This window comes from Chenopodium album, chromosome 24 (assembly GCF_948465745.1).
Source record: "Chenopodium album chromosome 24, dcCheAlbu1.1, whole genome shotgun sequence".
Taxonomy (NCBI): domain Eukaryota; kingdom Viridiplantae; phylum Streptophyta; class Magnoliopsida; order Caryophyllales; family Amaranthaceae; genus Chenopodium; species Chenopodium album.
This window is the reverse complement of record NC_137857.1, coordinates 15,787,604-15,859,692: the sequence shown is the minus strand read 5'-3', so window position 1 is coordinate 15,859,692 and position 72,089 is coordinate 15,787,604. Positions and strand designations below refer to the sequence as shown.

The window sequence follows — 72,089 nt, the reverse complement described above, 5'->3', positions numbered from 1 at the left end:
AATAAAATAATTGTTGTTTGATCACCTAAGTCAAGGCGAATATTGTTTATTTTATTGTTCTTTTCATAAATTTGATTAAATAAGAATAACGACCTTGCGATGTAATTCCTACGTGAATTAATGTGTGTAAATAATATCAATTAACATAGTTTTAGGTATCACGTTGCATATATTATTTGGCAATGAAATTGTGCAAAGGAAGTGCTAGTAGAGGCCGCACTAGGGCTAGGATCACGATTACCCTCTGAAGGGGAACGTTATCTTAGTACCCTCGCTCCCGAACTCATTTCTGGTTTCTAGACCATTTTGGGCATTGGTAAACTTATGATTCATGCTAAATATCCCTTGAACTCTACTTGGGAGAAAGGCATGAACGAGGTTTATGATTTTCCTAAAACTCATTGGCGACTCCAACTTGTTTCTTATAAAAAAGCGTATATGATAGAATCATCTTTAATTCAAGGTCTCTCAAACAGTCAGGAATTCAAATCCTAATACACCCTAACAAGTGTAAAGTCCTAGGCTTGAAAGGGCCATGGGCATCTAAGGAGAAGGATCCCCTACGATGGGAACACCCTCCTTACAGTGGCGGCTCCACTGGGGACTTAGAGGTTACATGATTAGTTCGTAGTTATGTCCAAGGTATCCAACACCAAGTTACCTATGGATTGTAACTAGAGCTAACTTGGATAATCTCTAGTTAGAGAGCGAGACTTGAATGCATAATATCTTCCTTTTGCATAAGAGTAAAAGCCAAACAAGCAACATTGCATCATGCATAAGTATAGCACACTTAAACCTTGGGGATTGGCTCATTGACTAGGGGTTGCCAACACCAAGCTTCAATCCCAAAATCAATAACAATCATCCCACCCATATCACCAACAAAATTTTGGGAGAGCGATGTCATGAGTCAACTCGTTGAGTGGTTGATTTGTGCGTCGCATCTTAAGATATGGTACCTTGGACACCCAAGACTTTTTCGACCTTAGAATGGCAATATGTGAATTACAACTTGTGGCATGCTTATGTGATTACGTGACTATATGCAACGTGTTAGGATAGATTTCTTTCTTTTTTTTAGCTTGGTCTAGCTAGGTTCCCAATTACGAAATCGTCTCTTCGTAATTTAGAGTCATATTCAACGGGTAACATAAAAAAAAAACAAAAAAGAATGATGTAAAAAAAAAGGAGGGGAATATAAAAAAAACGCTCGAATAATAAAAAAAAAAGTCATACGAGCAGGTGGCGCGCGCAACTCAGTACCCAGCACAAGAAAATTAGTTGCGCACGACATCCGCGCGCAACTCTATTACTTGCGTGTGCCCACTGTACAAATCAGTTTTGGTTTTGCAATAAACAAGTTGATTCATTAAAACGATATCTTTATTCAAGAATTGTGAAGGGCGATGTTATCCATTCGAATATATCTTGCGTCATTTCCTTTTTTCTTTCTTTTCCTTCTTCCCCCTCTAAGCAAGCATATTGGTTTACTTATCCTTTCGTACTTATTTAGGGCCGGTTTCCAATCCTGGAAAGAAGACTCCCGGGCGCTCGCCTTCTACGTTTGCCACCTAAAGATCAAACCCTTCAAACCATTCTTCTTCGACAACTAGTACTAGTCCAATAATGATGTCTACCATTCAAGAACTTCAAGAGGAGATTCTTCGTTTGAGAGAAGAAAAGGCTCAAGAAGCTGAGGAAAAAAGAATTTAGAAAATCGAAAAGGCTAGTAAGAAAAATGCTGAAGCTTTAGCCTTACAAGAAAAGATGGAACAATTATCCATCAAAGAAAAGTCGTTAGAGAAGCTAGTTCTTCGTTTTACAATGGGGAACAAATACTTTGACGCAGAAAAGTTTGCTCCTCCCGCAGGACTTGCTTTACCGGAAAAGTTCGTAGCTACAGACTTGCCAATATTCAAGGTGACCAATAATCCAAAAAATCATTTAATGTGTTTTACTGGCACCATGGCATTAAAGGGAGTTGTTCATAAGCTTTACGCTTTGACTTTCCCTTTATCTCTAGACCTAGCCGCAAGAGAGTGGTATTATGGGCTAGACCCAAAATTCAAAGCAACATGGGAAGATATAGTTTCGGCTTTCATTACCGAATATGAGAGTGACGTAGAGTTCAAGTCCACTCTACGTGAAATCGAAATGCTTAAGCAAGGCGACGATGAAGGTTTCCTTGATTTCTATGGTAGATGGCGAGAAAAGGCGGCCCACCTTGCCCAAAGGCCGCCTGAAATCGAGCTAGTACAAAAGTTTATTGACAACTGTCATGAAAAGTACAACAATTATCTACGTTACCTTGGTTTAGACACTTTCCAAAAGGTCTATTCTGTGGCTACTAGGATTGAAGATGATCTTGCTAAAGAAAAAGCAAATAAGCCTCATCATCATCAACCTAAAAATAACTACAAGAAGGGGAATGATGGCTCATCATCCTTTATTGACGTATTTGTGACCTCCACGCAATACCATAACACAAATCAATATAATAATCCTAGGAAAAGATGGACAAAAGAAAAAAAATTTACTCCATTTCATGTAAGCTATAAAGAATTGTTAGAAAAGTTAAATGAAAAAGGCTTATTTGCACCAACAGGACCAACACCACCCACTCCATCAGAAAGAAGATTTCCTAATTGGGATGGTAATGCTTATTGTGCTTATCATAGAGGCAATGGGCACGACACTGAACGTTGCTTTGTCTTGAAACATAAAATACTGGATTTGGTTGACGATGGGAGAATTCCCACGCCTAAACCAAACAATAATCCCCCTTGGGGGTGTTTCACATCGATGAGGACCATAAAAAAAGCGATACGTTCAATCCATTGAACTATATCACACCTATAGGGGAACCTCTACCCACAATACTCATAGAGGCAACTAATGAAGTATGTGGGCTATGGGACGACGACTTTCAAGAGTTATACGTCTCTAAGTATCCCGCCGTCCCACCTCCATCTTGTTTACAAAATGAAACAAGTGGAGCGCTTGATTGGGATCATTTCTTGGGGAAGTCACAAGACTTATCAAATCCCTCCTTGGATGAACAGTGGCATCAAGCTCAACTCATGGAACATCTTGAAATGGAGGCACGCTCAAAGCCTTTAGAAGAAAGTTGGTTCATAAGTCCTACAACCAACCCAAACGAGATAGATCATTTAACTCGTTCTGGTCGAGTTTACCAAGCACCACCACCAAATGGATCTTCGACCACGCAAAATCAAGGTCAAGTACAAAATACAATATCACCTCCTCTTGAGGTGGAAGATCCATTGGTCAAACAACTTTGGGGCTTCTGTAGACACCCATTTGTGTCTCCCCAAAACCAAATCCAGTGATGAATGCCTTTCACGTCGAACCATAATCGAATGAGGTGAAAGTGTGGAAAAGTCAAGTGTTGCGGTTTAGTTTTATTTAAAATTCTCTTCTCTCTGTTTTCGAAAATAACTCTATTTATTTAAAAATAGCCGAACCAGTTTAGTTTAGTCCATAATTAAGGTCCAATAATAGTGTAGTTGGATGGGGCTCGAAGAGACATTTCCAACGATATATTATAAGCCCAATTTCGATGAATATTGAGGGAGTTATGGCCAAAATACTAAACTGGGCCCGGTTAATTATTTACATACGGCCTAATGATCTTGAGGAGGGCCTAATGTTAATTATTATTCCTAAAATTATTAGGATTAATTATAACTTTCTAGAAGTTTCTAGAAGGTTCCTTTTAATTCTAAAATTATTAGATTTAATAATTATTTATTTTAAGATGGACTTTTATTTGGAATAAAATATTATTATTTTATCATTATTATTATTAGTATCTTTGAAAACACGTTTTTATCTTATGTACGGATTCCGTAGATCAAGTATATTAAAGATCGGATTCCGCGTGGAAAAGCGCGTCTAAGTCAGATTGTCGCCAAACGACAAGTCTGTCGCCTTGCGACAAACACTGTCGCACTGCGACAGAGTGAATTTCTGGCGACAGCGTGTAGTTTTATTCCTTATCAAATTCCATACTTTTCCGGATTATTTCCTTATAAATAGGGTCCCAAAACTCTGTTTTTATTCATCTACAATCAACTCTCATTCACAATTACCTAATTCTCTCTATTCTCTCTTGAGCAATATATGCTTTCTTTCTCTCTCTTTTTCTAAACTAGCTTTTTTATTAAACACAATACCGCATACACAAGATCTTGAAACACCAAGCCAAGTTCGAAGTTGCCTTCGCCCTAGACGTGAAAGGTTTATACTTTTCTGAGGGTTTGGTCCCAAATCCAGTCTAAACTTTTTAACTCTTTCTTTCAATTATTTAATTTAATTCTTTAATTTTATTATTTTCCTTGAAGTTTACTAACTTGTGTATTTTGTTATTAGAAAGAGGTACGAGGCATCAAAGTATGTAATCTTATTGCTCTATTCTTGTAGAGAGCATGCTTATATTATTTTAATTCCTAGTATCATGTTAGGATATTATTCATTGCTTTCTAGAATCTTGTTTAGGGTGGTGCCTCTTATTATTTCCAATATCATGTTAGTACCATGTTAGGTTTAAAGCTTTGATCGTTATTGAATTGCTTAGTGACATGCTAGGGTTTGTTATTAATCTTGTTAGTATCATGCCTAGGATCTTGCTATTATTTATAAGCTTTATTATACCTTAACATGATTATGATTATTATTATTGATTATTATTATTATGTTGCTTGATATTTATATTATTGTTATTGTTTGATCACGCCTTTTATGATTATTTAAAGGGAATTTGTACTTGAAATCACGCTTAATAAGATAATTAATAATTTTGTTTAGGCTAATGTGATTTTAATTCAAGTGATCGCCAATAATAGAATTATTTGTGCATTAATATTCAACCAACTTAGATAAACAGGTTAGGATTAACCTAATGTTTGTATGTTAGTCAGAAAGTGCACATGAATACGAACAGAACAAAGCAGAGGCCTATTTTATAGGGCGGGTCCTTTCTTTTGTAGATTGGATTCGTACCCTCATCCCCGAACCCTATTTGGTTCAAGACCTTATGGAGTTGGCGGTCCTTTGGATCGTTTTTGGGTTTACAAGTTCCTAAAACTTGTTGGCGACTCTTTTGCTCTCTTTTCTTTCCCTTTGGAACGCCACCATACTTAAGTGTATGATCACAGTGGGGTTCAAGCTTGGGATCATAATGCTTGAAATATTCCCTACACAATCCAAGGCGAATGTTAGCATTTGGGAACTCCTGAGTACTTCTAAAGAACATAGGAATTCCCTTATGAATGCTCTAACGGCTTTGTCTGTAAGCACAGACATAACCCCTAAAGATCTCGTTAGCTTGCTTACTAGCGAAAAATCTGACAAATCAATCATTTTCACTAATGATGATTTGCCTTCAAAAGACACTACCCACAACAATGCATTATACTTCCTCCGTTTCTATTTACTTGCAACACAGCCTTGTGGCACGTATTTTGAGGTCGGGTTTATGCAATGTAAACGGATAAATTATTCATTATAATTTTTACAAGTGATACTTAACCCTAATCTAATCTTCGTGTAAAAATTATATTGATAAAATTGCTCGTTTATCCTCACTAATCATCTCCTAAAACTGCGTGCCTAAAAGGTGTGTTGCAAGTAAAAGAAAACGGAGGAAGTACATAACTGTGGGGTGCAAGGGATACAACATCCCTCTAACTTTGGTAGACAATGGGTCAGCTGTAAACGTATGCCCATTGCGAACTGCAAAATACTTAGGCCTTAATCTAGAAAAAGATTTTCAATCAACAACACAAAGCATTAGGGCCTATGACAACTCAATAAGATCGGTTTGTGGAACTGTTAAGCTACTAATTACCACAGGCCCAATACAAAAGATGGTTGAATTCCATGTTATAGACATAAAACCTACATTCAACCTTCTACTTGGACGTCCTTGGATACATGAGCTTGGTGCAATACCATCCTCACTTCATCAAATGATTAGGTTAAACTATCAAAGGCTTCCTATGAATATACATGCTTCTCCACTAAAAATAGCAATAAACGATCAATCACTCCTAGAAATAAACCATGATAATGATGAAGAGGACATGTGGGGATTTGTCGCAGAGCCAATCTGCACGATAGAAATGGAAGAAGACTTGGAAGAACCTTTCAAGCTTGATCCATATTCCACCCGGATTGTAAATAACATCTTACTCAAGAGTAGTTACTTTCCTGGGATGCCTTTGGGAATAGGAATGAAGAAATATTTCTTATTTCCTATTCCAAAGAAAAGCTTCTCCTTTGGATTGGGATACAAACCAACCAAGGAAGAATTGAAGTCTCACGATGCGAAAAGAAAAGCACGTAGAGATGACAACAATAAGGGGATAGTCACTTTACTCCCATCCTACCAACAAACCCTTATTGGACAATTTATTAGGGAGGGAGAAGACTACCCATGCTATGACTTTCCGGAACCATTGGTTTTGGAAAGAATTAAGAAGCCTGGATTTGAAATATTTTTCATGATTGCTACTTCTTGGATGACGATTTTAGTATCGTTAAATCAAAGTACCCAACTCCAGGGTGCTATGATAGGCAAGCATTCAACTTGCTATTTGGACTAGAGCAAAATCATGTCGCTGCAATGACCAATCAAAATGCCATCCAAGATGAAGCTTTTGACCCAACTTCATTGATCACCCCTTCTAATGAAACCTTGGAGCATGGATCGAAGAAATCTTTCAAATGGACCAATCACAAAGGCGATAAGCTGGAAATCGTCACAGGCGAAGGGAAGATGTTTGAAGAATCGGACAACCCATGTGTTCCTTGATCACGTACTAATTTGACCGTCAGAGGCAGAACTCCGAACATCCAGAGCTTCCATTGTTTTGCAAGTACATGCAGCTTGGGATCAGACTACGAGTTGTAACTCTCCCAATGGACACAAAAAAAACCCCAAAACATTTGGCGCCACCTATGGGGAGTGTACTTCAAAGATGGTTTCACAAGAACCAATACCGCCTCCAGATTCCAACCGGCATCCGGTTGATGAAGAGGTGTATTCAGACCATGATACTTATAACGATGTTGAAGTCGAAACATATGTGGCCCCTATTGGGTCACTCATCTCTAAACGCATCCGTCCAAAGGACAAACTTAAGCGAAGCACTTACCAGGCATCCCGCTGAATGTTTAATCTGTCCTAGTGGGCAGAGGTTCAGCTTGCTAGTGTGTGTATTTGATAATTTCTTCGTTATATCATCTATTGCTTGTCTCGCAATTTGTGTACTTGTTTGGAGGTGTTACTGGGCCATGGTGTAGTAGTACCTAAACCTCAGCTCAGCAAACCCTTCGTCATGCTAGGCGAAGCCTCGTAGGTTGGGCCCCCCGTTGTTCTCGTTCGAGACGTTTTCTGACTTTGCTTCTTGACATTGATGTAGAGGGCCTTCTCATTTTTTGGCCTCTTAGTATGAACTTTGTTGAGTTTTATGCCTTCTATTTTATTCACGCAGGAGGCTTATGCATTGTGCATTCTACTTAGTTTTTGTAGAGATTTGCTTGCATATCATTTTGCTTGTTTAGTGTTAGCCTGTCTTGGTATCATTCAGCCCGTCATGCTGTGACTTATTTATGTCATTAAGCTTTTTTACTGCTCGCTTTTATGTCATTCAGCTTGTTTTGCTGTGAGTTGCTTATGTTTATGTCGTTTAGCTCGTTTAGCTCCAACTTATGTCGTTCAGCTTGTTTTGCTGCGACTTATTTGTGTCGTTCAACTTGTTTTGCTGCAACTTATTGTTTTATATGCCTTTTACTTATCTTTGTAAGGGCTTATCATTTGTCCATCTCCTTAGTGCTGCCCGCTCAGCTCATCTTTTTGCATTTCGTTCATTCTTCCCTGCCCAAGTTGAACGTGTCAAGCCTCCCCCTCAAGCGTCCCTGACGTGGCGCTCTGTTTTACTTTAAGCAGGTAAGTTGGTTTTTAGGGAAAGGTGTTCTCCTCTGCGTAATGTTGTTCTGCTGTACCATCTTATGGTACTTTCTGCTTTTAACACTTGTATGGCCTTTTCTACATGTTAGTGTGTGATACTAAAGCATAACATATTTAAACAAGTTTATGTAATATACTCATCACGTACATGCTTGTATTTCATTTAATTTAAATGGCTTGAATGCCTTAATTAACATGATATGGACCAAACAGAGTTCTTGCATAATTAAAGCAAAGTTTTCCAATTTCTACTTAGCTACTTGCTTTTTTAAAGAAAGTATTTCTTTAACACATCAGCATTGGAACTGTTCCTTAAGACCTGACCTTCTTGATTTGCGAGGAGGAAAGCGCCTGGCCCCACTTGCTCATGAATGATGAAAGGGCCTTCCTAGTTGGCTGACAGCTTTTCGTGCTAGTTTCCTCTCCCCACTTTTGCTGTCCTTCTGAGGACCAGGTCTTCGGGTAGCAACTCTCGGTGCTTGACTCTCTTATTGAAAGAATTAGAGATTCTACTTTTCTAGGCTGCTAGTAGAGCTGGCAATCTTTGACACGACACGACAACACGACCGAAACCGGCACGACACGAACACGAAGTTACTGAGAGAAAACACGAAGTCGACACGACACGACACGAAATCAACCCGAACACGACCCGTTTAGATAAAGTGGTCAAATTATGCATTTATCTTGCATTCTACATAGTTTTTGATAGATTTTATGAACAACACGAAATTGACACGAGACCAAACACGAACACGACACGACACGACTTTTTGCTAGCTCTAGCTGCTAGCATGAGAGCTTCTTTTAGCCTTATCTCTGGCAGAAAGTCCAGTTCCTCCAGCATGCGCTTCTCATTCCCTTGTTGCTCGTAGTGCTGGATCCTCAGGCTGGGTTTTGCACTTCCACTAAAACTACTGCATCTGCCCCGTAAGCCAGGGTGAAAGGGTTTTTTCTTGTAGACTTTTTCTCGGTTGTTCTATTTGCCCATAATACCTCTAAGATTAGGTTAGCCTAGAGGCCTTTATGCTCTTACAGCTTCCTTTGCAAGGTTGTTAGGATCAGCTTGTTCGCCGCCTCTGCTTGGCCATTGCGTGCTCTGCGGGTGGTTGACTGAGGCACTTGCATATTTGTTGCCCATTTCCTCCAAGTAATCATTGATGGTGTCACACTCAAATTGGCACCCATGATCTAAGACTATGCACTGCGGCACCTTGTTATGATGTTCTTCCTTATGAATGTTCTAACTTGGACCGCTTTTATGTACTTGGTGGTCTCAGCTTCGATCCACTTGATGAAGTAGTCCACTGCCACTATGAGATACTTCCTGCCCGCTGACCTAGTGGTGAAGGGTCCTAATATGTCCATTCCCCATAGAGGAAATAAAATCGGGCTAAGAATTAGAGTCAGGGCGTTTGCTAGCTAGTTTATGACTGGGGCATACTTTTGACATTTTTCGCAATTTTAGACGTATGATAATGCATCTTATGTCTGAATTGGCCAGTGTTCTCCTCTTCTGAGCACTTCAACTCTGCACTACAACAAAATTAGCCAAAACCTTAGGGGTGGTCTCTAGCTCACAGGTCTCTTTGGCCTAATAGACCATTTCATCAAAAGTGGTCTCATGTTTAAAAAAGAGAGACCACTTATGTAGAATAGATAGTCTCAGTTTTCAGACCACCTATTTCAAATAGATGGTCTCAGTTTTTACAAATCTAAGACCACCTATTTCAAATAGATGATCTTAGTTTTTCAAAACTAACACCATCTATTTCAAATAAATGGTCTCTTTCTTTTTTGTTTACTATAAAAAAATTATTTGTATATTAATATACTACGTATAACGTATATAATATCAATTAAACAAAAAATACAATCAATAAAATCAGTATTCTTATACAAATATTTTACAAAAACATACAATTCCTCTACTTGATACATTTACAACGAAATACAAACATACTCACAAATATTACAATTAATATTCTTGTAAAATACTATTATACAACTATTCAAAACAAAATACCATTATACAAAACCCACTTAAACCTACATCGCTCCTTCATAATCGCCTCTGCCAAATTCCGTGAGTCTGAAGAGTAGGCATAATGAAACCCGAATGTACAACTCTGAAACAACACAATTGAAATAAAATCAGAATTTAGAAATACTTCGTAGATGAACAAGGATTTCAATCATGAATCCCCAACAGATATCAAAAGAGAAATAATCTTTCAAATACATCAATTCGTCAATAGAGCCAATTGATTGATCTGACTTTGTGTTAACCTGCCATGAAATTCAAATTCCAAGATTTGCAATTCATAGCTAGCCAAAACGAACCTTTCACCAATTGATTGATCAAGAACCTAAGGGAAAATAACTCAATGTTCCCACTAAAGTTTCGGGTATATCGATCTAACTGGGGTAATATAGCAAACTAAAACTAGTCATCATTAACCTTCTAGATGAACCCATGACATCAATTTGACTGTGACTAGCTATATTCTATAGAGTAATATTTGTCATTCAACTAAACAATGAAAAATTAGAGATTACCAAGAAACTAAAGTCAAGTTACCGAACATAAAAGCAATCTATCTTTCAAATCCAAACAAAGGCACAAACTTGAATCATAAAATTATCAAGATATGAAAACCCCACACCAACCAAAACCCAATTCACGAAACAATACCCTTTAAATAAGACAAACCCATAACCCAGCATCAGATTTTATGATACCCACAAACTAAAAACTAATCTAATTGAAAATTAAATATAGTATAAAGAATCAAAAACATGAAAATAGAATAATTTGATTAAAATTGAAAAGGGTATAAGTATATACGATGTAACACTGGTAGAATTTGCGCTTGAAATGATCAACAACATCCGAACGCGAAGCCATTTTGATAGTCATGAGTGAGAATGCTGGACAGCACATCTGGGGTCTCTCTCATAATCATATGAAGCTGTTGCAATTCTTTTCATCTTTTGCGCATCAACACCTTCATTTCTTCTTCCAATTTTATTGACTTTCCCCAAAATTTGAGATTCTACTATAAATTACGATGAACAAGTGATTTTTATGGTGAGTTTAATTGATTTGAAATAAACACACCCAAAAACCCTAACCACCATTATTGTAGATTAAAGAAATAGTGCAACGATAATTGTTGAAGATGGGCTGGTGGTGGAAGCTGGAATAGATGGCAATGAAGATGGAGAAAGACAGGGGGAACGAGACAAGAAAGGGGGATGGGGCGGTTGGCATACTAATTTCTCTTAAATAAATGGTCTCTCTTCTTTTAATTAAATAATTAAATTAGTCATTAGTTAGTTGGTTTAAAACATTACTTATTAACACAAGTCAACACAAACAGTTAGCTTAGTCATATAGTAAGTATGCACAAGTAAGAGATGCCCAAATAGTTAAGTAGTCACAAAATGATGCAATGAGTTTGCAACCTAACCATGGCTCTTGTTCTCTAAAGTTCAAGGATAAGGGTTAGTCAAAGAGGGTCCAAGGTTATGAGTCCGGATGCATCGCGTGGAAGCCTTACCCTTGGAAGGGTTGGCGCGTATGGATGGGACCCCGCAAGTTAAACTTGCTTCCACAGTTTGGTGAATTTACAAACTCGGATGTAATAAACGTCATTACCATGATTGTTCGATTGGGTAGATGGAGCGTGAATTCCCATAGGGCTATAAACATATGTAGAACACATATGGGTTCAGAAAAGAGGGGAAAACTCAATTAGGAAGTAAAATCGAGCAAACAGTACTAGAACTGGTTAAAGCAAGAAGGTGGATTTCTGGCTCAGTATTGGAAGAACTTAACGTGAGACAACAGCGACCATCGTGAGGAGACGACCCTGTCCCCAAACAACATTGTTGTCGCATGGCGACAGAGCCATCGCACTTCGATGGGCACTATTTTCTCAACACCAGTTCCTACATGCCTCAGCAGCTTTCTGTTCTTAGAATTTTCCAGTTTTTCGCAGCGTTTTTTCAATTCTAATCGTGAAAGATATTTCCCAAATTTTCTACGTGTAAATATCCTATGTTTTTGATGCATTACGGATGGTATTTCCAATGCAGAACTTTTTATGCTTGTGCCACAATAATAATCAAAATTCATACATGAAATACTTTGAACTTTTCGACTCTCATCCGCTCATTCTAAATTATTGCCAAAATAAATTTAAGAATTAAAATAGAAATCCTCCCCAGTGGAGTCGCCAAAAACTGTAGGGAACATTTCAAGCATCCCAAACTTGAACCCCACTGTGATCATACACTTAAGCATGGTGGCGTCCAAAGGGGAGGAAACGAGAGAAAAAGAGTCGCCAACAAGTTTTAGGAACTTGTAAATCGTTCACAGGGTGAAGGTTACACCCCTTCACGATCCTCGAGATCGCTAACTCCATCGTGGTCTGGAACCATGACTGGATATTCAGGGATGAAGGTACGAATCCAACCTAAAAGAGATTGAACCCGCCCTAAAAATAGGCCTCTTCTTTATTCTTCTCATATTTATGTGCGCTTTCTGACTAAAATACAATCCTTAGATTAACCCTAAACCTGTTTAATATATTTTAGTTGAATATTAATGCACAAATAAATCTATTATTGGCGATCACTTGAATTAAAATCATATAAGCCTAAACCAAATTATTAATTATCTTATTAGGCGTGATTTCAAGTACAAATTCCCTTTAAACCTGCAGAAAAGGCGTGATCAAGCAATAACAATAATATATATTAACCAACATAATATTAATCATAAACCCAACAATCATCATCTTAACAATAAAGTTTAATAATATTGGCAAGACCCTAGGCATGATACTAACATTATTAATAACAAACCCTAGCATGGCATTAAATTATAAAGATCAAAGCTTTAGGCGTAACGTGATACTAACATGATATTAGAAAGCATAGGAAGCACCCTAAGCATTATATTAGAAATCAATAAAAATATCCTAACATGATACTAGGAATTGATAAAATCTAAGCATGCTTTCTAAAATAACGGGAAGTAAGATAATTACTTACTTTGATGTCTCGTACCTCTTTCGAAAAATAAAATACACGCGTTAGTAAACTTCAATAAAACATTAAATAATAAATCTAATCAAAGAATTGAAATAGGATTTAGGACCAAACCCTCAGAAATTAGCAACCTTTCACGTCGAGGGCAAAGGCAACTTCGAGCTTGGATAGGTGTGTCTAGAACTTGTGAATGTGGAATGGTGTATTTTGAAAAGGGTTAGGCTTAGAAAAAGAATAGGGAGAGAATAAGATTTAGCTTAGAGAGAGAAGAGAGATGATTGTTGGTGATCAAGCTTGTTGATGATTGAAAACGGGGAGATATGACCTCTATTATAGAAAAATTGTCCGGAAATCGATAGATAATAGATAGAATTTGAATCGGAATATAATTGGTTCTATCGCAGAGTTGTCACACGAGACAGGGTCTGTCATTTGGCGCAGGGACAATTTTTTGCGGATTTTGTTTTTATCATTTCTTTTGACCTAGAAATCCAAATAAGTCATATAATATGTCGTTGGAAAGCCCTTGAAGTCTACTTTCTAACCCAATAAAATCATATAAAAATCTTGTGTACATAAAACAATATGGTCGAAATAGTGGGATGGTATTAGTTTTTGGATAGAGTTTCGAATTTATTTTATATCTTTGTCGCTATGGCTCGCAATTAATATTTTGATATATCATTGGAAATATAATTTCAATATCTATCCAAAAAAATGAGATTTGGATAAAAAAATACGAGGCACAAAAATAATATCTGACTATCTTTGAACATCTTTAAATTCGAATAGAATTAGGAATTAAAAAAAGAAATTTTTTTAAAAAAGAAAGTTTTTATTCAATTTCAAATTCTTTAATCTTATATTTTCAAAAAGGATAATTAAGATCTTTTATAAACTTATAGAAGTTTCTAATTTATCCTAATTAGTTTAGGAATGGGATTAAACATTTGGACCCTCCACATGATCATTGAGTCGTAGGTAAAATTCGGTTTGGGCCCAGTTTAGTATTTTGGCCATAATTTCCTCATTATATTATTCATCGGAATTGGGCTTATAATATATCGTTGGAAAGGTCTTTTCGAGCCCTATCAAACTACACAATTATTGGACCCTTATCATGGACCAAACTAAACTGGACTGGACATTTTCATAAATAGAGTATGAAAAGGAATATTTCGAAAACAGAAAGAAGTATTTTTATTAAAAACAACCGTATCATAGGAATTTTCACACTTTCGCTTTGTTCGATAATCAATGACGTGAAAGATATTCATCATTGGGTTTGGATTTTGGGGAGACCAATCAGGTGTCTACACTTATGAACACAATTCATGTGATAAATTCGAAGAGCATGAGAACAAAGCAAACCCATCTCACTAAACAACATGCATGTACAACATATTGCATGTGTTTCTTTATTATACAACCTCATGCTTGATTATATCTTTCCCAGGTCTCCACAAATGATAACAATATTCAGAAAAATTCAGACTAGCATCCTTATGATCACAAGCAGTACAATGAACTCTTCCTCAAAAAGCACATAAGCTTGAATTGTATACAATGATCTAGCATGAACAAGAATCCTAATGTATGCAAAGGGCAAATGACAATTACCTCTGATTGTATTAATTATAATCTCTCCCTTTTTCTTTGCTTCTCCACTCTTGAACCACATCGAGAAACACTTGATAGAAATCACATAGACCTTGTGTCTTGTTAAGCCTTTAAGAAACTGATTTGTTAGTTGTCTCACTACGTTGAGATGAAAGCACACTTCCAGACCAATGTTGCTTTGAAAAAGCTGGACACCACATCTCTTTAATTTTATACAAATCACTTAACCAATCAACCTTTACATAATGATATTTCATCAACATTCTGTAAATCAGACATGATCATTAAGAATAACAATAATGATCAGTACAAATAAACAAGTATAAACCACTAAATGTTCATATTCTATAAACAAGTATTTAACAATTTAAATTAGCATAAATATTTAAGTACATATACAGGAATTAATGTACATTTAATAAACTAAATATTCACATTTGGGAAAATATATATAATAAGAACTTTTTAAACTAATAATAAGCAATCACAATATATGTTGAACATATTTACAAATTTAAATGTTCAGATTCATAAAAATAACACATAACAAAATAAAAAGTATAAAAAATCAAGAATAACAGAAGTACCTTTTCCAGTAATGCTCAAATTCAGCTGGAGTTTCACAATACAAGCAAATAACCAAATAAATCAGTGAAACCATCCAAAGCTCTCAACGCCCCAATGTGTATCTTGGAATTTTGTTCAATATGCCACACACATAATCTATAATGAACACCTTTGGGGAAAATATTTCTTATACCAGCTGCAATTGCTTGAGCTTGATCAGTCATTGTTGTAAAAGGACATTTCCTTCCCATAGAAGTTAGAATAGTATCAAATAACCACTCATATGATTCTGTTCTTTCATTAAGTATAAATCACATGCCAAACATCACATTTTTTGCTTGATGATTCATACCAACAAATGGAGTACAAATCATACCATATTTGTTGGTCCTATGAGTAGTATCAAAAACTAACAAATCACCAAAGTAATGATAATCTCTCATCATCCTTCCATCTCTCCAAAAAAAACTAACCAATGCACCATTTTCATCTTATTCAAAATCATAATAGAAATCTGCTTCATCAATGTCTCTTAGTAAAAAATTTGATTAATTGATTGTTGTCACCTCCCTCAAGTTTAGCTCTCTTTTTAGCCGAAATAGCATTATAAGCATCAGGAGCTGTAAAACAAAAGTTATGAGACCCTCCAACCTCCTTCTTCAAAGCTCTCAAAGAATTAGAAACTTTAACTCCACTCAATCTAAGTGTAGAAATGTAATTAATATGTTCCTTAGAAATACCCCTTTGAGACCTTATAAAATGTCTCTTATCAATAGGAATCATTTCATGACTATGGACCATCTCATGTCTTGTACATGTATATACACCTGAACGATCAATACTAAACTGCACAAAAGCTAAGCAACCAGTCCTTATGTCAAGTCTCTCATAGGACCTATTATTCCTACGCTTATCATCTTTAAAACCCTCATTTGTACAAATAAATCTTTTCATAGAGAATGAATCATCTCTTCGCCTCTTACTTTTTCCAATTCTAATTCCAAAGCCCTTTGTAAATGCATATTCATTAAACATTTCATAAGCCACATCTTCAGAAGGAAATTGTTTCCCAAAAAAATTAGAACTAGTTGGTTCTTCAAAAACAATAGCATCCTTTTTTCCACTGCAATAATAAAAATGTAACAAATGAACACATACAATAGCAATCATGCTCAATTACAATAATGAATTTTATAAGTAACTGTACAATAACCACATGTAAAATTAATGATTATTTAACATTACACAAATGAACATCTATTTAAATGATAATGAAACATATAAATGAACATTTATGATTACATACATAATTATAAATTACATTTATTACACATATTTAAACGTAAATGAACATACAATATGACATACATGAACATTATTTTTAGGAAATTTTGTTTTTTACCACCTCACAAAAACACGAAAATCTCTTTTACCACCTCCCAAAAAAAAAAGTATTACTTTACCACCACATAAAAAACACGAATATAGGTTTTACCACCACTTAACTGATTCCGTTTAAGAATTCGTTAAGTGGGCCCATAAAGCCACGTGTCGTGTTATTATTGGCCAAAAAAGAAAATAAAATAAAATAAAATAAAATAAAATAAAAAAAATAAAAAAACCCTAAAACTACCCAGCCACCACCACAGCGCCACCATCACGCCACCACCCAACCCACGACTACCCCCCCCAAACCTACCACCGGCGGCGCGGCTCCACCCCTCCCTCTCCCAACCCACCTGAACGCCCCCTTCCCTCTCCCGCAACCATAATCGACCCAAAAACCACCAACCCACAACCCTCAATGACCACGAATCCCCCCAAAACAGCCACGATTTCGTCCACAAATGGCCGAAATCGGCCGGTTAAGGCCACTCAGCCTTAAAACCGGCCGATTTCGGCCATTTGTGGCCGAAATCGTGACCGTATTAGGGAAGGAGGGTTTTGGGTTTGGTGGTTTTTGGGGGTGTTACGGTTGCGGTAAAGGGAGGGGGAGGGTTTAGGTGGGTTGGGGCTGGTGGTGCGACGCGGGTGCTGGTTTCGGGGAGTGCTGTGGTGAGTTGGGGGGGAAGGCGGCGCTGGCGCGGGGGTGGTGCTGTGGTGGTGGATGGAGTAGTTTTAGGTTTTTTTTTGTTTTTTTTTTTAATTTCTCTTTTTTTTTTAACAAATAAAATGCTGACACGTGTTACCGTGGACCACATTTAACGGAATTTTTGGATGTAAACCGTTAAGTGGTGGTAAAACCTATATTCGTGTTTTTTTATGAGGTGGTAAAGTAATACTTTTTTTTGGGGAGGTGGTAAAACAGATTTTCGTGTTTTTGTGAGGTGGTAAAAAACAAAATTTCCTTATTTTTATACGACGCAAAACACAAATGAAATTAGTTGAATAGCAAATTTTATAAAACTATAGATATTCATTAAAATGCACAAAACTGGAAAAAAAACATCAATCAAATAACAAAATTACAATTTAAAACAATAAAATCACAATAATACAACCAAAACTATAAATAAAAAAAAATATCATCAACAACAATGAGATCAAAAATTGTAATCGAGCATTATATAAGTTATAATGCATACAATTAGCAATAACAATTAGGAAAACTATGAAATCAAAAATTATAATTGAGCATAATATAAGTTATAGTTCATACAATTAGCAAAACTACAAAAATTAAAATTGAGCAATTACAAGCGAAAAACAGAGCATAATCAAAATCCATTGATTGAGCTAGTGACAAATTACTCACATTGATTCGTAAACGATTCGAGTAAACCAACCCAAGCAGGAAAAATAGAATCACAGTCACGATCAAACACAATTGAGCTAGAATCACAGTCACGATCAAACGCAATTGAGCAGAGAGAGAAATTTGGGGAAAAATGCAGGAAAGAGAAAATGAAATCAGTAAAATAAGAGAGAAAAAAAAGAGGAAACTAGGTTAGGAAAATCATTATATATTTGCCTGAATAGAAAGTTAACGAAAATGAAAAAAGAAGAAAGAAAAAAAATACAAAAATGGCAGAAGATGTAAAACGACGTAGTTTAGCGGGGGGTGTGAGGAAAGATACCTAAACTAGAGTCTAGGGAAAAATTTGTATGTTGTGTGACCTCTTAGGATTTATTCTATTGGGCTTGGACTATTTGACTAGCTCAAAGATCATTTATCATATCTAGCAACAGACAATGACAACCCAAAAGAACAAACTTATTATCTCCATAATAGTGATCTTTGATATATCTAGTAATTGCACTTATAGAAGACATAATTCCGTCATTATACTTATTGAGTAACCCCTATAATAACCTTGACCGAGTTACCCTAATAACATTGACAAAATAACCCTTAAAGCCACAAATAAAAGTTGGCGTGGTCTATATTAAATACACAATTTTGTTGATTTGGGTAATTTTTATTTGTGTTGAAATACCTTTTGATTATTTTTGGGCAATTTTACATCGGATATATAATATTTATTGTATACCTGATGTTTTAAAAAGTTTGTGACTATATTATGAGATGGAGAGAGTATGTTTCATTATGTGGATTAAGACGTGAGTACACATGAAGGACAATGTACTTAGTACTAGTCTATTAGATATATGTGAATGAGCTTGATTTATTATGATCTAGAAGGGAAAATATGACCAAAATATGTATAGTGAATATTTAGGCCTTACTCCTATATTTCTATTTTTGTATATTAAACAATGAATTGAAAATATTAATTAAGTTATGTGATAGATGGTTACACATTATCGTGATTAACATTGTCATAAAATTATAAATAATCAATTAATGTAAAAGATCAACTTCACCATTATGCATTAATCCAGTTATTGTATAAATATACAATAACTTTTTGGTGCAGCAAGCCACACCGTGTGGCAGGGGTTACTTGAGTTAATTTGTTAAGAGTTACCTGAGTTATTTCGATCGATCAAGGTTTACTATAGTTACTCGGGTAAGGGTTATTTGAGGGGTTCGGACAAGGGTTACTCGAGGGGTTCACTCAGTATAGGGATCTACCCCAAAAAAAAAAAAAAAAAAGAACATTTCACAACATTATACCCCCTCCGTTTTCAAATAGTTGCTCAACTTTTCATTTTCGGCCGTTTTTAAATAATTGCTTCATTTATTTCTTTATTTAAAAACTTTTACAATATGTAATTCATTTCTCTCAACTAGTGCACCCAACATAAATCATGTTTTATTTAATTATTTCATATTCTTTTTCGTCCAATTGTCTCAACTCTTTTTGTTTTTTACAAAAATTTTAATCTTCCACCTATCCTACTACCTCCATTACTTTATCCAATTTCTCCTAAAACTCCGCGCATGGAGAAATGAAGCGAGTATTTTAAAATAGAATAAGTATCAAATATTGACTATGTTTAAATGTACATTTACTAGACCTATTACAATTTAGATCTAGGAGTGAATTCATATCACACAATAAAATATACGTAGGGCAACTTTAATGCTTACACAGACCATATATCGTAAGGGTTTTTATTTTTACATTTGAATAAATTTTCATATAAAGGTGTTAATATTCAACTTTTTAGCTTAATATTTTATTACAAAATTCAATCAACATTTCGAGATATTGCCTAAATTCAATTACACAAACTATTGGGTGCGGGCACTCGCACCACATTTTGCTTTCTCTTTCTCTCTCCTTCTTCTCTTCCCTTCTCTTTCTCTCTCCTTTGCTCCTCCTTATTTCTAGATCTAAATTAAAATCAGAAATTCACATCAATTGCATAAACAATTATAATTTATCCAAAAGGGTATTGTTTCGAAATTTGATATTGAATCAATTTTCTTTGCGATTGCAATTGATATTTACGATTTGCGCTTTGCGATATGGGATCTCGGAATATAAGGGTGTTTGCTGGTGGACCGAAGGAGTTGTTCGCTGGTGGTAGAAACGTTCGCTGGTGGTGCTTCTGGTTTGCGTGGTTAGGCTAGGCTCCAATGTGGTTGCGGTACGAAGAACAGAGAGTGGTGGTGCGTAGTTGTGTTGGTGGTGATGTGTAGGGGTTGCGACAAAAAGGAGAAAGAGTATGGTGGTGCGTGGTCATACGTGTAAGTGGTGGGTGGGGGCTGCGACAGGAAGGAGAGAGTGTGTGGTGGTGCCGTGGTGGTTGTGTTGATGGTGATAGGATTAGAAGAGAGAGAGAGAAATCTTGGGCTCTTGAAGTCTTGGCTTAGATGTTTTATGAATCTCCTAACAGGAAAGAGGAAGAGTGGGAAAGATGAGAGAGAATGAAATAAAAAAAAAAATTTGTACTGGTATACATTTTGTACCTCAACTAATACAAATAATATATCAGCCAATTGATATTTCATATCAGCCAACATTAAAATACATTAATAAAAACATATCAGCAACAAAAAGAACCTATGAGCTAGCAAAAGATACATATAAACCAACAGTAGGAGTATATCAGTCAACTGAAGGAACATATTAGCCAATAAATGAGGCGTATCAGCCAACAAAAGCAACAAATAAGCCAACAAAATAAACATATCAGCCAACAAAATATAAAATATAAGCCAACAATTAAAATCCGCTTATCAACCAACAAAATAAATATACCAACCAACTAAAGAAACATATAAGCCAAATGATGTCTGATATCAACTAACAAAAAGAACCTATCAAAAATATATATATATATATATATATATATATATATATATATATATATATATATATATATATATATATATATATATATATATATATATATATATATATATATCAACTAACGAAAAAAATATATTAACTAACAAAAAAATCATATCAGCCAACACATGAAACACATAAGCTAAGGCAACAAGTAAAATATATCAGCTAAGCCTTCAAGAGCCCAAGATGTCCGCGTGCAATCACGTATCATTCAATTAACATTCCAGGACTTGCCCAGTACAAAACTAGTATATATATATATATATATATATATATATATATATATATATATATATATATATATATATATATATATATATATATATATATATATTAAAATGTGAGTTTTTTCTTTGATATTTTAGAAAAAAAACCATCAAAATTTAGTGTGCGGCTGGTCACACCATATAACTGCTTGTAAAATAATAAAATAGCTTATATAACACTAGTCTAGTAACCCTTATAACACTAACATAAATTTGCCCTTACATTAAAAAAAGAAAAAAAAGAAAAAAAAAAAAGAAAAAAAAGAAAAAAAAGGATTTACCCCCAAACACAATTTACCCCAACCAAACCCTCACTCCCTCTTCTCTCTCCTACAAACAGTTCTCTCTCCACACCACCACCACCACTACCATCAGTCCATGTCCATCACCACCACATCCTCCATTAACCTCCCACCACCACCTCCTCTTACCTCTGATTTCTCAATCCACATAGTTAGCTGCGGAATAACGAGGAAAAACAAGGGAAAGGCGGTCGCCAAAGACAAGAATTTTTTTCTTCTTGAAATTAGGTTCAAACGCCCAAAAATTTCGACCAATCTAGGTTTAAATGCCCAGTTCGTTCGAACGCCCGTATGGTTGTTCGAAATTTTTGGGCGGTTGAGTAAACGCCTAGAAATTTCGAACATCCATTCCGAACAACGCGTTTGAACCTTGGTGGTTCGAAAAATCTGGGCAATTCCCCTTTTTTTTCGAAAATTGGTTTTTAATTAAATGGTTTTAATTGTTGTTTGATATTTATAATGTCTACTGGAATATGTGATGACATACAATGTAAATCATGCGATTAATCTATGATGTTTATCTTGGTAGTATGATGATATGCGATTAAATCATAATTAGGCGTCAGTTTTGATTATGTTTGATATTGAATTATATTAAGCACTACAAATCTGTTGTTGTTTGAGATTAATTCATGATATACGAATTAATAGCGTTAGTTTTGATTATGTTTGATATTGAATTATATTAAGCAATACAAATATGTTGTTGTTTGAGATTAATTCATTGTGTTGTAAATATATAAGCTGGGATTGAATGTTGATTCATATCACCACTTGATAGCGTATTGATCTGGAAAAAGGTTGAACCTTTGGAGACCGGTATCAAATTCTGTTTGAAAGGAGTATTTTTTTTTATATATATATATAAAATAAGGGTAAATTTGTAATTTTCAGCTTTCCATAATAAATAAATAAATATATATATATATATATATATATATATATATATATATATATATATATATATATATATATATATATATATATATATATATTCAAAGCAATTTGCGCGTAGGACTCTCTTTAACAGAATATATATGTAACACCCCAATAATCCTCTCTTAAAAACCTGTGAGAAACCTGTAAATAACCTGAACAAATTCAAGAGAATTACTGGTGTGCTACCGCCACGTGTTCAAACGTTAAGGCTATCTCAGAAAATAGCAGCGGAAAACCAAAACAGTTTTAAATAAACCTCAAAGCAAAGTATTTAAATCAAAATAAGTATTACAAGTTGGAACCTTTAAGGCCCTTATTCAAAACCCAAAAGTAATAGTAAATAATTAAAATTCAGTGTTAAAACAAACTTAAACCAAGGGAAATAGTGTCAAATAAAATCGAGTTAAAATAAAGTCAAACTTGCAAGACAAAAGAAATGTAAGCAACCAACTCTCTACTCAAGATCCCACAACCCTGATGAATGCTGCATGTGAGAGAACCTGCGGTTATTCTACTCCCCAATATTACAAGTGTAAAAATTGGATCGTCATAGGGTCATTGAAAGGCGAAGGCCATGACCAAAGAAGGACACACACACAAAAGCACGCAATCAGTAAAGCTGAGTACATACAAGCTGCAAAGTAAAATAAGGAAGTACTTAACATGCTACTAATAATCAATCATACGCATCATTAAATAACACACTCAACACACGACTCGATTATTTAATTTATTAAGACTCCACTAGCTAATAGTAGCTAACTCATTTCAATTTATTCATTGGATTTAGCAATAGACAAGGTTGTCCAACCCATGTCCCATTTGGAACATCAATAAAGAAAAACCCCATGCCTCCTTTCGGAAACATCAATAAACATCCAACGACCACGGGCGCGACTCCGTGACCGTAGTTAGTATGAGATCTCACCTAACTCCTAGTTTTGAAAAATATTTGAAATAAGAGACTCGTAGATCAGACGGCCTCGAGAAAAGTACACGGCTAATACCCCATGTACCCCAACCCCTGATTGTCATTACTCCAGAAGTGCACCAATCCAGAGTTTTATTGCTCATCCATCTTGCACTTTACGTGATTTACAGGTTTAGACTTGGTGATGACTCATATGCATAACAATTCAATCAATCCTATATCAATTCAATCAAGTAAAACAACTTTTCAATTTCAATTCTTGATTTATTAGTGGCAAGCAATAGTTATTAATTATTCCTTTACTACCTCGGTGTATAAACACCTTAAGTGCATAAGGCACCCCAAACTCTTAACCTTGTCTTATAAGACATGAACCATTCCTTTACTCATCCTATTTCATTAAATCATGAATGAGTAATAATTAAATCGTTTCACCAATCGCATACCTTTGCCTCTAAGCACACCTTGCATAATTAGTACATAACCAATAATTGCAATAAGAAATAGTGCACATCAAATGAAATTCACAATGTATAACCAAACAATTTAACCCAGTCATCCCTAGACATGATACTAAGTTCTCGATCCATCCTTAAACATGCACCTAAAAGCAAGGTTTTGTAACTTGTACGTACCTTGAGTAAACAATTCGATTGGCCACTTTAAAGACTAGAAATCACCTTCTTCAAAGTCCTCTCCTAAACCAAATAATAAGGAATAAATCAATACCAAAGCAATTAAAATTACAGCAATACTAAAGTATTTAAAAACCTCTCAAACCATTAAAATAAAGTCCTTAAATTAATCCAATTAGCCAAAACAAATAGTACAACATCCCAACTACAAGTTTAGGTGTTAAAATCATGAAAATATAGTGTTTAATAATAAATTACAGCAACTTTAAAGTGGTTAAAAAAATCTGAAAATTTGGTTTAAGCATATAAAATAATCCCATAAGCATAATTATTTGAAAAAGCTATCATATAGAAATTTAGTGTGTTAAAAACCCAAAAATACATCAATTCAACGCACTTAGAGGCTTCAAAATAGAAGATACAAAATCTGAAAATTTATTAATAATCAAAATAATTGAACTTAAACATAATTTACACATAATATAATTAGATAACTTAATTAGTACGTTTTAAACCCTAAAACCATGAAAAATCAACATTTAAACCCTAAATTTTTAATTAAACCAAATCTGAAATTTTATTCAATAAATTAAACATGATAAAACTCATAAATTAATAATCTTTAATAACCCAAGTATAATATCAAACCATAATAATAATAATTCATGAACAAAATTTCAATAAAGATCAAAACTTTAATTAAAAATAACAAGAATAAGAGAAGGAGAAATAAGGGGAAGGAGAAAGGGAGGAGCCGAACTGCTGCTGGTGGCTCGGCTGGCGGCGCGGCGACAGATGTGGTGGTGGCTGCTGGCGGCAGCAGTTTCAGGTATGTTGTTTTTTTTTTTTTTTTTTTTTTGCTTTTGATCGTGAAAACTGTAGGAGGAGAGGAGAGTGTTTCTTTTTTTTTTTTTGTACGTGAGAATTGAGGGAGGAGAAGGAGTATAAGGGTTTTTATTTGGGCTTTAGTTTCCTAATTAGATTAGGAGTAGTATTCCTAAATAGACTAGGAGTATTTGTAAATCAATAAATAAAAAAAATACACTACTTTATTTTAAATCCTTCCATAAAATAATTTATTTAATGAAATTACCATAAATATAATTACAAGAATAATATATAATTAAATTATAATTCATTAGGAAAGATATGATAGAATCTCTAATTAATTATCTTATTGTAGTATTATCTTATCTTAGGAAATTATTGTTAGTTTCCTAGTTTGATATTATTTGGTATTATCTTCTCCTTGTAGCTCAAGGAATCCTCTTGTATAAATATTTGATCATAATCAATGAGAAGGGCAAGTGATTGAGTATCAATCTTAACATGGTATCGGAGCCACGTAAATTCTCATAAATTTTTTTATAATCATACACAATGTCCGGCGACAGTGGCACACCGCCACCACCGCCACCAAAAATCGAACCAAACTCCCCGTATTACCTTGGACCTCAAGATCGTCCGGGTGATTTTATTACCTCTCAACGCCTAAAATTAAACAATTTTAATGATTGGTCTCATGCAATTTATATAGCCCTATCTTCCAGACGCAAATTCGGCTTCCTAGATGGTACTATCACGAACTATGCCCCTCCTTGCACCAAGGATGATTGGGTAACAATACATTTCATGCTTGTTTCTTGGCTTATGAATACAATTGATCCGGAAGTACGGTCCATGCTATCAAACTATGATAATGCAAAGAAGCTCTGGGATGACTTACATGAACGGTTTGGCCTCGTTAATGGACCTCGAATTCAACAATTAAAATTCAAAATTAATCGGTGTGAACAAACAAAATCTATGCCTGTTGCTGTATACTTTAGCAAGCTTTCGGTGCTTTGGGACGAATTAGATAAGCATGAGCCTTTGATCGGTTGCAAGTGTGGCAAGTGTACATGTAATATTGGAAAACAACACGCACAACGTCGTGAAGGGGATCGCCTACAACAGTTCTTACTTGGGCTATACTCTGATTATTATGCCGCTCTTCGCTCTACTCTTTTATCACAAGAACCCCTGCCCTCCTTGAATTCAACAATTAAAATTCGAAATTAATCGGTGTGAACAAACAAAATCTATGCCTGTTGTTGTATACTTTAGCAAGCTTTCGGTGCTTTGGGACGAATTAGATAAGCATGAGCCTTTGATCGGTTGCAAGTGTGGCAAGTGTACATGTAATATTGGAAAACAACACGCACAACGTCGTGAAGGGGATCGCCTACAGCAGGTCTTACTTGGGCTATACTCTGATTATTATGCCGCTCTTCGCTCTACTCTTTTATCACAAGAACCCCTGCCTTCCTTGAATCGTGCCTTTTAGACCATTGCTCAAGAAGAACGAGTCCGTGGCATTGCAAACATTAAAGACGAGCCTTCGGAGGTAGCAGGCTTTGCGGTTCGACTAGACAACACCTCGAAACCAAGGCTGTCACGTGCTGAAAGGGCGGCGTTGGTCTGCTCTCATTGTCATAAAAAAGGCCACGATTCAACTACTTGCTTCGATAAGCACGGGGTTCCCTCGTGGTATGTGGAGAAGTATGGCTCAGCAAACCGTGGCAGGGGTGCACCTGTCAAAGCTAACGCAACCCCACCTACTGCTGCACCCTCTAACTCTTCCTCGGCTTCTACCTCAATGCCGCATCTTACCCCCGAGCAATGGCAAACTGTGATGGACGTTATGGGTAATGCACAAACACCTTCTCATAGGGTGAATGGTAAGTGGATTATTGACACCGGTTGTTCTCATCATGTGACCGGTGATTTCTCTTGTTTGACGGATGTTCATGATGTCCCTTCTTGCAATGTTGGCCTTCCGGATGGCTCAAATGTGGTTGCTATGAAAGAAGGCGTTGTAAAAATAACGGAAAAAATAATTATTCCCAATGTGCTTTTTGTTCCTAAATTAAATTGTAACTTAATTTCGGTTTCACAATTGTGCTCTACTAATAATTGTGAAGTCATAACTAACTCTACATTGTGCACCATACAAGACCAACGCACGAGGGAGGTGATTGGAACGGGTGATCTTAAGGATGGACTATATTATCTTCGGGAAGAGGCATCAATTGCGGCAATTTCGGTTGAAGATACCTTGACTCTTTGGCATAAACGGTTGGGACACCCCTCCGAAAAAGTTGTAAAGCTACTTCCTTTTCTTAGCAATTCTAGTGGTCATTTAAATAAAAATTGTGAAGTGTGTCATCGTTCTAAACACACTAGAGACAAATTTCCTTTAAGTGATAATAAAGCTTCCCGTATTTTTGAAATAGTACATTGTGATCTTTGGGGCCCCTATGTTGAACCCTCATCTTGTGGTGCTCATTATTTTTTAACCTTGGTTGATGATTATTCTCGTGCCGTTTGGATATATCTTTTAATTGATAAAAAGGAGGTCTTTAAGATTTTTATGTCTTTTATTGCTATGATTGATAGGCAATTTTCACAAAAAATAAAAATAGTTCGGAGTGATAATGGTACCGAATTTTTTTGCATGAAAAATTATTTCCTTGCCTAGGGTATATTATTTCAAACATCTTGTGTAGGCACCCCTCAACAAAATGGGAGGGTTGAGAGAAAACATCAACATATTCTCAATGTTGCCCGTGCCCTTAGATTTCAGGGGGGGTTACCAATTTATTTTTGGGGGGAGTGTGCCCTTGCGGCGGCTCACATAATTAATCGTACACCTTCGATCCTTCTAGAAAATAAAACACCTTATGAGATGTTGTTTGGTACCCCACCTTTATTTAGTGAATTGAGAGTGTTTGGTTCTTTGTGTTTTGCTCACAATCAAAAGGCAAAAGGGGATAAATTTGCAAGCCGAAGCCGAAAATGTATCTTTGTGGGTTATCCCTTTGGGAAGAAGGGTTGGTATTTGTTTGACTTGGATAAAAAGGAATTTTTTGTTTCTCGTGATGTGCGGTTTTTTGAGGATGTGCTCCCTTATTTGGATGCCGAAAGTACCAATATTGATCCAAATACTAGTGATATGAATGCTACTATTGACATGGGGGAGAACTTGGATTTTTTTCCAAGTATACATGACAGTGAGGAGGGGCTGCCAATGCCGCAGCCTGCCACCCCTCCACCACTGCCACTCACGGCTGCTCCAAGTCCCAGCCAAGCCACGGCTGCACCAAGTCCCAGCCAAGCCTCGGCTTCTCACGGCACTACTGCCACGTCAGCAGCAGAGGACCCCACGGCACCCAATTTGATGGGGCGTGGGTTTCGACCAAAATTTCCAAATCCTAAGTGTCGGGATTTTGTTACTCATACTCATGTTGCAAGAATAGTCCATCCCAAGCATCACTCAATCCGATTGCTGCACCTCCCTCAGGTATGCCGTATCCTATAGAACATTATGTTAGTTGTGATAAGTTTTCTGCAAAACACCGAAATTTTGTTGCAGCTATTACAGGTGGGAAAGAACCACGTTCATTCAAAGAAGCAATGCAAGATCATGGTTGGCAAGTGGCCATGAAAGAAGAGATGAATGCTTTGGAAGCCAATGGCACATGGACTTTGGAGAAACTTCCTCCCGGAAAAAAGGCCCTTGGGAGTCAATGGTTGTATAAAATTAAATACACTTCGGATGGTAGTATTGAACGATTGAAAGCAAGACTTGTTGTCTTTGGTAATCATAAAACTGAAGGCATTGATTATGATGAGACTTTTGCCCCGGTGGTTAAGATGACCACGGTTCGTGCTTTTCTTGCTATTGCTGCTTCGAAAAATTGGGAGTTGCATCAAATGGATGTGCACAATGCTTTTCTTCATGGTGATTCACATGAGGAGGTATACATGAAGCTTCCCCCGGGTTTTACCACTAATGAGCCGGATCTTGTTTGTCGCCTTCAAAAGTCTTTATATGGTCTCAAACAAGCTCCTAGATGTTGGTTTGCCAAGTTGACTACGGCCTTGAAAAAATATGGTTTTGTACAATCATATTCCGATTATTCTTTGTTCACTTACACAAAGGGTTCAATTCAACTCAATGTGCTTGTGTAAGTGGATGACTTAATTGTTGCAGGGAACAATTCTACAGCTTTGAAATTGTTCAAAAATTACTTGAATACTTGCTTTCATATGAAGGACTTAGGTGTTCTAAAATATTTTCTTGGCATTGAGGTTGCAAGAAGTAGTACCGGCTTGTTCTTGTGTCAGCGCAAATATGCTCTGGATATTATTTCGGAAACCGGTCTAATAGGGTCAAAACCGGCTTTGACTCCTATGGAACAAAATCATCATTTGGGGCGTACTACTACTCCGCCTTTACTTGATCCGGAGCCTTATCGAAGGCTTGTTGGAAGGCTCGTTTATCTTGCTGTTACTCGGCCCGATTTAACATATTGTGTGCATGTTCTTTCCCAGTTCTTGAAATCTCCCCAAGAAGCTCACTGGGACGCGGCATTACGTGTGGTACGCTACCTCAAAGCTACTCCGGGCCAAGGAATATTGCTAAAGACCGACGGTGATCTCACCCTTGAGGGGTGGTGCGACGCGGACTGGGCTGCTTGCCCCCTCACGCGCCGGTCAGTTTCGGGATGGTTGGTTTTTTTGGGCCATTCGCCGATTGCTTGGAAGTGCAAAAAACAGCCCACGGTGGCCACTTCTTCTGGTGAGTCCGAGTATCGTTCCATGTGTGCTATAACAATGGAAATGAAATGGTTGAAGGGTCTACTTTTAAGTCTTGGGGTTCAACATCCTAAAGCTATTCCGATATTTTGTGATAGACAAGCCGCGATTCATATAGCTCAAAACCCGGTGTTCCATGAACGAACAAAACACATTGAAGTTGATTGTCATTTTGTTCGAGATGCAATTCAAGAAGGTCTAATTACTCCTATTCATTTGCGTACTAATGAGCAACTCGCGGATGTTTTTACGAAGGCCTTGGGTAAACAACAATTTGATTATCTCCTTAGCAAGTTGGGCATCTTTGACCCAAGTGCTCCAACTTGGGGGGGAGGGGTATTAGGAAAGATATGATAGAATCTCTAATTAATTATCTTATGGTAGTATTATCTTATCTTAGGAAATTATTGTTAGTTTCCTAGTTTGATATTATTTGGTATTATCTTCTCCTTGTAGCTCAAGGAATCCTCTTGTATAAATATTTGATCATAATCAATGAGAAGGGCAAGTGATTGAGTATCAATCTTAACATAATTAAATTAAAATGTGGGGGATTACAATATAATTTCTTGCTACGGAGCCCGTAAAGGGGTTGTGGATACTGCTGTACGAACATCCGATGTTGGATATCTCACGCGCAGGATTGTCGAAGTAGTTCAACATATTGTTGTACGTAGAAGAGATTGTGGAACCTTTTGAGGCATTTCTGTAAATCCTCGAAACGATACGATGCCAGAAAAATTTTTAGATTGTGGAACCTTTCGAGGTATTTCTGTAAAATCCTCGAAATGGTACGATGCCGGAAATTTTTTTGATCCAAACATTAATGTATTCTAAATTAAATCAAATGTTCTAATTTAGTACTCACATGTTCTAAACCATAAATTAGTTATGTTTGATGTCATAAATTTTAAATAACTTGTTCCAAAATTTTAATTTATATGTTCTAAATTTTAAAATGTGTGTTCTAAGATTTTTAATTATATGTTCCAGATTTTAAAGCGTATGTTCTATTTTTTTACACGTTCTAAATTCTTTAGTCACACTTTCTTTATTCTATATCAATATGTTCTAAATTTTTATTCACATGTTCATAATCTTAAACCAGATGTTCTAAATTTACTCATATGTTTAAAATTTCATAAAGCAAATTTTATAAATTTTTAATCACTTGTTCTAATTCTTAAATCAGATGTTCTAAACATTTTATTTACACAAATGTTCTAAATTATTACTCATATGTTCAGAATTTTAATTTGAGTCACATGTTCTAAATTTTAACTCGCATGTTCTAAATTTTTACTCACATGTTCTAAATTTTAAATCAGTTCTCATATAAGTATGAATTCTCACATATGGACCTATTCTGGAGGGATCCGGTGAGAATTCATACTTATATGAGAACTGATTTAAAATTTAGAACATGTGAGTAAAAATTTAGAACATGTGAATAAAAATTTAGAACATGCGAGTTAAAATTTAGAACATGTGACTCAAATTAAAATTTTGAACATATGAGTAATAATTTAGAACATTTGTGTGAGTAATAAGTTTAGAACATCTGATTTAAGAATTAGAACAAGTGATTAAATATTTATAAAATTTGCTTTATGAAATTTTAAACATACTAGTAAAATTTAGAACATCTAATTTAAGATTATGAACATGTGAATAAAAATTTAGAACATCTGATTTAAGATTATAAACATGTGAATAAAAATTTAGAACAAACTAATATAGAATATAGAAAGTGTGAGTAAAGTATTTAGAACATACGAGTAAAAAAATAGAACATATGCTTTGAAATCTAGAACATATAATTAAAATTCTTTAAACACACGTTTTAAAATTTAGAACATATAAATAAAATTTTGGAACAAGTTATTTAAAATTTATGACATCAAACTTAACTAATTTATGGTTTAGAACATGTGAGCACTAATTAGAAAATTTGATTTAATTTAGAACACCTAGGAAAAAGTTTAGAACATCAGATTCAAAATTAAGAACATATGAGTAAAAATTTAGAACATAAAGAGTGTTCTCACATAAGAAAAATTCTCACATAAGAAAAATTCTCATGAGAGCCTTCCCCTATATATATATATATATACACACACACACCCCAGAAAATACTGCTAGTTAGTTCATTCCTGACTGATTAAATTCATCTTGTAAAAGAATCTCATAAATGTCTGTTCGTAGATTGAGCTCTTTATCTCGCATCACCTCTTGGAGATCCAATAGCTCTTTAGCAGAAACAATGTTATGTAGTTTCTGGAAGCCATCAAGCCAGAGCATCTTCGACCTGAAAGAGTACAAGGGAGAGAATTTATATGCCAAGAGCAAAGCAGCAGCTGATGTGTGAACATTTAAATTGAAGAACAAGCAAATTTTCAGACAAGTAGACAGTAAAAACAAATAGCACCTACAAGCAGAAAATTGCTAACTCCGCCAGTGGGTTTCCGCTGCCAGTCCCAAGCCTGGATAAAGGAGGAGGGTTACGGTAGGCCAGTGACAGCCAGTGTAAAACTTTGTCACGTCCCTTGGCATGAGCCACAATGATTGAGAGTAGTACTAGGATGGGTGACCTCCTGGCAAGTCCTCATGTTGGTTCATCTAGCCGACCCCACTAATGGGATTAAGGCGTTCAAGGCGAAGAAGAAGAAGAAGCAGAAAAATGCTGACTGATATCTTATAGTTTCTTGAAAATTAATACGTCGGCTCTGTAATCACAAGCCAATTTTAGAATGTTATAGCTCTTAAACCTGAGATATTTAATACTATGTAGTCCGTACTTTTTATTCAATTTTAGCAACAGTTTGACTAAGAGAGTTTTTTGACAAGTTGCAACTAAAGGGAACTGCTACATGGGGTTTCCAGATCTGATATATGAAGCTTCTCATTTCTCCTATTCTCCTGATCTAAAAACCTTTAGGACTTTGAAAATCTCGATCGCCTAAGGGCAAGTTTCGATTACAGGTAACATATTAACAGGGAATGAAGAAAAAAAAAAAGAGAGAATGATGATGATTTTAGGCGGTGGTCTAAGTGATTATATTAACAATTGAATCAAGGAGGGAGGGAAAGGGGGGCTATCACCCTCAGCTTGGGTAGTACACTATCCTGGTGCAGTGGTAGGTAATTAATATCTGCAAGATGGGAATAATTCCCTCATTCTTTCCTTCTGTAAAATCACTACATGACCACCTTCATCCACCTCCTGTATTTTCTTTATTTTATCTAGTGGCAGTATAGTGCTGCCAGAAACTAGGGTTCAATTGGCACATCCACTTAAAATGGCTTTGGTTGTGTTGCAGGGAACTTTATAGACAACTTCCTCTTCATGGGTTTCCCAAGGAATAAGCTTTTTACAGACCTTGTAGTTGAGAATATTGGAAAAGGTTAGAAAATGCTCAAGAATACATGGGTTTTTTACAAAATATGGGCAAACAAACATTAGGTACTCTCAGTTTATTGTGTTGGAAAGGAAATAAAGGTCTTCCAGAACTCAATGCATAAGTACTTGACCCAATGTATAAAAAAGCTCAAGGCGCACTGAGGCGAGAGGGGTTATGCTGTGCCTAGGCGCGTCAGTGCGCCTCATTGAAGTAAGCCGCAGTATATAGGCAGTTAAAAAAATTCGGCTGAAGTTTGCCTCATGTGCGCCTCGGGTGCGCCTTAGGTGCGCCTTGTGCGCCTCAGGCGCTTTTTGTGCGCCTAACCCAAAACACCTCGCCTAGACCTGATTAAGCGCTCATCCCTGATCGCCTTGTGCCTCAGCACTTTTTCAAACACTGACTTGACCTGGGGGCATGTATTGCATTTGGTATCAATTTTGCTAACGTTTCAGGGCATTGATTTGGCCGATAAGATTAGGTTTTGGCAAAATGCAGAGTTTTGACACTACTTGAAAATTCCCATATAACCAGAATTGATTTCTTTAAGAAGGTCTGACATGACTTGGTTGGAAAATCTGGTCTTTTTAAATTTATCTCTTATTTGATTAAAATTTGACACTACATGTAAGCTAAGTAAAAGAAAAAACATAATCAAGTGGAGACTTGTTAGATTTTTGTTAGCATATATCTTTCATATATTATAACATTATCTAAATGAAGTTCCAAATAACTGTTAATAAGCAAACACAAATTAGAAAACCTGGTGGACTGATACTAATAAGTATCCGAATTCCGAAATAGGTTAAAGGAAAAATAGCCCTAATCATCAAGTTACTTAAACTTCTTATATTATTTCAGTTTGTTAGGTACCCTAAGATCATTTCCATTGTATCCCAATCACCCACTTTCCTTGAATAGAAAGCAGGCGACTGGGGCAGTACTGAAGAGTAAGCCTGGGGAAGGGGGCACTCACTAAATTTTCATAGTCTGAACTCACAGCAGGAAGTCATTTGTTCATAAGTTCATTTGGGGTCACTCATTAGCTTAAGCACACAAGTAAAAAATTAAAATCGTACTACAATGTTATATAGCAGTTTAAGTAACCCAGAAGGCAAAGATTTTTCAGTTCTTTATTTCTGTAAAAATTATTTTTCACAGCATGTGTTTTAATGCATAGCAAACAATCCAAAGTTAAAGACCAAGGATCACAAAAGCAGTTCATCAGCAACTTATATATCCTATAAATGTATTGGAGAGGCAGCATTTTAGCAGCATGAACATTTACTTTCAATGTGAGAAACACCAATTTAAAATAAAAAAAAATAAATCAGGTGATTATGTACTGACAGAAAACTGTGCAAAATCTTTAAATATTCTCTTACCATGGACATGCATGGATAGCTCGAAAGAAAACTCTTCTTGCAGCAGGAAAGTTACTGATATAGATCTCATATGAGATGTAGCAGCGCCAAAGTACAACAGATGAACGTAGCCTATCATTTTCCAATGCCCTTTCAAACAATCCATGGATTCTGTGCCGAGGAGCCCCTCTATTCAGTTCATATGACAGAGAAAATAGCCAGAGGATAACTGATGGTTTTCTGTGAACATAACAAAATTCACATAAATAAGCACACACCCCCAGAAAAAAACACAATTGAGCTGCTAGCAAAGCATGCATGTAATGACATAGTTGGAGAAGTAAAAAAATGAAAGAAAAAAAAAAACAGTATTGAAGCTCAAGATCAATGGTAAAGTGCAGGAGAGATATAAGCAATAATGCATGCACTTTAATTTAAAGCAGAAGATCTCTCTCCATCCAAAATCCAGCACCGACCTTTCTTTCTTACATACACCAGTTACCACTGGTCACCACAGTACTCACTTGCAACGAAAAGCCTTCAATCTCTCATTTTATAAAAATTTAATGACGGAGCCAAGTTCAAGATTAAAGTAATATTCTTTCTAAGAATCAAATACATATTTTAGACCCATATTATCATTCTTCTACAGTTCTACTACCTCCGTTTCATATTTATTTGCAACGATTTGACATAAAGTAGAGTGGAAAAATGTCTAATCGTTGCATAGTAATATAAAAATTCACCATCCAGGAGGGTTTCCATCTGCATGTGTTGGACCAGTCAACATAAAAAATTGAATACATCCAGATATCTGAAAAATAACCAAAGCAATTGGTGTTTTAGCCTCAGAAGAAAAAAAAAAAAAAAAAAAAAAATCCTAAGTTACTAACTTGATAAAAAAATACAGATTTAAATAATAACATACTAAACTAATTTTTTCTCTCTTAAAAAAATCGATTCTGGTTATATGGGAATTTTCAAGTACTGCCTTTTCCAGCATTCAAAAAAATTCTCCAATTTTAAAAAATGTCCTCAAAATTTTAACAGGGCAGTAGTAGTGAGTGTCAATGATTGCAATCTTCTACCCATAGATAGTGATCAGAACTTGAAACAGAACTTGCTGATTTCAATGAGATGATTTAACTAACAAGGTGGGACAAGAAAACCATGTGGGTAGAAGATTGTTAATACTCCCTCCGTCTCATAATACAATGCCTCTTTTCCTTTTTGGGTTAACCAAAATACACTGCCTCTTTCTATTTAAAGGTGGTATCTTTTGACATTATTACCCTATTTTTGATGAGTTGTCCTCTTTTTTTCTTTTCTTTTTCGTACTTTAAAACATCAATTTCCAACACTTTATCAAACCATCTCTTCAATTATTCCCAACTACTACTTCTTTTTCTCAATCTCTCTCTAGTCTCTAACCCACATGCACATATGTACTTCTAATCATTAGTTTTAAGAAATTTACAACTTTCTTAATTCCCGCGTTAAACCCAAAGAGGCATTGTATTATAAGACGGAGGGTGTCAGAAATTCTTATAGATCTAGAAAATTTTCATCGTCTAACTTTTATTGCTTTGTGTCTACTCTCATATGTGATAAACATCTTGAATTGTGCCTTCAGACTTTTCTCCGTAGCAACAGCTGCACTAATAGCAAGGACAATAATATCAGTAGCAACATTGGCTTCTGTTAACTTTTATTCTTCTCTTGTTTCAACAAGCCTATGCTTCATTTAACTCTACTGTAGTGCATAGCCTCATTCATCAGCTCTATACTGCTTACATTTCATCTTTAAGTTCTATATGCATGTTAATCATGGTTGGTATCTATGGAACGCCTCCACTATTTTAATCACTACTTCCGTTCTTCTACCTATATGGAAAAAGTAAAAATAAAATAAAATAAAATAAAAAGTGATACCTTGGAAAGGAATACCAAATTAAGCTTACTAATTCAAGAGAAGCAGAAACCTTAAACTTCCAGACAATCTCAGAATCTCCTAACTTATTGATGGGGATATGGACAAACTTAGGAGATTATCAGCTTAAACAGGAAATAAACAAGGAGTAAAAAGATGCATAACAGAGATGAGCAGTAGAAAACTGTTGCAGCGAACTAACGGACTGGAGATAGCAAAATATAGTACTCCCTCCGTCCCTATTTAGTTGACACATTTTGACCAGCACAAAGTTTTAGGCATTTTTATTGACATTAGTGTTTTTATTATGTAAAAGTTGGTAGTGGGGTAATTTTTATTGTAGTTAGTAGGGTGTTAGGAATATTACTTTTGTTGATGGGAGTAGGGAGTTGAACTTTTAATTGTTTAATAAAAGTAGGGTTAAAAAAAGTGGGACCCATGACAAGTGAGAGAAAATATAAAAATTAGTGGGAGCATTTATTTTAAGGAAAAAAAAAAAAAAGTAGAACTGTGTCAAATAAATAGGGCCAGCCCTATAAGGAAAGTATGCCAGCAAAATAGGGAAGAGGGAGTAGTTCATTCCTCAATAGATTTTTCAACCTCTGAATTGGGGTTACTATTAATCTGATTTTCTCCAACTGATTGAGCTGTATTGCCTCTATTTTGTCTTAAAATACTGCCCAAGGTTGGAATTGAGAAAAGGATGACAAAATGTTGGCTATTCTAAAAGTGATGAAGGATGATAACTCATAGGATTACTCTATGGCCATTATAACTCATAGGATTACTCTATGGCCATGATAACTCATAGGATTACTCTATGGCCATGATAACTCTTCCATCCCCAATGAGGGTGAATAAATAACATTTAATCCTAAAAATTGCCTATTCTGGTATTGACTACACTCTTAAACTAAGCTGATATAGAAGATTCCATATTAAAATTCATAGTCCAATTCATTCAAGAGTATAAAAAATTAGCAAACCAGTGGGAGTGTTCATGGTAAAAATACTGCCTCTATTGCTAAAAGTTTTAAACACTTTACCTTTTCATGTATGCCAATGAAAAACTTTGACCATTAATTTTTATTTGTTTATAAAACTAACAAAGTTGGTATTCCAAACATTCTAATTGAGACGAATCTATCAAAACCCCCACAAGAACATATATTTTTTTCCATGCGTTTATATATACGTCTTTCTTGATCACATCAGTTCTTTTGCTCTCTTTACATTCCTATCCTCTCTTGCATGTTTATCCTAGTACCCACTTTATGAGAGCAACTTTTATTAATATCTTACATTCTGCCAACCGATGCAAACAAACACACAAAAAAAAATAAAAATAAATAAATAAATAAATAAAAAGAAGTGTTGCAGAGAATAATAAAGAGTATCAAATTGATTTATAGGGTATATTACACGCAATATGCATGGACTTAGAAAGTAAACTAAACTCTCACCAAAATTAACTTACTTTTGGAAGAGGTCATCAAAGATCCGTCGAAGCTTATTGGGCACAGTGTAAAGATGACCAAGATGCATTAGGCAACATAAAAGTTCTGGGTTAAAGGGATAGACTTGCAGTCCTACTGACACAGACTGCAATACTTTTGATGAAGTTGCTTGCCGATGATGCTTTAGAAGCATTTTAATTTGAAAATTGAGCAAACATTCAAGTTTGTTGCTTTGTTTCTTTCTTTCTGCAGCAAAAATTATGGAGACAATAGATGAAAACAATTCATATGTAGCAAAACAATGCAACCAATGGGCATGCGATACAAATTAGTCAAATTCATAAATTCAAATTCTAACATAAAATCATCCAATTGGATATACATCAACCATCTACCATATAATCATACATAGCAAACCAGTACATCGAATGGGCCATGCAGGACTCATAACGTCAGTGTGAATAAAAGGAGCTCAATAACTTAAGTATTTACAAATAATACAAGTCAAAATTGCACATGCATTAACAATAAAAACACCAACACTAATCTCATCAGTAGGCAACTGCTAAAGTCGCAGGATGACCTCCTGATCACAAGGATAGAAAGTGTCGCTCTCTGGTTCTCAATGGTGTCCTATCAGATAGAGACAAGAGACATGTTATTGAGCTTTCTTGCATGATTTGCTCATAGCAAATTGAGTGCAAAATTTTAGGAGGCAGCTTATATCACCTCTCTACTTCATGCAATGGGCCCAACTGGAATGCTAAGTAAAGAAAGACAACCTGTAATTGTGAATAGTTTACAGACTTTAAAAAGACTGAGAGATGAAGTATGTCTCATGATACTTAATTTAAAAATTATAACTAGGATCATCTTTATCCACAAGTTGTATAGATTCCTTGCACAAATATCGATAATAAACTCGCATCCATATCACATAATTACATCTGAAACCAGTTAGGTCTCAGGTAGGATGAAAGCTTTTGCATAGATTGCAGCTGCAGATAATTCAAGACCAACAATAGAATATACTCCCTCCATCTCAAAAATAGTTTGCTCAATTTTCTTTATTAGTCACAGATTAGTTTGCCCATTTCTATAAATGGCAATGGCCCGCTATTTTTTAATTACCTTTTTCCTTTCCACTAGTTAAAGTTAGGGTCCCACAGCCTTGCGTATTTAACAAAAATCTATACTCACCCATCATATCTTATTTATTATCAGAACAATTGATGAATAAACATCAATTAATCTCCTAAAACTATGTGACATGATAAGTGAGCAAACTAGTCAAGGACTTAGAGAGTAGATCGCAGATAAAGTTCCATGAGTAAAAGTAAATTACACACAAAATATTGTTATTTCCAACATAGGACTTGAGGCCGGTAAAAATATGCAAGATTTCTCCATATACACTCAGAGAGCACTAAGGAAAATAAGTTTCTTTGGGAGGGGGAAAAGGTGGGATGAATACATTCCTAACAATACACATGCCATGCCACAAAGGCATTTTCTCTAACTTAAATTGCAGTCACTCACCAACCACCATGCATAACTTCCTTTTAACACCCAGGATGCCACACTTGTTTATTTTTTACTACAGCTACAGGTGATCATTCCAACAATAACAGTAGAAATTTGCCAAGTATGCTTGAGGTGCAAGGAAAAGGTATTCGTCCTATCTTTCCATGAACATGAACCATAATCAAAGGATAATTTGATAGCATTAAAAAAAATTTCATTATTTTCATATCAATTTCCCCCACTGTAATTGAACTACAATATAAAAGCATGATAAAATGAATAAAAAAATTGTTAAAAAAATATATTATTAAATAAGGCATTTTGTTTTTCATAGTTAATCACTCTTCAAGAGAAGATTCCTGATATCAAACTAACCTAGAATTGTTTATTGACAAGCACATACAAAAATCAGGTTAAAGACTCTAGATGTTAATTAAAGAAATTATCAACCACCTTAGAGCAACAGAGAAAAATGAAGAATCAGTACCAGGAAGCACCATGGAAAGAGCATCAGAGATGACTGCAACTCCTGCTGCCCAGCCAGCAGTCAGCTCTTCAAATAATGCAGCTGAACAGATGAGAGCAATAGAACCCTCATCTATAACATGCTTTGCCCACGATGCCCTTATAGTATTTAGGCGTTCTTTATAACCCTGGTGTGCCCTGAGCAATTGTGTGCTTGACGGTCGACTTTTATATGAAGCATAAGCCACACCACTTCCTAAGCATGATAATATGTGCAGAGCACGTTGTGTAGATTCTGATTCACCACTAAATTCATCAGCAAGTTCCATCTCTGAGTACCATAGGTAAAGCAAGGGAGCATCAATTGACTGAGTTTCCTGCTCAAACAAAATTGACAGTAGAGTGATACTGCTTTAGTTCAGGTTTACCTTTTTTTTTTTTTAAGACACTTGGTTTAACACTAGCACAACCCAACCGGTAAGATAATTATTTAAAATTTCAGGATACTAAAAGGCATGCTCTAGTTCCAACTTCCAAGAAGAAGAGTTGCTAGCAGCTATAGCACTCACATATATAGATATAGGTACTGAAACGAGCACACAAAAGAATACGTCTAACATCAATTCACAAAAAAACTAGGGAAGTGGGGAAAAAATTACAAGAAATAATAATTATAAAAGATAAATATTGCAGAAAAAAGCACTCCCTTTATCACAAATTAGTTTTAACACTTTCCTTTCTCATATGCCCCAAATTAACTTTTACACTTCTATCTCGGGAAAGACCCAACTATTATTTTCATAACTCTCTCTCCACAACCAAGGCATTAGGGCCCACACTCTCACATTAAAACTATCATATTATCTCCTATTAAATCTACTTTTTCAATGAAAATATACCACTTCACCTCCTTTGCGTGCACTTTTTCAATAATATAACAAATGATAACCAAAGAGATTATCACCTATAGCTATGTGTCCTAATAAGTGATAAACATAATCTAAGAATGGAGTAGTAGTCCCTTCGTCCACCGCAACTAGTCATGTAAAATAACAAAATTCACGATCAAATATTATGATGTTCCCCACTTTTTTCATTCACTCTCAATCAACCACTACTTAGAATTGTGCCTTTATAAAAGAAATCTTACATAAATATTTAAATTTTTTACAAATATTTTGGAATATCTTCAAAAGAACATGTTTTTACAACTAATCATGGACAAAAATATGAAGTTCACAAAATGTCAAAAACCACAAGATGATGTATAATTTCCCAATTTTCATCCCAACCATTTCGCAACACATGATATTGCATATTTTAGTACAATTCTAGCTGAACTAGCCTCTTTTCTAATTAATAAATAGAATCACTGAGAAAGCCTTAGGATCTCCTCAACCCCCCCCCCCCCCCCCCGGCTCCTTTTCCCATCTAACTCATCGCAGGGTAGTTCAAAGATTATAGCCATGATCTTTTTTGAGAGCAATAGGTCCAATAGTCTAACACAAAAGCCACAAGCAGTAAAAGGCATAAGCATAATTGTTTTCTACTAGGACACAAACACAAGAAAAAGTAAAGTACTAGCATACCAAGGGCAGCCCACTGATAGATGACAACGCCATATCAAACACCCTCCTTGCATGATCTATATTTCCATAAGCAGCCTCCCTCCGAGCATAAACTCCGCATAATAATACATCCTAACAAATAGATACAAATCTACACCGTTAACGTTTATTAATAAATAAACATAAATGGTCCTTCACTTTTCATTTTAGTAGCTTATGTTGAAAAAGTTAAAAGATTTTAACAATGGTTTTCAACATGTACTTTTCTCTACAATGTGAAACGGGGGATATGATAATAACATGAAGTTATATATAAACCAGATATACCTGTCGATCACTTTTTAGAAGGTGCTTTGCCAAAGCCCGAGAAGGCATAGTTGAACACTGCGATGAATTGATTGCAACAGCAGTTTGCTCTTCAGCGATAAGAATAGCCTCTTCTATCTTGTAATTTCGAGGGAAAACTTTTAAGCATAATAGAGCAGCATTGCGCAAAAACCTCATGATCTCTGCCCTTTCAACAGCCTCTGAACGATTCAACAGAGATTCCATATTGAGAGCACTTGGATCACTTTCCAATATTTTAGTACCATTTACCCTTCCTAGATATTGTAGAATAGAGCTTGGCAGTGTTTCTAGACTCAGTATTTTCTCATTCCAATATGAAGAATTCGTACAAAACCTGCAAGATTTGGGCAGTAAGTGAGAAACAAGGACATAGGATTACCATATTGCACAAACATTTCATGTATCACCAACACAGAAATTTATGTAGTAATTCACATTAACTAAGGCAATACCCACCCCATGCTTCATTTTAAAATTAATATATGAAAAGAATTAATTGGGTGACTACATTTAACTTTGACTCGAATTTCAATTTGGGCCTTAATAAACTAAGGGCTCGTTTGGTTAACATAGGAATTAAATTCATATGGTAATTTGTATTTCACAGGAATTTATTTCCTTCATACCATTCCTAGGGAATGACCTTAAGTTGTTTGGTTCTCATAAAGGAATTTGTAGTTTATGGGAATTTTGAGTGTCCAAGGGGGAGGTAAGTAATTAACTTCCCATGTTTTGTGGGAAGTCATAATTCCCATGAATTTCCAATTCCCCTAGTTTCACTTTTTGTTGTTAACCACACGACTCCCCCATTTGCAAATTCCCATAAATTTGTCATTTCCTACATTTTTTAAGGTTAACCAAACCAACACCTAAATCAGTCTATTAGTGCAGACATCTATTGATCACTAATGCCCCATAATGCTCATGTTCACATCTCAAAGTGAGTTATTCATGAAGTCATGATGTGAAAAGTAGAGAATGATGAAAGCAAAATCCTCATGTACTGAACAACCTATTAGTATTAGTGTATTGCTCCCTGCATCCTAAACAAAAGTCTCATTTGACCCAAAATCTTGCTCCTATATAGCTATCATTTCTTCTTTATCTATTATTTTATTCACTTTTATTTAACCAAAAACCACTATCTTCTTTCGTTTATTCACTTTATAATCAACCAAACCCACTACCTTGTTTTTTAATTCACTTTTAATCAATCAACCCCCACTATATTTTCTTCTTAGAAACATGTGCATAAGACAAATGAAACATAACTCACTTTTAATCAACCAAAGCCCACTACTTTCTCTATTCATTCACTTTATAACTAACCAAACCCAATACCGTATTTTTTTTATTCACTATTAATCAATCAAACTCCACTATATTATCTTCTTAAAAAACTGAAAAACATGTGCAAAAGGCATATGAGACTTATTTGGGACATGAGGAGTATCATAGGTAGTATTCGTAGAAGCCACACAGAAGGAGAGCCAGAAAGTAAAGAAAAATTTGCAAACCTGCTCAGTGAAGGAAAAAGAACATAGATCTAAGAAAAAAAAATAGAAAACTGTGTCCAAGAGCATGAAAAATGAGATCCAAGTTTACAAATTCTTACAAACAAAAATCTGTATACTTGCTAATAATACAATTTCATAATCATGCTCTTCAAAATTATTATGAATTACTCCATTGGTCCCTTGATATTTCTTATGGTTACCTACTTGGGATATGTTACAATAAATTTTTCCTTTCCTCTCTCAATCACACATCCAGCCCAATATGTCTCCATCTCCACACTTTCTCTTACTTTTTCTCTGTTCATCCAAAACAAAATTGTTTATTCAATTTAACTGTCCTTAACATTGCACCAATCTCCAAATTTGATAAAAAATTAAAAGAGAAAAATTATACAGCTAAACAAAAGCAGGCCCAATTACAATAGGTCCCCACTCTCTAATTTCATTTAAGTATGTGCATTTCTCGATGATTTGAGAGAGAGAGAGAGAGAGAGAGAGAGAGTAATGAGTTGATGAAATTTCAGATTACGCCAGGAACAGAAAGACAGATAACAGGAACGAAATTAACCTTTTAAGATAGTTGCGTTCCCTCCCTAGCCTTCCCTATGATTTAAGGGTTTACCATACCCATATTTGTATCTCAATTTGAGTGCTAGCTCATTGTACACAAACAAATACATGTTGCATAACTTGGCCACTTCCTATGACTCCAGGTATGATTTACCAACATCCAATAGTTACAGCAAATTTTAATCCATGACTCCTGCTTTCTATTGTCACTCTATTATGGCATTGTGCGCCTTACAAATTCCACAAATATTCCTTATACAGCGTAAACCTTGCAAATCGTATCTCAAATATCATCTTGCTTTTAAATCCTTAAAATCTCTGACATATTCAAAATTTTTACAGAAATAATAATCAAAATTAGCTATCATCCAACTATCAATTTTCAGGAAGTTAGTTTTTCACAGGAGTCCCAACCAAAAGGACAACAGATACATGGACAATTGTAAGCAAAGAAATGGAAATAGAAGTACCTTACATATCCCTTCATAGAGAGAGACAGACAGAGAGAGAGAACAGAAATTTATAAGTGGAGAATCTGGTAATGATATGAAATCACATAAATTCATGATACAGCTGTGTTCTGGCTGAGAGATAGAGAAAAGAGGTGAACTGCAAGAGAGAGATGACACCGAAATAAAGTGAAAGGAAAGAGAGAATGCTTCAAGGGGACAGTCCAAATCACATTCTCCTTCAGTTCTCTGCTACATTTCATGCACATGGAACTCACTTACATTTCATTTCAAGATGATGCAAAAATGTTTCACATGCCAACCTTCTGTCAAAGACATCAAAACACAGGCCTGCAACGTTTATGCACTTCATAGTCTTGTACTCAGCTACATATCCAACTTACTTGTCTTACAAGGATTTTTAAAATTGTTTCCATCTTACTTTGGATCATAAATAAATAACAATTAAAAATTAAAAAAAAAAAAAAAAAAAAACCCAAATACTCGCCCAAAAAAAAAGGCAGACTTAAAGAGAATGAACTAAATGTAAAATATTGGATTCAAAAGCCAATCCTATTTCAAATAATGATGAATAATTAAATGGAAAAAAAATCAACAAAAAGCAAGACATGATTATATAAAGAATGAGCTGCCCACCAATACTAACCAATGAGATATCTCCCCACCAACGAAATCGATGAACTGCAAAACAAGAGATAACTGAGCATCGGCAGAAGTTAATGAGAAAAGATAATCGCTAACATCCTCAAACAAGATGACTCTAGAAAGTTGTTCCTGCTCTTCCTCGATCACCTCCTTGCAATTAGAATCCCCTGCATTGTTGGTTAAAATAATATAAAATCACTATGTGAATTGAGTGTAAACATGCAGCAAAAAGTTAATTCATGGAGAACAGCACAGAAAACAATCATAGTTCTTTTGTTTTTTAATTACATATCTGAGAATCGGGATATGTAGTACTAAGAAAATAAGATGAAATTTTTAATGCAATATATGGAAAAAGGTTTGAGACTTTTGATAATAACATTAATAATAGCAATAACGAAAGTGAATTTAATAACAATAATAATATACTCCCTCCATTCAATTCCAAGCTCAAATTTAACGAAAGTTACTCAACTTATTAAAATTTAAATTAATGCTCCTAGTCTTTGGAGTCCATGTTCACGTTCGGCAAACAAGGAATGTTGTTGACAATTTACACTAGCTTCAATAACTTCATATTAGTTTGAAAATCAATATCATTGGAGAAAAAAAAAAAAAAAAAGTTGTGAAGTTAATCAATTACATTGTTCACCTAAAAACTTAAGTTATGAATATTAACTTATGATATATTCTAAAGAAGTTGAGTTCATATTCTGAAACTTAAGTCTCTTGTTATATAAATGGTTGTATATGTTCTAAAATTACTTACACTTTTCCTGTCTAATCTGGGCAAGATAGCTCAAACAGACAAAATAGAGTACCATATTCCCAAGCTCATATTGAGTCCAATTGATCCATAAAATACAAGAGTGAATGGGAGTGGAGTTATAAGGGTCAATCCATGTCTACCCAAGGTCAAGTGAATGCATGTTCCAAGGTCATGCCTTCTTCAAAATCTCTAAAATGTAGACAACCACTGTAAACAGTGATTTTCTTACACTTTTTCAGCCATTTCATAAATTAAAGACATGTCAAGAAAAATCAATGCAGATTAATAAATTTTCTCTTTCACTTAATTCATTAATTGGACCTGGCAGAAAACATAAACCAGACTAAAATACAAATGCATCGCCCCACGATTCCACAGCAGCAGCAATGCCAACCACCAGCATGATAAAATCTGGTAGCCTTATTTCTTTACTTAAGACAAGGGAAAAGAAAAAGGCAACAGAGGAATTATGCAACGACAACAACAAAGCCTTAGTCCCAAAATGATTTGGGGTCAGCTAACCTAAATCATCATAAAAACCCATCCGCTAAAAATGGAACAAAAAAAGAAAAGTGATAAAATGAAAGTAGATGAAATAACGAGAAAAAACATAGTGAGCAAAAAAAGAGGGCAGTGTATAGTGAAAATCCAAAAAACAAGGATTAAAAATAAAAGGGCTAAGATTTCCACCCTCTGCAAGTGAAAGGCACAAATAGAAATTTAGCAATAGAAAAGCTTAGTACCGGAGTTTGAACGAACTGGCATCCATTGATCATGGTCTCTTAATAATTCCTCTTGTGACCACCTGACCCACGTTTTTGTGTCATGAACCTCCCTGTTGGCTTCAGTATCGACATCAATCCCCAATATTCTCAGCAAAGAAGTATCATCGTCTTCTTGATTTGCATCCATGTCATCCTTTGGTTCTTCCACCTCCTCCACAGCCATATCAGTATTGACATCTTCTAAATTAGGCGAATTCTCCTTAGCTTTGGATGGTGGGACAAACCAACCACTCCAACCAGCTTGCTTATCTTCCTTAGCAGAGGTTTCTCGCAAGAGCTTCTGTCTGGTTTCCTCTTCATTCTCCAGCCAGGTGCACCAACCAAGGGCACCATCTTCTCCAACTCTTGCACCATTACTAGTCCAGAAGTGCTCAAACAATCTTTTTTTACTCTGCTCTGTGAGCTGTAAAGGAGGATAAAACAAACTATATTCTATTTCAGCCTGCAATAAAGCAATGGCCAACTCATGATAACCTGCTTGCCACTCAAACCGGCACAGACTAAGAAATATATCGACAATGCCCAATTCAAGGTCAGTATCCACAGTCTCTGAAGAAGACAGATCCGCAGTTGGACAAACCTGCACTTACCATATACAAATAAAGCATTTAAACAAGACAGCGAGCCTTCTAATGCCCATGAAATTCACACATAAATCAAATAGAGACAGATATCACATAGAGGTGCATTAATGACAGCAATCAGAGCCTTCATCTCCATAAGAAACAAAATAAAAAAGATAGCTAATGCACTATAGTAAACATTAACAATACGCCTTAAAAGTCAGCGCCCATATTTAATGTAATGAACAGGCCACAGAGACAGCAATATATGGTGGTGCTTCCAAATTTCAGGGTGGGACCTAGGTTTAAACCCTACACCTTACTCCTCCCTCGAGGGCCTTAAGACAAGGTGCTCATAAGTTTACAATGTAATACATGCTCACATAGGACAAATGGAAAACTAAAAGAATAGTTTAAAGAGAGTGGGCATCTGAATTTTCTGTAGAAGGTGAATGATAACTGCAACGACAAGATAAATAACAGTACAGTACAGCATAAGCTAAGAGAGAACCACTAAGGCACTAATGCAATTCCTATTTAGAATATAATCCAAAACATATTACTCCATTTCATCACATCACAGTAATATAAAACTGTAAAAACGCGTAAATGTTTTGCAACAGTGTCCCCTAAAAGAAATGTAGGCATACAATTCACAATTTAATCATTACGAATACGGAGCTCAACAGGACAAAAACATACCAACAGGTGTTGGCTTACTGGTAAGGAAGGGTTCAATCTCCACTAGGGGCAGTTTGAGGGTGTAGCTTTCAACTGAGAGGTTCTAAACCGGTAGGGAAAGTCTTTTTACCTCCCCCCCTTCCCTCCCCAAAAAATATTAAATACTTATACTCCATAACCATTTGTTGATAGTAAAAATCTATTAACACCCAACATAGATCTCATTGCTGGTATTTGAGGTACAATTGATGAATTGCTTGATTATAATAGATTCAGAGAAAGGGAAACCAAAGAAAAAATTATATAGCATGAAGAGAAAATAATAACATTTGCCAATTCACAAGAGCAAATAAACTAGAAAATTAGAGTCAATGCTACACCCATAGATGCAAATCATGGAAAACACAAGCATAAAGTGGACGTAAGAACCTGCCTATGCCTCTTCCTGTTCCTGGATGCAGCGCAAAGAGCTTGGATTGCATAAGCATACATCTTCCGAATCTCAGATACTTTAAAAGTGGAGAAGTCTCCCTGAATAGCCCATAAAAACTCTCTCCACAACTTGTAGCTTCCAGAATGTTGCATCAGAACCTTCTCCCATCGACCAATTAAAACATCGGCACTATCTCTTTTCTGATAAGCTTTTAGAAGGTAAAGCAACAAATCTTCATCTTCTGGGTTCAACTCAACTGCCTTCTCTAATATACTGATTTTCTTCTCAAATGTCTGTAAACGTGCTCCTTTTTGTGGTTGCTTACTTGCTATTTTGTCTTGGAAGTCAGCAAAATCCAGCCATACTTTTACATTATGGGGGTGCTCCCTAGTCATTTTATTGAATTCTCTTGTTTTCCGCAACACCTCATCTTCCCATGACTCCACAATCACAGAAGCACTGGAATGTAAGCTATCATCATCATCTTCATCCAAAAATGGAATAAAATCATCACATGTCACATTAATATGCTTCGCGGGAGCAACAATTCGAATGCGCTTAAAATTCCTATGTTGTTCAAAGACCGAATGCTTAGCAGACCAATAACGGCCACTAGATTTCAGTTTCGAATCTAATCCATCAGCATCAAGCTCCCCTCTGGTAAGAAAACCCCAATCACTCGGTTGAGAATGCCGTTTGAAATCAATCATTGAAGTTTTTGTAGTATCATGAAGCTTATACTGCCCAATATCCATCCTATAGCAAGCAAAACAATACATACAAATAAGATGGCAAGTTGATGACACAGGCACAATTCTGACACTTAAGATAATATATTTCCTCTATCTGAAAATAGTAATCACACTGCCCCAAACTTCCAAACCCTTAAAATAAAGAGTTTAGCATAAATTCACTAAATACCCTTTACAAATTATGTCCTCATTCTCTCTTATAGTAAGAAATCCAACTATACTAGTATATGTCACCATAATTTCCCAATGGAAAAAGTTGAATATCAGAAAAACCTCAGTTGTTAATGTATCAGAAACTTCCAACCTTTACAAGGCTGTCTCTAAGTTGTAAGTAGTTCAGCAAAGCTGCAAACCACATCCTAGAGGCTTAGCTTGTTACATAATTATTTATTGAAAAGTTTGGTTCCTAGTTGCTCTAGATAAGAAATTGAGCTACCACAAAACACAAAAAATTGCCCACACCAAACCAAAGTGATGAGTTTGTGACCACATATTGGTCGAGTTACTGATTAATAATAGGCCGATAATTATATAAGCCATAACTTTAGAATCTCGTATTTCCATTGAAGCTCCTACTTCCGATTTATTATCAAAGATGAAATCTAACCAAATGGCAATGTTTATAGAAAATCCTATAACTTGAACTCCACCACAAATACATTCAGGTTCTGTTGTCTCTCAAAACTTCCGAAAAAGAAAGCAAATTAAAAACGTTTCTAACTCCCTCCCACAACATTCCCCTTTCAGCTACCCTCAACCCTCCCTTTGTAATTGCTGCTAAGAATAGGCAATTCAAGTCCTAAGTATAAAAGAAGGTGCATTAACTTACATGCATGCAAGGTCTGAATGGGATGATTTCTTACATTACCACATGATCATAAATTACCGTCATCAGCGGTTGCTGCAACAATCCAAAGTTGGGATTGAAGAAAAAGAACCCCCAAAGTTCGAATTATTCAGGAATAATCCAAAGTTGGGATTATTCTAACAAAATTCATCAAAGTTGGGATTATTATTTCTAATTTTCCATTGTAAAAAGGTAGGCATAAATCAAGTGTTACAACACAATTCCTAAAGCACATTACTTTTAAGGGCAAAATGAAGACGGCTGATACATGTTTGCTTCAACAAGGGGCTAAATTCAATTCTTAGTCACAAAACTGGAAGCAAGTTGGCAATTTCAGCTGCAATGGAATTCAGTTTGAATTCCAAGTTGAACTTAGAGTCTAAGATACTTTAGTTATAGAGTTCTTTAGTATCTTACACTAAGAGCTGAATGTTATACTCTTGTAATCAATGTGCTGCAATACTTTGCCATCGATTTATGAGTTTTTCATCACTAGGACTATAAAATCACCTATACAACGATTATAATCGATTTTATGTTAGTTTCTTTCCTTCCTAGCCATCAAACCAAAGTCGACTATTCCTTCCCTTCCCCAATTTTCCCATTCAATCCATCTCCAGTATATAGTTGCATACACCACCAAATAAACAAATTGCACCAAAATCATATAAAGAAGTTTACCTTAATGTAACCCAAAATTCAACCAAATATCAATATAAATCAAGCATTAAAATGCGAAGGATAAAGAATTACCTATACAAGCAATCAAAGGCCAAATTATCGCGATCGCCACGAATATCGATATAATAATCCTTAGAGGGTTTTGTACCAGAATTCTCCCAAGCACGAACACCAGATTTTCTACCACCATATGCAAACGGCTCAAATTCAGCACCTCCTCCTGTCTTTTGCTTCTTCTTCGACTTGTTGGATTTCTTCTTCTTCTCCCTCTTATTCCCCGAATAATCTCTACCATGACTATCGGATTCGGAAGATTCCAGAAGCTCAAACGAGGTTGAAGACGGCTTTGTTGATATTGGTGATGCTTGTTTAGCTAAATCTTCGTCGTCGGTGTTTTTAAAAGTTTGAAGAGCGGCGACTGTGTCGTTGATGACGGAGAGGTCGGTGGTGAAGCTAGAACTGCTTAGCCATTGGGGAGTTGTGGCGGTGGTGACGACGGTGGTGTCGGAATTTATGGGGAAGAGAGAGGTTGGGTTGATTTCTGGAGCAGATGTATTGGGTGTTGAGGTTAGTTCTTCCTCCATTGTTGCAATAGCCGAAGCTTTAACAATGACAATTATACTTCGAAAATATTTCTTCTTATATCAACAATCAAATATGAGGCCAACCTCGTGTATACTAGTTATAGTAGTGAGTAGCTTGTCTGGTGTTGCTACTTTTGTAATTGTATATTTGGGATTTTTTATAAGAAAAATTGCTTCCATTAAGCTGAACTTTGCCTCATCACTGAAATTAATCCCAACTTTCGTTTATTATCTATCACTCCCAACTTTAAGGGTATTAATTTCTATTGCATCCAACAGGTCAGCCAACCTGATGTAGCAGGTTACCTAGACACGTGTCAACACGTGATAGGTCAAAAAAAAAATTAAAAAGAAAAAAAAGAAAAAAATACAAAAATAAAAAAAAAATAACTACATGTAGACACCCATTTGTGTCTCCCCAAAACCAAACCCGGTGATGAATGTCTTTCACGTCGAACCATAATCGAATGAGGTGAAAGTGTGGAAGAGTCAAGTGTTGCGGTTTAGTTTTGTAGACATCTAAAAATGTCTCTCCAAAACCAAACCCGATGATGAACAACCTTTCACCGCCACTATTGGTCGGGTTTAGTATTTAATCCCGAGAGTGCTTAAAAATCATATTTAATTAAATTCGTATTTCTGAATAGTCCATGGATCAGTCTTGATGTTTGGTAAAAGCATAGTTTTCAATTTCAGCCCAAAACCATATTTATTTTATTGTTTTATTATTTATTTTTGGCCCAAACCTTTTATTTATTTCTTTTTAATTATTTTCTTATTTTTAGCCCAAAATTAATAAATCAGAAAATGGCCCGAAATTATCAATCGGCATTTAATTTAAAAGCTGAATGAAATTAGGGTTTAAAATGAATTTAGACGGAAAAAATGACAAAACTGTCCCGCGTCATGGCAGGAATCCCCGCGTCACGGGATTCACTCCCGTCTGACGGTATGAAATCCCGTGACACGGGTGTAGTATGTGTCTTTTCCGCGTAAACCCTAACGCGTTTTCTTTCCCCGTTTGTTAAAAAACATCCCGCGTCACTCAACATTGCACCGTGTCACGGGAATCTTTCCCGTTAGACGGTGGAATTTCCTGCGTCACGGTACAGTTTACCGTGTCACGGGATACTGTTTTAGGGTTTTGTCATTTTAGGGTTCCGTGTGTTCCCTCAGCACATTTTTTCTATAAATACCCCCTCATTTCTGATGTACGGGGCATCAAATAACTCTCTCATTTCTCTTCTATGCTCTAGCCTAAACACTAGCCTACCCTTCTATCTTTCAAAATACCTTCCTTAAGCACTCCAAGGAGTCCGTACTTTACCCGATGTTCTATCCTCAAACCACGGCGTGAAAAGGTAGAACTGTTTGAGGGTTCGGCCTCAAATCAATTATATTCTATTTTAATTTAATTTCATTTCATTTTAATTATTGTTTAATTAATTTTCCTTGAAGTTACTAACGCGTTTATTGTTTTTTATAGTAGCAAGCAAACAAAATCAAAGTAAGGAATCATGTTCCTTTTATTTCTATTATTTTTCTAATGATTTTAAATTGTTAGATTTATTGATATATTGCTTTCAATATTAATGTTTATTTATTCTATATTTATTGATCACTATATTGCATGTTAAAGGGAATATGTAATTGAAAATTACGCCTAATAAGATAACTTGGACAACCGGTTTAGGTTCCTTTTTAATCTTGTTGTTAAATCGAAGTGATCACCAATATTATAGAATTATAAGTTGCATTAATATTAAACCAATTTAGCATAATAATAGTTTGGAGCAAATTGAATTTTGTTTGTATGCCTTTGAGATCACAGGAATACTTTTCACAATAAGAATCGAGTAGAGGCCAATACGGGCGAATGTGACTCCATGACTCACTTCGTACCATCATCCCCGATCCTCCTTTAGTGGTTCCGAACCATATGGAGTTAGTAATCTCATGGATTATGAATGGGGTGTAACCTTCACGGGTCAATCGTTGTTGCCTATCGTTGTCCCTTAATCGTGGTTGCCTTTTATGATCCGTGAACGGTTTACAAGTTCCTTAAAAACTTGTTAGCGGCTCCCTACTTTCCTTGTCCCTAATCGTGTCCCTAATCGTTATGTCAATTCCCACTTCCTATGAGTGCCAAGCATATTCACACCATGCTTTTACGTAGGCGCACTTCGAACGACGCCTACAATTTGGCCACTCCACGGGGGAGGATTCTAGGTTATTTATCGATTTCAGTGATCGGTATTTAATTAAGATGAGTGGATGAGACTTGAAAGATTCTTGAAAAATATTCCTTTGATTAATTTGGCATTTTTGCATAAGCATAGACGTTTTAACGTCGCATTTAGATTTGTCCCGTAGGAAAAATTGAACAACTTGATTGCGAACGAAGAAAAACAGGGCACCAGTCAGATTTCCTGACTGCCGTGTCATGGCAGAAACTGCCGTGTCACGGTGCAGTTTGCCGTCTGACGGTGAACAGCACCGTGACACGGTGGTCATTGCCGTGTCACGGCAGTCCTTAAATCAGCCCGGTGGCTTATTTTCTCTTCTCACAGTCGATTTCCTTCGATTTTTCTGAAAAACCGTATGTGTTCTACATACGTCTTAGCCCCAAGGGATTTAAGCTCTATCAACCCAAAAACACTCATGACTATAAGGGTTCATTGGAGTTATTAAATCCACCCAGACCATGGAGTCGAGTTCGATTTCATCACGAACTCGTGGAGCCGCCTTTTGGCATACACCGTCAAGGGAGGCTGCCTTGCTAACGCGTCCAAACTCTTAACCATGGTATCCTTTTGACACCCAAAGCTTGACCATAGTCGAACATAGAACTTGACCTTAGGTTGAGAACTTTTTGCATCATCGTGACTAAATGCTACGTGGTTTATTTGGTACTAACCCACAAGTGTTTGTTCATTTTGTTTTTGGACTAATTTATGACCGAGGGTTTTTATTTCCACTTAGTAATTAGTACGGACCATAAAATCGATTAAAATCTGGAAAAACGTCACAAAAGGCCTGGAACTGAGCACCGCGTCACAGCAAGTCTGCCGTGACACGGTGAACAGTGCCGTGACACGGGACTTTCTACCGTCTGACGGTGGACTGTACCGTGTCACGACAGTCAGCACCGTGGCACGGTGCCCAGGATAATGTCCCGTCAGTCCATTTTTGGTTCTGTGTGCGTACGTATGTGGTTTATGTGTCCAGCTTGGTGTCATGTATAGCTGTACGGTCATAACACGTGTCTATAACCTCACTTAAAAGTCGTGTCGAGTTCACACACTTTTCCTCGAGTCATTCACTATTTTGTTCGTGACCGTACATTAGGAAAGTCTTGCGTCTTTTTTCCGTTTTTTTTAGGAGTAAGTCGGATGGTATCCTCCCATACATGCTTTCTTTGTTTTCAAAACTTTTTTTCTTCTTCCCTTCTTATTTTCCGGATGGGTCAAGGATAAGTCTAGTCATTAAATGTGCGTTTATTTCAATGTCACAGCACTTGGTCAAGAAGCAGGGGTAGACTGTTACGGTTTGAGTCGCTACCTCAACAACCTAAGAGGTGTACAAGAAAACCACCACAAGCATCCCCACGAAATCCATCTTCCATTTACTTTCAACCAATGGCCACTAAGGAAGATATGGAAAACATTAACCATGCCATTGACAGGTTATCTACTATGATGGAAGCACTCAATACCAGGGTTCACACGGTAGAGCAAAACAATCAAAGCAATGCCACTGTAGCTGCAATAGACAAAATCAGAGAACAAATGAGTAAGATCTCTGAAGAGTTTACCTATGTAGAACAACCTGCTACTTCTCTAAACATAAGGGACAGGCTCCTTGAGAAGTTCTCCACTGCTGACATTCCCAAGTTCAAGCCTACTGATAACCCTATGTTTCATTTGAAAGCCTTTTCTGCAACCATGGCTCTTAAGGGGTTAGATGTGACACTCTTCCCTACTGTGTTCCCTCTTTCCTTGGAGCATGCCTGTCAACAATGGTTCTACTCTCTGGAATCCAAGCATGTTGCAACTTGGGAGGACGTTACTGAAAGTTTCATGAACCGTTACAAGTGTAACATCCAAACCAAAACTTCTGAACGTGAACTCTCCATTCTCAAACAGAAAGAGAATGAAGGCTTCACTACTTATCTAAGCAGGTGGAGGGAAACAGCTGCACTCTTGGTGGATCCTCCCAAGGAGAAAGAGATGGTTCGCCTATTTATTGCAAATCTGACTCATAAGTATAAGCAACACTTGAAATTCCTGCCACTGAACAATTTTGAAGCTGTATGCGATATTGGGATCAATATCGAAGATGAACTGATGAAGACTGCTGGTAGCAACAACAATAATAACAACAACACTTGGAAAAACAAGAAGAACGACAGTCCTTCTTCTTCTTCTTCCAAGCCCAATAATGCTACCAACAATGTCAATATCAATGATGTGTTGGCTCTTAATGCTGCCCCTCAGAGATTCCAAAGGCCAAGGAGGGTTTACACGCCTTTGGGAATGACTTATGATGCTGCTTTTGATCGCTTGCATAGTCAAGGATTGATTATGCCGATTGGACCTTTTCCAGAACCTCGACCAGAGAACAGAACTGCTAGCTATGACCCCAATGCTCATTGCAAATTATATCAAGGCAAAGGTAATACTACTGAGAAGTGTTGGAAGTTGAAGGATGCGATCCAAGACTTGATTGATGCTAATCAACTTCCTGTCCCTCCAGGGGGCAAGAAGCCTAATATTCAAACAGGTCCTCTTTCTGATGCTTTGGCTATCATGGGAGATGAAGTCTCCTTTGATCCGTCAATACTCATCCAACCTGTGGATGAACCTTTACCAGAAGTTGTTTTTATTTCAAGCTGTGAAGAAGTTAACGGAATTTGGGATAGTGATGATGAAGACGTCTATCTCAAAGACATAGTTTGTTCATCTCTTGGCGCTGTCAATCTGCAAGATAGCGAAGATATTTGGGGGGACCTTGAAGTCAAGGTTCTCTTTAGAACTGGAAGGTTACATCAACCCACTCCACCTACACCTCCACCGCAAGCACAACCAATAGTTGATCCCTTCGACCCTGTAAGCAACGATGTGATCAAACAATTGCAGAAAACCAAGGTGGAAATGAATGCTTGGAAGCTGTTGGCTACGTCTCATGAGAATCGAAAGGCTGTGATGAATGCTCTTGTGAAGATAGGAGTTGATAGTGACATGACTCCTCAAGGACTAGTCAGCTTTCTCACTACTGAATTGCCAAGTCCTAGTAACTTGATTTCTTTTTCTGACAAGGATTTACCCCCGAAAGGGGATCAACATAACAAAGCCCTACACCTTACTTTGGTGTGTAGGCAAATGAATATTCCCATGAGCCTAGTTGATAATGGCTCAGCAATCAATGTATGCCCGTTGCGCACTGCAAAGAAGTTGGGCATAAAAGATGAAGAATTAACTCCCTCTACTCAGGGGATCCGAGCTTATGATAATATTCGTCGTCAAGCCGTGGGTACTATCATGTTGAATATCACTACTGGAGCCATTGAACGTCGCACCAAGTTTCAGGTGGTGGACATCAAGGCTTCTTTCACTCTATTGTTAGGTCGCCCTTGGCTTCATGAGTTGAAGGCGATCCCATCATCACTGCACCAGAAAGTTAAGGCTATAGTTGGAGGAGTTCCGATCACCATTGATGCTTCTCCCATGCGTATTCAAGTCATTGATACCCCCATCGTTCATGTCGAGCATGATGAGGAAGATGAGGACCTCTGGGGGTTTTCTCTAGAAGATGTGCTTATGATCGAGGAAGATGAAAAGTGCCACCTCGAGTTTGACCCTTATTCTAAAGACAACATCAATACAATTATGAAGAAACAAGGGCATTTCCCTGGGATGACCCTTGGTATCAAAAAGAAGATAGCTGAACTTTGGGGCTATCCAGGTTCGTTAAAGAAGGACACCTTTGGCTTAGGATTCATACCAACAAAGGAAGATATGAAACAAGCTGTGATCAAGATGGTTGCTCGGAACGCAGCTCGAAAAGAGAACAAGGAGATGACTATAAACCCTTATCCCCTCACGCTCAATGGTCAATTCGTGAAGGAAGGAGAGGACTTCCCGTGCTACGAATTTCCTGAACCTCTCATCTACAAGGGGAAACGTGAACCAGGTTTTGAGGTGTTCATGGATTGTGACTTCATTGACGAAGGTGATGTCTCCTCAATAGGTGAAGAACCAACCAGCCCAGGTTCCGATGATATGAGTATTAATCTTCTTTTCGGGTTGGAAAAGAATGAACCTAGGCCCACCAACAATGACAACTCTACGCTCATTCAAGCGGTCGTATCAAGCAAAGATTTTGATCCCTCGGAGTTAATTGCCCCAGCTGATGGTGTTCTGAAAGGATGGAGCAAGACGGTGAAGATTACCATGCCGAATGGAGAAAAACTTGAAGTAACCACTTGCGAAGGCCCCATGTTTGATGAACCTAAATCGTCTGGGTCCGAGTTCGAGTTTGAGTCTGTTAATGAACCCTTAGGATCTAAGGCTGACCCCCTTTCTGCTGTCGAGTCCTTTTCTATAGTTCCCCCTAGTGTTGAGCCTCTTGTTGAGTCTTCCCTTTCTATTCCAAATAATTCTGGTGAGGTCGTAGCTGACCTTGCCCTCCTTGATGTAATAACCAATGATTTCAATGAAATAAGTACCTTTGCTTACGATGTGTGTCATTCCCCCAACCCTGATCAATATTGCTTTGCTAATGATAAAAATGACATAGAAATAATAAAATCGATGGAGGAACATGATAATAAAACGGCAATTATTGAAGATACAGAAACAATCAATATTTCCAATGATACGACTACCAAAGAAGTAAAAATTAGATTAATACTAAGTCAAGAAGAACGCAAAGAGTTAATTAACTTAGTGAATTTGTTGATGTATTTGCTTGGTCTTACCAAGACATGCCAGGTATTGACAGGGATATTGCACAACATACGATACCACTCATTCCAGGTATGAAGCCCGTCAAGCAAAAGTTGCGTCGTATGAAGCCGGATGTGGCTCTCAAGATCAAAGAAGAAATCAGAAAGCAACTAGCGGCAGGTTTCATCAAAGTGTCCAAGTATCCAGAATGGATAGCTAATGTGGTTCCAGTCCCAAAGAAAGATGGAAGGGTCAGAATGTGTGTTGATTACAGGAATCTCAACAAAGCAAGTCCAAAAGATGGGTTCCCTCTACCTCACATTGACATTCTGGTCGACAACACAGCAAACCATGCACTCCTTTCCTTCATGGATGGTTACGCACATTCATCACACACTGGGGAACATATTGCTATACGGTAATGCCATTCGGGTTGAAAAACGCGGGTGCCACCTACCAAAGAGCAGCCACAGCATTGTTACATGATATGATGCACAAAGAGGTGGAAGTCTATGTTGATGATATGATCGTCAAATCAAAAGATCGCCCAGGCCACATCATTGCACTTCGCAAGTTCTTTGAAAGACTCCGCAAGTACAACATGAGATTAAATCCAGCAAAGTGTGCATTCGGAGTTACATCAGGCAAATTGCTTGGCTATGTGATCAGTTCTCGAGGGATTAAAATAGATCCCACGAAAGTCAAAGAAATCATGGCCATGCCACCACCCAAGTCTGAGAAGGAGATTCGAGGCTTTATTGGAAGATTGCAATACATAAGTAGGTTCATATCCAAACTTACGGCGATATGCGAACCTATATTCAAAAAGCTCAAGAAGAACGTTCCAGTCACATGGGATGACGATTGCCAAAAAGCTTTCGACAAGATCAAAGAGATCTGTCAAACCCACCTGTGCTAGCACCAGCAATGCCTGACTTTCCTCTTCGACTCTACCTTACGGTCACAAGAGAAACGATGGGGGCAATGCTAGCACAAGAGATTGAAAACAAGGAGAATGCAATCTACTATTTGAGCAAGAAGCTTCAAGGATATGAGACACGATACACATTAGTTGAGAAGTTGTGTCTCGCACTTGTGTGGGCTGCACAGAAATTAAGGCATTACATGCTTACTCATACAGTACATGTCGTGTCCAAGATGGATCCTCTCAAATACTTGTTCGAAAAAGCAACACTCAATGGTAGGTTGTCAAGATGGATAGTCAACCTTTCCCAGTTTGACTTGAAATTCGTACCGCAAAAGGCCATCAAGGGTTCTGCGGTTTCTGACTTCCTAGCGGACTTTCCATTGGAAGAAGTTGAGAAAGAAGAAGATGAGTATGATTTCCCTGACAAAGATCTACTTATGACTGAAGATGATAGATGGACGCTCTATTTCGATGGAGCTTCACCAAAGGGGGTGTGGTGTAGGGGTCTTGCTCGTATCACCCAGTGAAGAGCATATCCCAATTTCCATGAAACTCGACTTTGATGTCACCAACAATGCCGCAGAGTATGAAGCATGCATTTTGGGATAAGAAACAGCGGTGGCCTTGGGAATTAAGAAGCTCAGAATTTACGGTGATTCATCATTAATCATTAACCAGATCTCTAAGAGATGGAAAGTGAGAAGTGAAAGTCTCGCTACGTATCAAGCTCATCTGGAAACTCTCACGGAGCAACTAGATGAAGTGGAATATATGTACTTGCCTAGAGAACAAAACCAGTTTGCTGACGCACTGGCAAAGTTAGCATCAATGGTGCGCATTCCAACGGACACGATCAGGATGCCGCTAACTATAGAGCGAAGATATGAGCCAGCCTATGTTCATGCACTTGATGATGAACAAGAGTCACAAGAAGAAGATGAAGAACCATGGTATATGGATATCTTTAACTACACATAAGACCATGGAGAACCTTCATGTATGTGGAACGCATATGAATGCTAAGATGTTAGTCCAAAAGATTCAACGATAAGGATATTATTGGACTACTATGGAGAGATATTGTCACGAATACGTCAAAAAATGTATGAAGTGTCAAGTCTACGCAAATCTGCAGCACGTTCCATCTTCGCTTCTTTACACATACACTTCCCCATGGCCTTTCTCTACTTGGGGTATTGACATCATCGGCAAAATAACGCCACTAGGACAAGGAGGACATGAATTCATCCTCGTAGCAATCGACTATTTCACTAAGTGGGTCGAAGCTGCCTCATATGCTAAGTTAGCAGCAAAGCATGTAGCTCAATTCATTGAGAAGAATATCATATGCCGCTATGGGGTACCTCATGAAATGATCAGTGACAATGGGACACACTTCCAAGCCGAGTGCGCAGAATTATTAAAGAAATACCATATCAAGCATCACTGATCATCACCTTACAGACCACAAACAAATGGTGTAGTCGAATCGGCTAACAAAAATGTGAAAACTATCATCGAAAAGATGACGAAAAATTATAAAGATTGGCCGAGCAAGCTACATTTCGCCCTTTGGGGTTATCGAACTTGTGTTCGTACATCAACGGGGGCTACCCCCTTCTCTTTGGTCTATGGAGTCGAAGCCGTACAACCAATAGAGCTCGAAATCCCCTCTCTACGAATTGTATTGGAAAGCCAATTAGATGAAGTCGACTGGATTAGAGCAAGATATGATGAACTAGTCTTACTTGACGAAAAACGCTTGGCAGCTTTGCATCATGTCCAAACCTACCAACAGCGTATGGCACGACATTTCAATAAAAAAGTTAAGACTAGGAATATCAAGGAAGGTGATTTGGTGCTTAAAGCACTTCGCAAAAACGTGCTTGATCCAAGAGGAAAATTTAGACCGAACTGGTCAGGTCCATATATTGTCAAATCTATTTTGTCTGGCGGAGTAGCACAATTAGTAGACATGGATGGTCACGGGTTCCACAACTTAACCAATTTGGATCAACTCAAGAAGTTTTATGCCTAGTTGCCTGGGTTCATGACCCAATAGAGCTACGTTTGGCCTGATTCTTTTTTAAGGATACGTAGGCAACCCCTCAAGGGAGCCCGACCACTTTAAAAACAAAAATCCCTTCTTCGTTGACTAAATATGGCACACAAGGCCGAAAAACGCAATAAAATTACAAAGGAGACTCCACCGTGACACGGTAGAAGCCACCGTGACACGGCAGAATCCACCGTGACACGGCAGAACCCACCGTGACACGGCAGATGCTACCGCGTCATGGCAGACCTGTTCTTTGATTATTAACGCTGCGCCACTCAAACTGCTACAGCGACACACCAAATTTTACCGTGACACACTATGATACACCGTGACACGGAAATGCAGATGTTGTAAATTTTATTATTTTTGTGGCTTTTTCGAATACTTTATTTGATAATTATTATTATTCTTCCATTGCGTCCGACTTCTTGACTCGGATTAAAAAAAAAAAATCATTGTAATTTTTAATTAAGGTAAAAATAAATATGCTATTATTATTGAAATAAATATAACTACAATTATTGGCATCATACGCCTTATTTAAAAATTGAAACTTAAAATCATAAAAGCAAAGCAATATTGGTCTAATCCTTCTTCACTTTCGAAGCCTCATCTTTCTTTTCCACTAAGTCGGCCTTCACCATTAGTGTGTCCCTCGTAGCCTGAACCGTCACACCTCTTGTCGAACTCTCACCCTTTTCATCCCTCTTATAGTTCTTAGGTTGCTTTTCCCTATAAACCATCTTTTCTTTACCCTCTCCTTTCACATAAGTCTTTTTCTTAGGCATTATAGGAGTTTTAAACTCAATTCCTTGTGTTCTCGGACCAAGACGGTCTTTAGGGGGCGCCTTCTTACTTCCAAGTCGTTCCTTCATATCAAATTTACGTGATCCAAACCTCTCCCTTCTACTCCGAGGATTCAACCATGCCTTGTATGCACTAGATAAGGGAGGAGGAGCTTGATCACTCGCAGAAACGGTCCACATAGGCCTATCAATCCAATAGAGCTCATACTTGTGAACATTACTTTCATGCAATGATACTTCACGAGGACTATCATTATAGCGTGGAATTACTTGTTTAAGTCCATATTGTCGCATCACTCGAGAAGGGCAATAAAAAGTCAACTTCGATATACTAGGAACACGGCAATACGGTGTATCATGCGTCCCAACCATCCTAGTAAGTCTCCACCAAGGCACCACCCATCGAATGGAAAATTCTCTCTTTGCAAAGAACACCTTCCAATCATCATACGACATGTTTGCAGAGTAATTTTTCTTCCTTCGGGCTAGATCATTGGGACCATATTTTTCAATATCGTCGGGGGCTTTAAAGAGTTCTAAACGCTCCATAAAAAAGATTTTTCCAACGTGACACGGCAGACTGCACCGTGTCACGGGAGAGCTTTACCGTGACACGGTGCCTGCCAGGTGTCACGGGAATTAATCAGAGGCCGTCTTTACCAGCAGCAGTACTAGAGAGCCCTTCCTGATGGCTTTCCGGTCAGATTTTGCTTCGTCAAGGCCGCGCAAAGTTTCTCCAAGACAAGTAGGCGTAGGGGATCTTCCAGATTCAACATGTTCAAGCACAGACGCTAAACAAGCATGTCCTACCCTACCGTTTGCAAATAAAAGCTTGCTAAACATGCAAAAAATATAAGCCCTTCTACGGTATACATGATATGACTCAGAGACAGGGCGATTAAACTATAAATTTGCAAGCTTTTCTAGATCTACTTCATTACCTCACACAATCCTATTCAAATTAGGATCTGTCAGATTCAGATGACGTTCAAAATCCTGGTAATAGTATTCGCGCAGAGTAGGCATGGCAACGAGATTCCTAGCAGGAAAGCCAAAGATGGCACCAAATTCCTCCGGTAGGGGGCAGAGTTCATCATAATCAAACTTAAAGCAATGAGTTTCTGGACTCCAGTAATCTAAGGCTGGCCTCAGAAAATCATGTTCAATCGCGACATGTCTCAGGGCTAATAAACCTCTCACATAAAACAACTCCAATTCTCTTTTGTCAGCATTAGTCAAAGAATATGACCAATCACGCAATATGTTATCAAAATTCTGAGACATTATTATTGAAATATAAAATTCTAATTATTTTGTATTTGGTAATTATGCATATCATGAATTATGGGTTGTATTTTATAGGCGAAAAGGGTCAGGACGTGGAAAACTTTATCAAGTTACACGCGTATAAAACGCGGCTGCAGTTTTTTATCACCGTGACACGGGAATATCCACCGTGAAACGGGAATTCCAATCGTGTCACGGGACATCCTACCGTGACGCGGTACAATAGAACGTGTCACGGTGCGCACGCGCTTTCTATTTTTTTATCCTTGACCTATTTTTCCGGATATTTTTGTTTACCGTTTATCTTCTACTCTTGTTTCGAGAGTTTTATTCCCAATAAAATTCTCCCTTTTTATTTTATTTTAATTTTTTGGGGAAGTTTTTAAACTTGCTCCGTTTTATTTTATTTTATTTTTTTTTTGCTCCTTTTTATTTTATTTTATTTGCTCATTTTCATTTTATTTTATTTTATTCTATTTTGGGGAAGTTATTAAACTCGCTCCATTTTTATTCTGGGGAAGTTGTAAAATTAGCCTTTTTTCTATCTCTTTTTTCTTTTGTTTTTTTTTTCTTTTGGGAGAAGGTCGGTACCCTCCACTTACGAAAAATAACGGTATTTTTTTCGCGTTGTTAATAAACACACAGTCACACACAATCAGTCTCAAGCACACACTAACATACACATTAAATAAAATCAAAAGCATAGAGTGTGAATAAAATATACAAAGTAAGTCATAGTTTATAGATAGTGTCAAATGTCATCAAGCAAAGTACAAAATAAAAACCCTCGGTCAAAAATCTTTAGAACTGGTATCAGTATCATCTCCAGCCTGAGTATCCTGAGTATACGGGGGCTGAGAACCAAAGAGTCCCTCCATCATCCGAGTACGAGGAGTAGTGTCCATACTAGTCCCAATAGCTCCAGTAGAAGACATGGTCAAGGCAGGGCCCGTCCAGCTGGTAAACGGCGTAGACTGACTCCAAGAATTAGGAAGCGTCGGTGAAGGCATCGTCCCAGACAGTGGAACTGAAAACAAGCCAGGCACCGGTGAAGGCATCGCCCCAGACAATGGAGCTGAATATAAGCCCCGATCCACAGGAGTGATGACCGGACTGAACTCAGACTGAGAAGGCTGTGAAAATGAATGCTGATGCCACTGACCCTGAAAGTGCTGGAATAACTGGGAAGGCTGAGGCTGCTGCCACTGAGCCTCACGAGACGTCTAAGAAAGCGGAGGCTCCCGTTGAGACCGAGAATGCCGACGAACCCTTGGAGATCGTCTGCCACGACTAGGCTCCCCCTCGTCCGAGTCTCTATGCCTCGAGCGCGATCGGGACCTCCGTCGATCCAGGAAAACACAAAATCAAAGATGTCAATGAGTCAAGATAGAACAAATGGTAAAAATAAAAGGTGAACATACCTCAATAACATCTCTAGAACCGCCTCGACAGCTCGCGCCACGCCGAAGCTTGATAATGCAATACTTCAAAGCGTCAACCAGCTTCATGAATCCCATCATCTCCAGGTGAGTAGGCTGAGAACAAAGTACAGGAAAATCAGTAACAAGACCTATTAAAAAGGGTGAACAATATGTCAAAAGCTTATCGGCTCAAACACGTCAGGCAAAGACTCCTGTGCCTGTCTGTAACCCTCTGGCGCGTCAGCAATGTGGTCCTAAGTAATACCAATAGGCCCCGGGTAACGGACAGATTGAGGTGAATTGCGGTGGCACCTCAATCCTCCCCACAGGGCGAACAATCGTCTGAAAATACGATCGAATAATTAGGTTATTCGACGATTTAAACAGAGACTAGTGACAAAATTCTCAAAAGAAAACATACCTCGGGAAGACGGGGTGGAGGAGCCAAAAGGGGAAGCATGTCCCGCGAGTAATCACCCTCCATGTGCACGAGCCCCTGCCAAGGAAAAGTCCATAAGGTCTTGAACCAAACAGGGTCCGGGGATGAGGGTACGAATCCAATCTACAAAAGAAAGGACCCGCCCTATAAAATAGGCCTCTACTTTGTTCTGCTCGTATTCATGCGCGCTTTTCGAATAACATACAAACATTATGTTAAACCTACCCTGTTTAATCTATGTTGGTTGAAATTAATGCACAAATAATACTATTATTGGCGATCACTTGAGTTAAAATCACATTAGCCTAAACCAAATTATTAATTAACTTATTAAGCGTGATTTCAAGTACAAATTCCCTTTAACAAGCATAAAAGGCGTGATCAAGCAATAACAATAAAATATAATCAAGCAACATAATAATAAACAATAAGCAATAATGATGATAATAGCATGATAAGGCATAATAAAGCTTAATAATAATAGCAAGATCCTAGGCATGATACTAACAAGATTAATAACAAATCTTAGCATGTCACTAAACAATAAAGATCAAAGCTTTAACCTAACATGGTACTAACATGATATTAGAAAGGATTAAAGGCATTCTAAACATGATACTAGAAAGCATAAAATAACATCCTAACATGATACTAGGAATATTAAACAATAATAAGCATGCAATCTACATTGTGAAAGAAATAGAAAGTAAGCTAATCTACTTACTTTGAAGCCTCGTACCTCTTTCTAATAACAAAATACACAAGTTAGTAAACTTCAATGAAAATAAATAAAGAACAATTAAAGAATTAAATTGAAATCAAATTCAATAAAGTTTTGACTAGTTTTGGACCAAACCCTCAGAAATATCGAACCTTGCACGTCTAGGGCGAAGGCAACTTCGAACTTGGCTAAGAGACTCTAAGTTTAGTGAATGCGGAATATTGTGTTTGAAAAGATAGTTTAGAAAAAGAGAGAAAGAAAGCATATATATTGCTCGAGAGAGAAAAGAGAGAATTGATAGTGAATGATAGTAATTGATGATTCTGAAAACAGGAATTCGGACGTTATTTATAATGAAAATAGTCCGGAAAATCATAGAATTTGATAAGGAATAAAACTCCACGCTGTCGCCAGGAATTAACTCTGTCGCGACGCGACAATGTCTGTCGCGAGGCGACAGGGTCTGTCGCGCGGTGACAGACTTGTCGTTTGGCGACAGCCTGTATTAGCGCGTTTTTCTTCACGCGGAATCCGATCTTTAATCAACTTGATCTACGGAATCCGTACAGAAGATAAAATACATATTTTAAGATAACAAAACAATATTTTATTCCAAATAAAAATCTTTTAAAGATAATTAATTATTAAATCTAACAATATTAGAATTAAAAGGAACTTTCTAGGAACTTCTAGAAAACTATAATTAATCCTAATAATTTTAGGAATAATAATTAATATTGGGCCCTCCTCTAGATCATTGGGCCGTATTAAAACAATTAACAAGGCCCAGTTTAGTATTTTGGCCATAACTTCCTCATTATTCATCGGAATTGGGCTCATAATATATCGTTGGAAAGGTCTTTTCGAGCCCCATCCATCTACACTATTATTGGACCTTAATTATGGACCAAACTAAACTGGTTCGGCTATTTTCAAATAAAGTCATTTTCAAAATCAGAGAGAAAATAATTTAATAAAAACTAAACCGCAACACTCGGCTTTCAAATCACTTTCACCTAATTCGATAATGACACAACGTGCAAGGCATTCATCACTGGGTTTGGTTTTGGGGAGACACAAATGGGTGTCTACAGAAGCCCCCACTTTGACTGAGTTTGAAGAAACTTATGTTTCAAAAAACGAGAGTCAAGGTATCGATAGGGACGGAGAATGATTCAAAATGTTCTGCAATTCCAAATCATTCTTATAACGCCGATACCTGCAAACTAATCATTAGTTAAAACAGATAAAAGAGTTAAGAAACGCGTATCTTGCACCGTCGAGCACACGTCTCTGAACGTAACCATTTTTGTTGTTGCATTCTTTTGTTGTTTGCGACAACCTCCACAGTGCCTCGTGAACGCCATCGTTGAAGATAACCATATGCCGTCGTCTTCAATATTCTTGGTGACAATCCTCCACAGTATTTCGGGAACATCGTCGAAAATAACTGTATGTCGTCATCTTCTAGGTGTGGCCGTACATCGCCACGGCAGTATGTCGCCGCTATAGACAATCTCTTCTTTACCTTGAGGGACCGTCGAAGGTGACCTTACTTCGCCATCTCCAAGATTTTTGACAACTCTCCACATCCTAGGGAACGCTGTCTATCATTGCTGCTACATCTCGAGCTTTTCCTTGAATCATGGTGACAACTTTCACAATCTTAGCGAATGTCGTCGAAGACCGCCTCATCACGAACCGCTCTTCTCAAATCTAGGTGACAACCTCCACAATCTTAGCGAATGTTGTCGAAGACCGCCTCATCACGAACAGCTCTTCTCAAATATAGGTGAAAACTTCCACCCATCTCGTGCTATCTTCTCAAATCTTGATGACAACTTCCACAATCTTAGTCGTCGAAGATCGCCCATCTCGTGCTATCTTCTCAAATCTTGATGACAAGTTCCACAATCTTAGCGGGCGTTGTCGAAGATTGCTCATCTCGTGCTATCTTCTCAAATCAAGTGATAACCTTCGCAATCTTAGCGAAAGCTATCAAAGATCGCTTCATCTTGAATCGTTCTTCCCAATAATAACCTCCCCAATCATAGTGAAAGCTATTGAAGGTCGCTTCATCTCAAACCGTCCTTCTTAAATCCAAGTAATAGACTCTTTTCAATCTTAAAGCCCCCTGTTGAAGGCTCCGTCATCTCGAATCTTCAAATATTCTTCCATCCTAGGAAATGAAATCATTGTGAACCGTTATTTTGGTGCTTGCGATGAGCCAATACTTAGGCGCTTTAAGCTAAGTGAGACGATCTTTTGTCAGGTCGATCACTTATTGTGATTGGAATCGAGCCGATCACTAAATCATGTCATTAGAGGGGCTAACTGGCGTACCAAGGAACCCGAAATTTCTGTAAAAGGTCCGCATAATCCAATATGGGGCCACACATTCTGTCGCTGCACTGGCGCATGCCAGAAACTCTTATCGCTGCGATATCACTCTGAACTTTCAATTTGGTTGTTTCCTTACAATCAAATCTGCTCAAATCTTTTGCAAATTAAGGCTCTTCACCTATGATTTACTGATCCATATAATTTTGCTCAAACTTCTCTCATCTTGGAAAAGATTCATACATAAATATTCGCGGTTTTTCGAAAAAATCCGGGAATATTCTTGCTCGCTGGAATGTACCTGCATCTATATTTTGGACTATAGGACTTTGATTATTATTAGTATTTGTTTGTTATCTTAGGGTTGACCTAAGGCTTAGTGTTGCTTGACTCATTGACTTGTCATGACTCGACTCAAAGCGTTTGACACATGTGTTAGACTCCACTCGATGTGATATGACACAACATGACTCAATGTAAATGACTCGTGTGTGGTGTGCAAAAAAAGCAAAAATTTTCTTTTTCGTCATTTTTGTGGAGGGTACCGACTTTCTCCCGAAACAGAAAGACGCGAAAAAGAATCGAAGTGTTTGATGGTGCATGTTGAATGAGCTTAATCAAGTATATGCATTTGATACTATTCCTCAAGGTACAAGGATTAATTCCTCCTAAAATATCTTAGTTGACTCGATTATGAAAGTATTTAGGTAACTTAGGCACGGAGGCTAAGTACTTCATAATTTGATACAATGATGATTATAAGTGATGAGTGATGTGTGATATGACAAAGCATGCTTCAACGTTATGCTAAGATTTCATGACAAAGGGTTCCTAATTGGAAGTCTATTTGGTCATGTATCTGTGATGTGTGTGAAATTGACACTAAAGTTAGGCTACAAAGGCTAAGTGTATGGAAAAGTATTATTTGATAAGAGTCAAATAATGATGACTCTTAGGCTAGGTAGGCAAATGATGTAAGGATCAAGCCCCCAAGTCTAGCTCTAAGTAAATAGGGATGAGCATTGGAGATCCCTTGACATGATCATGGTGTAAGTGTGTGAAGGTGAAAATGAATGCATTTTTATTATGGCCGCACCTCAATGTGAGATTGCCTACGTATCCGTTAGGAGTCAGGCCAAACGTAGCTCTAGCCGCACCTCGCACAAGTGTGTGTATACTTCAAAAAGGTCTTTTAAGGGTTGTAACGTGGTTAGGCTAAAGGTTAGAGAAGAAGGGGATAAAGGCTCAAGACCCTAGATAAGCCCCCAAGGTGTGCAACCTTGCTTTTGAATCTTTGTATTTTTATGCTTGAGATTTCTCATTTTTGAGCTCTTTTTATTTTTTTTATTTTTGCTCTATCTTTTTATTTTGCTTTTGCATTTTTTTATATTCGCATTTTTTTTTATAAGTGTGGGCAATCTCGATCACGCGGTCTATCACTCACTTGGCATTCATGTTTCTCAGGCACGGTACCGAGCACTCGATAAGAAACGCAGTCTGAGACATGTTCTTATCAAAGATATTTTTATATCCAAGACATTGGAACACTTGCCCTTTTGTACACTTTTATTTATTTATTTTTGTATCATTTTTTTATTTTGAGGTCACTCAAGTTTTTCATATTTGAAACTTGCATAAGTTACACACCATCCCATCCCAAGGTTAAGTAGATGTGGGTTGAAAAATGAAAGGTCTATCGTTAGACGAGGCTCAAAGTGGTTTATCAAGAAAATGATTATATATTTAAAGGGTGAGAGATATGATATGGCTACAAGAGGTGCCTCAAATCATTGGTATACCTTGTGCTTAATTCGGCGATTTTTTTTTTTGTTTTTTTGTTTTTGAATGCCATGCAATGATCATATGTGAGGGAAAGAACGCTCATTTTATTAAAGGGGAACAAAATAAAATAAAAAAAAACTATGTAATAAATCTAAGGAAAATGCAAGGTGCCTATGCTAGACTTATTGGGGAAAGGTTTGAAAAAAGAAGAAGAAGAAATCATGAAATCTTGGTGAGAAGCTTGCCTTGTATTTTGTCTCATCATTACTTTTTTTTCTTGTCAATCACATGGCTCAAACTCAATTTAACATGCATAGATGGGAAGAGATCATGAAAGAAAAAAGGGAATGATATGTGTGGAGAAAGTATGTAGAGAGTGGGAAGATGATGTAGATGGAGAAATATGGAAGAATTAGGAATAGGATGGACCCCCAACTCAAATGACGGAAAAACGACTCATGCATGAACCTAAGACATGGTCATGGTGATATGTACAAAGTGTGTGCTAAGACTAATGAGTGTAGGTGACATGTTAAGACTTGTGTCATGACCATGTGGCTAGACTATGTGAGTAGACTCAAGTAAAGACTAAGTTAAGACTTCACGTATGTGCATTAAACTGGACAGGCTGTGGTATTTTAGGCATAGCTTTTAATCTGTGACTTTGATTGGGACGAAACCAACGCCAAATTCAAGATAAAACTCGGGGCTACAGATCCATAGGTTGTACGACTCGTGGTTCTTCCTAGAACTCCGGCTATGACCAAAACAAGTTGACGCATGTGCAGTATACGGGAATAAAAATCCGGGTTGACTTAATGGAACTATGACTTGATTTTAGGCTTATTCATTAGTTCAAATTAATTAATTAATTAATTAAACAAAGTCCTTTAGTCATTGGTTAGTTTATTTAGTCTTAACCACAAGTCAAACAAACGGTTAATACATATATAGTATATGCACAAACAAGGATGCACAAGTAGTTCACGTAGTCACAATATGATGCAATGAGTTTGCAACCTAACCATGGCTCTAGTTCTCTAAAGTTCAAGGATATGGGTTAAGTCAAAAGGTCCATGGTTATGAATCCATATGCATTGCACACAAGCCTACCGGGAGGGTTGGAGCGAATGGACAGGATTCCGCGAGTTCGTGATGAAATCGAACTCGACTCCACGGTTTGGTGGATTCACAAACTTTGCACGTACCCAAATCTTAACTTTGCACATGATAGTGGGATATTCCATTGGGCAGGTGAAGCAGGAACCCCTAGAGGGTTATTTCCATATGTAGAACACATATGGGTTCAGAAAAGTGAGAAAAGGACTCAATCAATAAGCAAAATCAAGCCAACAATGCTAGAAATGGTCAAAGCAAGAAGGCAGACCCCTGGCTCGGTATTGGAAGAATTTGGCGCCAGACTACAGGGACTGTCGCCGCAAAAAAGCTCCTGTCGCCAAGCGACAGAACTGTCGCCAGGCGACAGAAACTTTTTACGGGCGACAAGCCCTGTGTTCTAGACGCTAGTTCCTACATGCCTTGGCAAGTTTCTGTGTTCTTCGAATTTTCCAGATTTCGCATCATCTTTTCGATTCTAGTCATGAAAGATATTTCTCAAATTTCGATTCTAGTCATGGGGTGCTCCCATGAGGACCTTTTAATGCATATGACAATCATGTTAATCAAATCACGCACATGAAATACTTAGAATTTTTCAAGTCTCATCCGCTCATTCTAAATAATTGCCAAAATTAAATAAATTTCAGGAATATAAATAGAAATCCTCCCCAGTGGAGTCGCCAAAAAACTGTAGGGAATATTTCAAGCATTATGATAACCCCAAACTTGAACCCCGCTGTGATCATACACTAAAGTACGGTGGCGTTCCAAAGGGAAAGACAAAGAGCAAAAAGAGTCGCCAACAAGTTTTAGGAACTTGTAAACCCAAAAGACAATCCAAAAGGACCATCAACTACTCCATAAGGTCTTGAACCAAACAGGGTCCGGGGATGAGGGTACGAATCCAATCTACAAAAGAAAGGACCCGCCCTATAAAATAGGCCTCTACTTTGTTCTGCTCGTATTCATGCGCGCTTTTCGAATAACATACAAACATTATGTTAAACCTACCCTGTTTAATCTATTTTGGTTGAAATTAATGCACAAATAATACTATTATTGGCGATCACTTGAGTTAAAATCACATTAGCCTAAACCAAATTATTAATTAACTTATTAAGCGTGATTTCAAGTACAAATTCCCTTTAACAAGCATAAAAGGCGTGATCAAGCAATAACAATAAAATATAATCAAGCAACATAATAATAAACAATAAGCAATAATGATGA

The 72,089-nt window shown here is 36.9% G+C and overlaps 2 protein-coding genes across 4 annotated transcripts; both read right to left on the bottom strand.

Annotated features, from left to right (window-relative positions):
* Positions 1-14,784: 14,784 nt before the first annotated feature.
* On the bottom strand, positions 14,785-21,664 carry LOC145610606 (protein FAR1-RELATED SEQUENCE 5-like). The gene is made up of 5 exons (XM_081665916.1): positions 21,621-21,664; positions 15,808-16,364; positions 15,435-15,530; positions 15,262-15,286; positions 14,785-14,938 (listed from the first exon to the last, which is right to left on the bottom strand). The coding sequence occupies exons 1-5, from the start codon at positions 21,662-21,664 to the stop codon at positions 14,785-14,787; spliced, it is 876 nt and encodes a 291-aa protein (XP_081522042.1).
* Positions 21,665-31,661: 9,997 nt separating this feature from the next.
* On the bottom strand, positions 31,662-51,054 carry LOC145612146 (uncharacterized). 3 transcript variants are annotated; one of them, XR_014106542.1, is made up of 11 exons: positions 50,499-51,054; positions 48,143-48,902; positions 46,428-47,049; positions 44,917-45,082; positions 41,693-42,047; positions 41,387-41,497; positions 39,820-40,174; positions 37,829-38,054; positions 34,443-34,661; positions 32,092-32,385; positions 31,831-31,967 (listed from the first exon to the last, which is right to left on the bottom strand). XR_014106542.1 is itself a non-coding variant. In XM_081667518.1 (10 exons), the coding sequence occupies exons 1-10, from the start codon at positions 51,008-51,010 to the stop codon at positions 31,802-31,804; spliced, it is 3,492 nt and encodes a 1,163-aa protein (XP_081523644.1). In that variant the 5' UTR covers positions 51,011-51,054; the 3' UTR covers positions 31,662-31,801. The 3 variants fall into 3 exon arrangements, 2 of the variants coding, with proteins under 2 accessions (XP_081523644.1, XP_081523645.1); XM_081667518.1 differs by lacking the exon at positions 32,092-32,385 and having other exon boundaries at positions 31,662-31,967; XM_081667519.1 differs by lacking the exons at positions 31,831-31,967; positions 32,092-32,385; positions 34,443-34,661; positions 37,829-38,054 and adding exons at positions 38,074-38,441; positions 38,538-38,590.
* Between the last annotated feature and the right edge of the window lie 21,035 nt (positions 51,055-72,089).

Excerpts from the sequence above, each read along its gene's own strand:
- LOC145612146 (XM_081667518.1), bottom strand. The coding sequence starts at position 51,010 with ATGGAGGAAGAACTAACCTCAACACCCAATACATCTGCTCCAGAAATC. Across the intron at positions 40,175-41,386 it reads CTATCAGTGGGCTGCCCTTG|GAAACTCAGTCAATTGATGC; the intron begins GTATGCTAGTAC and ends TTGTTTGAGCAG. Across the intron at positions 31,968-34,442 it reads GCTATCCATGCATGTCCATG|GTCGAAGATGCTCTGGCTTG; the intron begins GTAAGAGAATAT and ends GTACTCTTTCAG.
- LOC145610606 (XM_081665916.1), bottom strand. The coding sequence starts at position 21,664 with ATGTGGATTGAGAAATCAGAGGTAAGAGGAGGTGGTGGTGGGAG. Across the intron at positions 15,531-15,807 it reads GAGAGCTAAACTTGAGGGAG|AATCATATGAGTGGTTATTT; the intron begins GTGACAACAATC and ends ATGAAAGAACAG. Across the intron at positions 14,939-15,261 it reads TTTGAGCATTACTGGAAAAG|AATGTTGATGAAATATCATT; the intron begins GTACTTCTGTTA and ends TCTGATTTACAG.